General features: G+C 35.9%; 3 protein-coding genes across 5 annotated transcripts; all 3 read left to right on the forward strand.

Moving 5' to 3' along the window:
• The first annotated feature begins 13,285 nt into the window (after positions 1-13,285).
• LOC142628792 (uncharacterized) lies at positions 13,286-14,044 on the forward strand. Its single transcript, XM_075802831.1, has one exon. It carries the CDS (start codon positions 13,286-13,288, stop codon positions 14,042-14,044), a length of 759 nt encoding a protein of 252 aa, XP_075658946.1.
• A 13,631-nt stretch (positions 14,045-27,675) lies between these two features.
• Positions 27,676-55,472, forward strand: LOC142626912 (peroxisome biogenesis protein 22-like). Of its 3 annotated transcripts, none has more exons than XM_075800633.1 (8): positions 27,676-27,922; positions 28,102-28,233; positions 28,310-28,357; positions 30,397-30,453; positions 30,553-30,654; positions 32,474-32,539; positions 34,091-34,192; positions 34,307-34,620. In XM_075800633.1, exons 1-8 carry the CDS (start codon positions 27,788-27,790, stop codon positions 34,418-34,420), a joined length of 756 nt encoding a protein of 251 aa, XP_075656748.1. In that variant the 5' UTR covers positions 27,676-27,787; the 3' UTR covers positions 34,421-34,620. The 3 variants fall into 3 exon arrangements, with proteins under 3 accessions (XP_075656748.1, XP_075656749.1, XP_075656750.1); XM_075800634.1 differs by lacking the exon at positions 34,307-34,620 and adding an exon at positions 35,136-35,767 and having other exon boundaries at positions 27,724-27,922; XM_075800635.1 differs by lacking the exon at positions 34,307-34,620 and adding an exon at positions 55,377-55,472 and having other exon boundaries at positions 27,725-27,922.
• A 6,984-nt stretch (positions 55,473-62,456) lies between these two features.
• LOC142629614 (gibberellin 2-beta-dioxygenase 6-like) lies at positions 62,457-65,060 on the forward strand. Its single transcript, XM_075803626.1, has 3 exons — positions 62,457-63,133; positions 63,590-63,911; positions 64,362-65,060. Exons 1-3 carry the CDS (start codon positions 62,670-62,672, stop codon positions 64,590-64,592), a joined length of 1,017 nt encoding a protein of 338 aa, XP_075659741.1. The 5' UTR covers positions 62,457-62,669; the 3' UTR covers positions 64,593-65,060.
• The last annotated feature ends 7,029 nt before the right edge of the window (positions 65,061-72,089 follow it).

The following is a 72,089-nucleotide window of genomic DNA, read 5'->3' on the forward strand; positions in this document are numbered from 1 at the left end:
TACGTGGTTGACAGAGAAATTAAAAAATATTAAATAAAGCTTACGTGTCATCACCAGGTTTGACACAGGGGTTTCCTACCCCTTTTCCTTGTCACGTGACCTTCACGTGACAGAGTACTCAACTACCTATGGCACATGGATGCAGAAAACCCCTAAATCAAAATATGAAACCTTAGAGTAATATTAACAGTGTAGCACCATCAACCTTTCTCTCTCGAAACTTTAGATGAACTAAAACCATCATCAACCAATTCCCAAAACCCAGAAATCGTTATACCCATTAGAAGCCAAATTCCCAAACCTATCTCTGCCATTTAAAGCAAAATACCCAAACTGATCTCTGTTCATAAAGCTAAACCCAGCTCCGTTCCTAAAGCCAAACACATCTCCATTACTAAAGTGAAACCCATATCCATTTTTCTTATAATTGCAGAGAAAAGAAAATCCAGGAGACCTCTATCTTTGTGAAAAGGTATTAACTCTCTGTCTCTCTCTCTGTCTATGTCCTTATTTATAGCTTTACAATATGCATGTTGGTCAGATCGGGTAGTAGGGGCCATAATGTTTGATACATGTTTTGACTAAATTTTGATTGTTTTGTATTATACCCTTACTTTGTTTTGTGACTTTTGACTGTTTGTTGGTCCCTGTCTATATGTGTTTGTTTGTGGTTTCCAATGTGGTCCATGTGTTCCCCTATTGAAGAGAATTAAATAAGCCTAACATTATTGTATGAGAGTTTTTTTGTTAAATAAACTATTGATAACTATGCAAAAGTCTGTTTTAGTATGACAGAACTATTGAAATAAGTGTTGTGTTGTTATTTAAATAAGTGCCAAAGTTGGTGAATGAGTGTTGTTTTGATAAATAAAAAAAAAAAAAAAAGTGTTGTTTTGGCTTATAACTAGCATTAATTAAATGGGTTTGGTGGCATGTTGCATGTAGAACTAATTATTTTAATAAGTGCTATGTTGTTAAATGAGTGTTATTTTGTTAAATAATTGTTGTTTTATTTTGTAACTAGTATTATTTAAATGGGTTTAGTGGTGTGATGCATGTAGAATGGATGAGCTATTTAGTATGTCTGTGCATCATGGTGGCTATTTTACTAAGAATCCTCAAAAATATGTGGGAGGTAAAGTAGATGTAGTTGATAATTGTGACCCTGATAGGTGGTCCAAGGTTGAGATAGAGGGTATATGTAGGGACTTTAGGTACACCTCTGCTAGCAGGCTATGGTATTAAATGTATAGTATGAACCAAGAAAGGGCAAATTTCCATTTGGTTGTTGATGATCATAATGCCATGTTCATGACAGATTTAGTGAGGGGTCATGAAGAGATTCATATGTATATAAAGCATCCAGTAGATGACCTTATACTAGTTGATGAAAGTAAGGATATTGGTGAGGATGTGCAGCCATTGGCAATGGAGCAAGACCTTATAGGTTATTATGATGGTGATGGTAGTGAACACGATGACCATGATAACCATGATGAGAGTGAATTTTACAACTTTTATGATAGTGATGATATGTATGCTAATTATGATATTGATAATAATGAGGATGAGCTCATTGAGGTAGATGTGGAACAAATGTATTCTAGGAGAGTAGGTGAAGGACCTATTATTGAGGAGGTCAATGAGGATGGTACCATTGAGGTAGATGCTTCCCAAGTGTATTCTAGGAGAGTAGATAAAGAACCTATTATTGAGGACTTTCATGTAAGTGATAGCAGTAACAGTGGGGGAAGTGGCCTAGAAGATGAGGCAGAAGTGAACCTTGATCAAAGTGACTTTGTTGAAGACAATAGTCAGTTGAGATGGTAAGGATGATGATGATGTTGCTGAACCAGGTTAAATGGGTGTAGGTGTAATGAACTCTGATTATAAGAGTAAGGAATTGCATAGTCTTGATGATAGTGATGATAATTTTGAGGATGATACAAGTACACATGGAAGGGGACAAAACATGAGAAAATGAGGAACTTCCCTATGTGCTGAACATTTATCTTTTGAAAAAGATATATTGTTTACTACACCTAAGCAATTCAAGGAAGTCATAACTAAGTATACAGTTCATGGTGGATGGGGGATCAAATTAGCTAAAAATGATCTGTTGAGGGTAAGAGCTGTTTGTCAACCAAACTGAAAGTTTGTAGCCTATCTAACAAAGGTAACAAGGGAAAGGAGATACCAACTAAGAACATCGACTGTGGATCACACATGCTCTAGAAGTTTTAAGAGTCCTAGGTGTACTTCTTCATACATTGGGAAGAAGTCGATGAAGAAGGTGAAAAGACAGCCTAACATGAAACTAAGAGACATTCAAGATGTTGTTCATGAGAAGTATACCATAAACATAAGTGCAGGAAAAGCCAGTAGGGCTAAGGATAAGGCTTGAGAATATGTTTAAGGGGCTTATACACAATAGTACAACCAGCTGTGGGAGTACTGTAAGGAGTTAAGGAGGTCTAGTCTTGGCAGTACCATACTTATGAAGGTACATACCTTCAATGAAGGTGATTTAGCAGCTGAGATGGACTTAATCTGTGGGGTGCTTTATTTTGAGAGGTTATACATATGTTTGGAGGGATGCAAGAAGGGGTTGCTGGCTGGATGTAGGCCATTCATTGGTTTGGATGCCTGCCATTTGAAGAATAAGTCAGGTGATCAATTGATTACTGCAGTAGGTAGAGATCCTAATGAGGAGTATTTCCCACTAGCATATGTAGTAATAAAGGTTGAAACCAAAGACTCTTGAACTTGGTTCATAAATCTGTTACTTGCAGACATATGTCAGAACAGAAGATGGGTGTTTATATTAGACCAATAGAAGGTATGTAGTTTTATTATTATTTTGTTTGTTTTGATCTACATTTATACATTGTATGTTCAGTTACTAACTTTACATATTTGTCTGTGATACTGTTTGTGACAAGGGTTGGTGCAAACTTTCATTGATAACTGGCCATAGTATGAATATAGGATTTGCTGCAAACATCTCTGTAACATCTTCAGGAAGATCGATCCTGGTGTTTTGATTAGAGAAATATTTTGGAGAGCAGTCAAAGCAACTTATAAACAAGAGTTTGATAGGGTGATGGATAAATTGAAAGAAATTGATGCTGATGCACACAGTTGGTTGCAAGCTCATTCAACAACAATATGGGCCAGACACATGTTTAATAAAGATGGTTTGACTGATACTGTATTAAACAATATGTGTGAGAGTTTCAATAGCAGGATACTTAAATTCATGTCTAAGCCTACAATTAGCATGGTATGATTCTTTGTGATCACCTACAATTAAGTAGATTCATTGTTTGATACATGTCTAATGCAATTCATACCTAATGTTTGATTGTATTTGTATGTGATTGCAGCTTGAGTGCATCAAGCTATATCTTATGACTAAGTTTCAAGAGAACAGATAGAAGATTATGAGAGTAGAATCATATATATGTGACAAAATTCTGAAGAGGTTGCATAAGGAAAAGATGGCATGCAGTAGGTGGCTTGCTTGTTGGGCAGGGTAGACACAGTTTGAAGTTAAAAATGGTATGCAAAGTTTCACTGTTAACTTAGCCATAGCACACTACAGTTGTAGGAAGTGGAATATAACTAGCATACCATTTGCAATCCTGCATATTTTTTAACAGACAAGATGTTGAGTAGTATGTTAACAACTGTTTCCATGTCTCTACATACAAGGTCTGCTATGAGGCAATCATAGCACCTATCAATGGGTAGAATATGTGGAGACCCAGTGGTGTCCAATTTTTATAGCCTTCCATCAAAAGATGACCACCTAGCAAACCTAAGAAGAATAGAGCAAGTGAACTTAATGAACCAACAAGTCGTAGAGCTGGTATCTCCAAGCAGTGTAGAACCTGTGGTAAACTAGGTCATCATAAAAGAAGCTGCAAGGGTGAGGTTAGAGGGAAATCTTCATTTCCAGGCACCACAAATAGAACTAGCACAATTAATAAGGTAAAATATTAGCATATGAATGAATGAGTTGCTTTTGCATATTCTATATTAAGATATGTGGGTTTGTTATTTGTAGACCAACAAAGGCAAAAACTCTTCCAATCATAGTGCACCATATCCAACCAGAATGCACCAATCTAGTCCAAGTGCACCATTTTAGGCCAGGAGCAGGTCAGACACTCCTTTAGTCCATTTGCACCAACTCAGGCCAGGAGTAACTCAGCTGCTCCATTTGCACCATATCAGGCCACCATGCACACAACCACTCCATTTGCGCAACATCAGGCTAGCATTCACCAATCTAGTCCAGGTGCACCATCTTGGGCCAGGATAAGCTCATCCAATCCATTCTAGGCCAGAAAAAATGCATTCATTCAGCAGGATACATATCAGTCCAGCTCCAATCCAAGTGCACCACTCAACTCAAGCAGCAACACACAGAATCCAAGTGCACCATCCAACTCCAACAACTTAAACCCAAGGCAAAAAAATAAAATGGTAGTCACATCAAAGACTCTGAATGCTTCTAAGAATGCATCCAGATTCATGAATGCAAGAAGATTTGCTGAAAGTCAATCATCTGTGCATGGTCCAAGGAAACAAAGAGAGTAGGAGTTTTTTTTTTTTTTTTTTTTTAAATCTAAGCAATTTTTTGTGTAATTCTGGTGATGGTTGCAACTATTGTAGTTGAACAATGCCCTGCTCTTTGGATTAACTTTGGTACTTGACTATGGATCAGTTGACCTTCGTGTTGCTTTGGTTAAACATGAATATTTTTTCTTGCTTTGGTACTCATAGCAATGAGAAGTAGTTAATGATAATTATGATTTTGTATCTGTATTGATCTTTGTTTTGTTTGGTTAGTCTTGAATCTTTTGTCTTGCTTTGGTAGTCACAACAATATATATGTAATTAATGAAGATGTTGAGATTGTAGATTTCTTGAGATTTGTTGTATATAGTGACACTGTATGTATTGTGTTAATGAAGATTCTGAGTTTGTGGATTTCTTAAGCTTTGTTGTATATGTTGACACTAATGGAGGTTGTATGTATTAACAGTAGGTTTTGTTACTCGTCATGAGAAGTAGTTAATTACATGTTTTGTTACTCTGCAAATATTGTTAAACCGGACAAAGGTATTCACTTACATAGCACAACATTGCTACCAATCCACACTGCTACCAGTCTAATCCACACTGCTACCAGTCTACACATTTACCTTTATGTATGTTTTTAGACCCCTTAAAATAACTAGTTTAACCTAGTTATTTAGCCAAGTTATTAACTTAGGTAAATTATGCAGATCTAGGTTAACACATATAAATCATATCATACAAAGCAGTGGAAATATAAAGAACACAATGATATGATGACCTAGGAAAACCAAACTGGTAAAAAACCTGGGGATGATTTAACTTAGCTATCCTCAAGTTAAAACTGAATCCACTATGAAAGAATTGAAATTTACACAATAGTGACTTAGACCACTAACATTCTATTGCTACCTCGAGTAGAAAACTTACTACCACGACCACGTGACAGCTCTGAGTCCACGGACTACTTCTTTCTTGGATTCCCATCAAGCACAAGCACTCTCGCTTGTATATCTTTAAGCTCTTGAATCTGCAACTGAATTGATCATCAAGTTCTTGACATAGTCTTGATCCTTGATAACCCTAAGTATGTGTGAAGGCAAACACCTCTAGATCTCACAGAAGATTCACACACACACAGCATCAACAACTTTTAAAAACGTGGCTAGGGTTTTCCCTTTTATACCTAGGGCAAAACATAAAACCCTACACGTAAAACGGGCTTAGGCTAAGTAGGAAAATTCTGCAAAAAAACAATTTGTACGACTTTCGATCGGTCGAGTCTAATTCTCGATTGATCGAGCCAGGCAGAATTGCACAGTAAATTCTGCAGCAACTCGATTCCAACTTTAGATAAAAGACACATACTTTGAGCAGTCTAAACAAGACTAAAACGTTTTGATCATGGTTTGCTAACATTACAAATTAGTGTTCTAATACATTTAAACCTAAAGGTCTTAGAACCTGACACTTTATATAGCATAACACTATCACACTACCAGTCCACACATTTAAGGAGAAAGATATTCATTTCATAACATAAAGAGTATAAAATAACCTGCAAGTGTTACATTGCTTATAACAACATCTCATACAAAAAGTGTACACACTGCCAACCCTACATACATTAACACTACTAGCCTTACATGCATTAACAACTACAAGATATTGAAACTCCCCCACCAATGTAACCCATAAAACTTATTTCCACCCCCTACCTAACCAAACATAGAATTACACATATCACCAATAACAATGTCAAAGCCACAGTGTAAAACTTCTCCCTTTTTGCAGATTGCAACCTCAACCTCAAGTGTGATAATCCTTTGCCTTTGCTCTACGATAAGCACCTTACCACGATTACATATCTCATCATCACACCATTGGAAGAACCTACACTTTTGCCCAACCTAAAATGCAAATCATGCTCTGAAAAATGAAAATCTATCAACTATTGCAACAAAAAATTGAAGCAAAAATATACTAAAATGCATATAGTAAAACTCATTAAAACCAAATATTGAAATTCAAATACCCAATAATTTGGACAACCATAAAAGCTTCTACTAGAATTGTATGTTGTCCACGATATAACTAATACCGGTTTTTTAGAACAGTAGCACCTCAATGGTGCTCTCCTCCTCGAGCTTGAACTGGTTGAAGTGCTTGCTGTCATTTGGTCTGGGGCTTCAAAGATTGCTTTGATCGTAGTTTGGGGAATTGGGTTATGGAGGATTAGTTGTGCAGGTGGAGCTCCAACTGCAAGTTTTTGGTGGAAGATGAGTTAGGGTTTCTGGTAGTGATTTAGGAGTTTTATTTGGTAGAGGTGGTTGAAGAATCAGACACGTGACAAGGAAAAGGGCAAGAAACCCATGTGTTGAACCTGATGATGACACGAAAGCTTTATTTAATATTTTTTAATTTCTTCGTCAACCACGTATACTTTTTTTGTCTATTGGCTAACAACAAGAACCAAATTATTGCGTGTTAATTGTTTTAGGGACTAAAAATGGTAAAATGAAATTATAGGGACCAAAATAGAAAAATGTCTAAAATGTAAGGATTAAAAGTGCATTTACGCCTACAAAATATTTAGCGTGTGTAGACACTACATTTTGTACCCCTTACGACTCGGGCCCTCATTCCCCAATGATGCTCGAATTCTAAGGCACAAGGCTAGTTTAGAGCCCAATCAGATATTAAATTGACTTAAAGAGTGTTGAAATGGAAAATATAACATTTTTAATGAGCAAAAATCTATTTTTGGAAATAATTTGACCAAAGTGGCCCTCGGCTTGCGCACGTGGGTCGCGGCCTACTTACGCGAGCCAATGCATGCGTATGCAGGCCCGTTTCCGCGTATGCAACTAGGGTTTCAGAAGCATAAGAAAGACAAGTTTTTTGCAATAATGGTTGTGGTTTGGAACGAATCCCACATCGTCTGGGAGCTGTTCCAAACCCCTTTTTTCCATTGTATAAAGCCTTACATGGTACATTTTCAAAATGCACAAAAACCCCAAGGAAAAAGCTAAAATTCACTAGAAAATAGTGAATCAAAAGAGAGTTTTTTCACAAAAAACCCTCAAGTCATTTTTATTTGATTAGGACATTTTCAATCCTCAATCCTTTGAGTTTAAGATTACTAATCATTATTTTTCTGAATTGTGATAGATTTGACAGAGGGGAATGATCAAAAATCAAACCGAAGAGCTTTTGCTTTAAGGTATTCTTTTAAGCTTTTTTTTCTTTTTTCTTTTTTCTGATTTAGTCCTTATTTTAATCTATTTCTTTGTTTAGTTTATATTTATATATGTTCGTTTAGGTCAGTTTTAGGTTTTCTCTATATCTTTGAGCATGTTAGGTTGCTAGATTTTATGTTTTATGTTTCATTTTGCTTCTGCTCTATTTTTGTGTAAATTAGGTTTTCTAGGTAAGGATTTGTGTACACATGATCTAGCCTATGCACACAGGCCGAACTCATGCGTACGCAAACCTGTTCTAGCGTGCGTGATGTCGTTACCTAGAAACCCTAATTTTTTGTTTGTTTTGATTCTGCCTTCACATGTTTGTTTGCATAGCCTCATTTTCACATGTTTTCAAGCCTCATAACTGTCTGTTTACCTTTTAACATGTTTATTTGTTATTACATGTCTAGATTAGGGTTTAGATTAGGGTTTTTCTTAGTTTTAATGCTATACCATTCATCCACATGTTCATGCATTGATGCCATAGGTGTTGTGCTGCTAAGAGGTAAGTAAAGGGTAAGTCACGCATTAGCAATGTCCATGCATTTAGGTTAGGGTTTTTAGATGTATGATTAGGGTTTCTAGTATGTTGATGTTTTTCTTTTGTTTGATGATATGCTTGCTACCATGTTTGGGGCTGCTGCCTTGTTCAAATGTATATTAAAGCTTGCTAGATGAATGTTAGGGTTTTCTTTTGTGTGTTTGGCTTCTTTTTTTTTTTTTTTTTTTTTTTTTTTTGTAGATAGATAAGTATGCTTGTTTAGGGATGAATGATGTCATGATTGTATGCTTAGATGTATGCTAGTGTGTGTGTGTGTGAGTATAGATACGAGTATTGAGTATGTTTTTAATGGTTTCAAGATATAGGACACAATGATGGGAGGCCAACCTTAGGGTTGGGCAATCTTGGGCGCCTAACACCTTCTCAACAACATACCTAAACTCTGAACCCAAACTCTGATAGTAAGATCAAAGGTCATTCCTCAAAAGGACGCTATATTCATGGTTCTTAGACCATATAACTAGGTGGCGACTCCCCCTCTTGTGTCCACAACGTGTAATAGTCCCTTGCCTCTTATGGTGACCAACTTTCCTTGCCAAGCCAAAATTCTAATTTTTTAAAATTATTTTTTATTTCAATTTTCAACTCTCTCTCTTTCTAGATCTGGTGACTTGATCTAGTTCTTCGGTGAGTCAGATTTGAGGAGTTGGCAGCGGCGACACGAGGATGACAGCGACAACTTCAGATCAACTGGTACAACAATGTTGCAGCGACAACGACATCAAGTGGGCTGTCAGTTTGGTGGCGTCCTAGGTTAACGAATAGAGATTTTGGGTTGAGTATTTATCTATTGGGGGTTCTCAAAAACTGGTGGTTTTCTTTTTTTGGCGGTGATGAAGGTTAAGATCTACTTGTTGCTAATGTTGATTCTGGCAGTGATGTGGTGGTTGGGTTTTTGGTGGTGGAAAACACGGCTATTTTTTTTTTTTTTTTTGGGTGAGCAAATTTGGTGATGGTGTTGGTGGTGGTTCTGTTTGGGAGGTGTTGTCTTTGGTGCTTGTGGTTGTTGTGTTTGTGTTTGTGTTTGGTGTTGTGTTGTCTTTGGTGATGGTGGTGGCAGTGGTGGTGGTTGTGTTTGGGTTTGGGTTTGGGTTTAACCTTGGGTTGGTGGTGATATTTTCATTGGTGGTGGTTGGCTATGATGTGGTGGTGGCTGGTGGTATTGTCAGTGGTGGTGGCTGTATATGTTGAGAGAATAGAAAGGAGAGAATAAAAATAATTATTTAAATGAAGTAAAAAAAAATAGAGAATTGAGTCTGATGTTTGTGCACAAAAAATACATATAGCTAAAATAAAAATAAAATAAAAAAGAGTTTTTTGAGTTAGTTTGTTTAAAAATCTGAAAAAATCGATGTGAGTGCTCTTAGTAGTAGTAATCTGACTATTGGGTGATGTGAAGCCAATCTATGAAGTTGTCAAACATTTATCTCTCATGCAATGTAATCACTTATAAATATCAATGTGAAATATAAAATAAATACAAATAAATAAATAAATAAACACAGCAAAGAGAGTATTTGATTTGGAAAATTATTTGCAAGTGTTCATGTTTTTGGAGTTAACTGATTCTTCCTAACTAGGCTTATGCAACAACCCCCTTAATCCCCCCAAACCAGCCAACTCGCTCTGCTCCACATCCTGCGTGGATATGATATTTATTTTCAAGTGGGTTGGACATATTCAACTATTAAAGTGGCAAGTTGGGTTGGGTAGTTGGTTGAGTTTTTTTAAACTGCCAAGACTCGACCTAACCCTTTTATATACAAATATTTGTGTCTTGTTAGTCTACATCTCATGTCAAATTTGAAGTTTTTTTTTTTTTTCAACTCCATGATTCACACAGGTGAGTATGGAAAATGTGATACTTTTCCAATATATTTGTAAATATACATAGTGACATGGATATGCTTAAAAAAAATTTATTTTAATAATGCTACATCCATAAAATTTTCATAACAATTTTATAACAAATCTTCTGTGGCAAGCTGTTACTAGTTCTAATCTAGGCTCACCACAAAAATTTTCAATAGATCCCCCCCATTTTGTATATTATGGATTGGTGGTGGCTTGGAAATTTTCTAAGGTTAGATTTTTTTCCATCAACCCGCCCAATTCGACCTGTGAACAGACATGGCAAAACTGACTTGAATGTGAATTTTTTTACCCGAAGCAAAAACGAGTTAACTCGTGACTCGACCCATTTTTTGCGGGTCAACCCAACCCGTGACCCGACCAATTTTTTTTAAATCTTTTTCTAGTAAAAAAGAAGAAGATTCGTTTAATTGATTGTTGTGAGCTTTACAGTACACAAGTCAAACTCAATTGCAATATATAATGGACATTATTATTATTATTATTAATTTTTTATTAAAAAAATCAAAATTTTAACATTATTTGGATAACGCCATTCAAAAATATATATTTAATATCATTTAGATACAATGACTTTAAGGAAACAATTGAGGCCTTTATATAACTGTATGCAAATAAATTGAAAGATAAATGATTGAAGCATTCTATAATGAGTAAAGATTTTTAAATATCAAATAACAAAGTATTTATCAAGATAATCTGGTTATAGTAGAGTTAAAAAATATATAGACATGCATGAGAAACATTAAAGAATGAATCCAAAATATATCAATGAAGTTAACATAAATTATAGATGCTTAGTCCTATTTTTTAACAATTCATGTCCAAAATAAATGGTTTTTCAAAATAAATTATTATCTTTCTTGATTTGTGTGTTGCTTAACAATAACATGATATTCATAAAAGATATCATGTATAAAGAAGAAAATAATCAAACTTTAACCAAATTGAAATACAGTGTTAACTACAATTGATATTAGATTATTAGAACTTGTGTATTTGTTTATTCTTTGTCAATTTAGTTATCCAGTAAGGCATTTGCAATTTGTTTTATATTTTGCAATGTAGATATTGAGTAGAAATGAAATTTGTGTGTTTGTTTTAATTATCTTTTGTGCTATTTTGTTTTGGTTAGTAATATTGGAATTTGTATAATTTTAAAATTATTGAACAAGAATTAATTTATTTAGCTGAGCTCATTCTTAATATGAGTGGTGAATTCAAAGTAATGCATTTTTTTTTAAATCAAGTAATTTGTTGCATTACTTTTTAAATGACAAATACATTTTTTTTCTTTAAAAATATTCATGTTAAAAAATATGGGTCGACCTAACCCTTAACCTAATCGACCTGACCAGTTCCTAACCTGTTTAAAATGATCTGTTTTTGACCTACAACCTGACTCAACCCCCCCTCCCCCCGTTTGCCATGTTTATGCACACCCCACTCCTAACAATCTAGCATGTTGCTTGGTTGCGTTGTGAGGCATCCACTACCTCTAGTTGAATAGTATCTCGGAACTATCCTTCTTATCCTTTGGCTGAATATTTGATATAGCCAACCGAGCGAGTCAAAACCTGCATCAAATTGGTATCAAAACTAGTTGGTTGAGTTAAGTGACATCCGCAATTAGTAGCTTTATGTGGCATTCGCTGCCTCGGGTTGAGTGGCTTCTTAGAACTATCCTTCTTATCCCTTGTTTGAATCTTTGATTTAGCTAATCTAACAGGTTATAGCTTGCAGCATTGATCAACTAGATTTATTGATATATATAGGAGGGAACTTCATACACAAATCACTACAAAACACGTGGGTCTTAGGCTGCATTCTTTTAAGCCGCGATTGCAAAAACGTGGCTACAGACAGGCTAAAGCCGCGTTTTTAAAAAACACAGCTTAAATCTAGAAAATGAAGCCGCGTTTTTAATACACTTAGATTAAAGTGGAGTATGATTTCTATCTTAAATAAAAATATATATACAAAAACATGATCAATAATTTTGCATTTTAAAAAGCAAAATTCTTTTAGTATAGAAATTATTTTATTTATATATAATATTAATAAGAGGATTCCATGTTTTTTTTTAAAGAAAGTTTCAACCTATGACATCCACTCCTGATGATAGCTCTTTATCATTAAATCAAGATACCAATCAGTTTTTGGTGTAGGCGGGGAATAAACTCATGATCTCTTATACAACCATCAGAGACTTTATCAATTAAGCTAACTAGAACTCACAAGGATTCCATGATTGGATTTCAACATTTTGCATACTAAAATACTCTCATACAAAATTTTAAACTCTCTAAAATACCCCTATCTTTTAGTTAAAAAATTTTAAATTAAAAAACATAAATAACTATTCCTAAGTTTTAAGCTTTTTTATTTATCTTCTCTATCCAGCCTAAAACTTAGAGCACTATTTTATCTCATTTTTAAATATTATTCCACCGAATCGTAGAGGTCAAGCTCACGATGTGGATGATCAGGGGTCTGATGAGAGGAGTGTTAATTCACAACGGGAGAAGGCGATGGTAGGGGTCATGGATGACGGCGGTAGGGGTGACACAGAGGGTAGGGTTGGCGTTGACAAACATGTAGATGGAAATAGCATGAATATCGGGATTGGTCCAAAAACTTCGGTGCATGTATCCGTGAATCATGGAGAGGGGACTACGGAGAAGGATGACATGGATGAAAGCACGTTGGGTGAGGCCATAGTTAGTCCTAGTGTTGATGGGCCGAGGATGTTGGATGGGCTTAAGAATGAATGTGGAAATATTGGGCCTCAAGGACTTAGTAAGCAACGTACTTGGACCAGGCTCTCCCGTATGAATTATGGGCCTATGGAGTTAATAAAGGAGGGTGCAAAATCAATGCTGGGCAAAAGAATAAACCAAAGACAGCAGCAAGTAAGTCTTGGCAGTAGTGATGAGCATGCCGAGAAGAGATTTAAAACTGGGGAGGTTTCTACATCAATTGAAGTGGCGGGGGTGGTGGACCACCCTTGTCGACCACAATGAAGCTGCTAAGTTGGAACTGCCAAGGGCTTGGGAACCCTTGGACAGTTCGAAGCCTTCACGATTTAGTGAAGGATCAAGCTCCCACTGTATGTTTCCTTATGGAAACAAGACTTGATAGAGAAGGTTTTATGCATCATTGTCGAGACTTAGTTTATCCGAACAAGTTGATTATTAAGAAGCCTGATTCTGGAGGAGGGTTAGCATTGATTTGGAAAGAGGAGGTTCGGTTGGAGGTGATTAACTATACAGACAATCATGTTTTGGCGAAAGTGGTTGAGGATGATGGTTTTCAATGGTTTTTAACAGGTTTTTATGGTTGGCCGGAAACAACTCAAAAGCACAAATCTTGGGCTCTTTTACGGCATATTTCCTCGTTGGTGAATGGTCCATGGTGTTGTGTTGGTGATTTTAATGCATTTTTACACTCGTCGGAGAAGTTGAGCATTCATCCGCCACCAGTTAAACAAATGGAGGATTTTGGGGCTGCTTTGGAGGCTTGTCATTTGATGGATTTGGGCTTTCATGGCTATAAATTTACTTGGAATAATAAGCGGTCAGGTGCAGCAAATACTAGAGAAAGGCTTGATCGAGTGGTCGCGAATAAGGAGTGGACTGATATGTTTTCGGAAAGTACTGTGTCACATAAATTCTCACATACTTCAGACCACTTACCAATAATTTTACAAACCGGAGGGATAACAGGTTTCAAGGTAAAATTGCACGGGGTTTTAAGTTTGAAGAAGTGTAGTTGTTAGATGAGAATTGTGAGAAGGTGGTTGAAGATGCATAGGGCCGAATGGGATGTGGAGGCTTGTCAATGGCTAGTGTTAATGCAAAAATAAAGCATTCTGGGGATGATTTACATGCGTGGGGTTCATCTAGGACAAATCCTCAGGTGGCCGAAATAAAAAGACTAAAGAAGATGCTTGAGAGGTTAAATGAAAGTGATCAAAATGTGGAAACCAGGTCTGACTTTGTGGCAGACAATAAACAACTTGATGATCTTCTTCTTAAGCAAGAAATATTTTGGGCACAACGCGCTCGGTTGTCTTGGCTAAAGTCTGGGGATAAAAATACTAAATTTTTTCACTCAAAGGCTTTGCAACAGCGTCGTAGGAACTTTATACAGGGCATTAAAAATTCTGAAGGGGTGTGGGTTGATGAGATTGAGGATGTAGCGGAGGTGGCAGTCCACTATTTTGAAAATATATTTTCTTCAGGTGTCTGTGACCGGATGGATGAATGTCTTAATGCAGTCAATCACAAGATGTCTTCTGATATGCTTAATATTTTATCCAATGAGTTTAGTGCTGATGAGGTAAAGATGGCGTTGTTTCAAATGGGACCAACTAAAGCGCCCGGACCGGATGGTATGAATGCCCTTTTCTATCAAAAATTTTGGCATATTGTTGGTAATGATGTGACTAATGCTGTTTTAGATTTTTTGAATACTGGTATTATGTTGCCTGAAATAAATTATACTCACATTGTGCTCATTCCTAAGGTGAAGACTCCAGAAAAAATGTCAGATTTTAGACCTATTAGCCTGTGCAACGTTATTTATAAAATTATTTCTAAGGTATTGGCTAACAGATTGAAGTTGATCCTGCCCCAATTAATTTCACCTACTCAAAGTGCTTTTGTACCGGGACGATTGATAACTGATAATGTGCTTGTGGCCTATGAAACTTTGCATACTATGCATGGCAGGAAAAAGGGTAAAAAAGGTGCTCTTGCATTAAAGCTGGATATTAGCAAGGCGTATGATAGGGTTGAGTGGTCTTTTTTGAAAGGTATGATGCTAAAATTGGGCCTCCCTTAAGGATGGGTTGATCGGATTATGAGTTGTGTCACTACTCCCTCTTTCTCAGTCCGTATTAATGGCAAGGCATATGGTAATTTCAGGCCTACTAGAGGGATTCGCCAGGGTGATCCCTTATCCCCATATTTATTTTTGATTTGTGCTGAGGCCTTTACATCTCTGTTGGCTAGGGAGGAGGAGAAGGGTCGGTTCCATGGTGTGTCTATTAGTCGGAATGCCCCCACTATTTCCCACTTGCTTTTTGCTGATGACTCTCTCTTGTTTTGTCAAACTAAACAGGAGGAAGTGCATGTGATCTCTGAAGTCTTGGAGTTGTATGCCATGGCTTCTGGCCAATGCATCAATTTAGAAAAATCCTCAGTATTTTTTAGTAGCAATACAACAGAAGTGCAAAGGGGTTGGATAACCAATGTGTTGGGGGTGAAGGAGGTGGACAAATTTGAATCCTACCTGGGACTACCCACATTACTTGGCAGATCAAAATATCAAGCTTTCTCTTTTCTCAAAGAGAGGGTTTGGAAGAAGATTCAGGGGTGGAAAGGGAAGTTGTTATCTAAAGCTGGGAAGGAAGTCCTCATCAAAGATGTGGCTCAATCAATCCCTACATATACGATGGAAGTTTTTCAACTTCCAGAAAAACTTTGTCATGAATTAAATATGATGTGTGCAAGGTTTTGGTGGGGTCAATGTGGAGACGATAAGAAGATTCATTGGAAGAGTTGGGATTCACTTGTTCAGCCAAAAAAGGAGGGAGGTATGGGTTTTAGAGACATTCGAAGTTTCAATTTAGCGATGTTGGCGAAGCAAGGGTGGAGAATGTTGACTGATCATAATTCTCTCCTCTATCGATGCTTTAAGGCTAAATATTTCCCTCATTGCACCTTTTTGGAGGCGACTGATCATCCACACAGCTCTTACGTTTGGAAGAGTTTAATTGCAGCTCAGCCAGTTTTGAGAAAAGGATGTTGTTGGCGTGTGGGTACAGGCTCTTCCATTCGGGTTTTATCAGATAAGTGGATTCCAAACCATCCAACTAATAAAATTCTGGTTCCACCCAATGAAATAGATGAAAGTTGGCATGTGTCGGAGTTGATAGATTGGGCAAACTTTCAATGGAACCATGGCTTCATAGATGCGGTTTTTAACAGGTATGATGCTCAGGCTATTTATCGGATTCCTCTAAGTCGACGATGTGTTCCAGATGTGATGGTTTGGCTTCACAATAAAAATGGAAGATACTCAGTAAAGTCTGGTTACCACACGGCAAGGATTCCGATGAAAGAGGCAGGACAGAGGGGAGAAGGGTCTACTGCGATGTCTAGCAGCAAAGTATGGGCAAGAATTTGGCAACTTCACATCCCGAATAAGATTAAAGTCTTTGCGTGGCGAATGTTTCACAATATTCTTCCTACTTATGACAGATTAAGGCAGCGACGGATTTTAGAGAATGATATGTGCCCCATCTGCAACCAATTTCCTGAAACTACATTACATGCGTTGTGGGAATGTGGAGCTGCTCAAGATGTGTGGGCTGGCTGTGCACACCGAATTCTGCAGAAAGGGTTGACTAATCAGGACAATATAAGCCTTTTATTTGAGAATCTTATGCAAAAGGCTACTGTGGAAGTGCTTGAGATTTTTTTGGTGCAAGGATGGCTAATTTGGCATCAACGTAATCGGGTTGTGCATGGAGGTAGTCTGCAGGAACCAGGTAGGTTGAATGTGCGGGCTAGCAGCTTTTTAGAGGAGTATAAGGAGGCTCAATCACATTTAGCGGTCCCTGTTACTATTGGTCACTCACAATCATGGCTGCCACCTGAAGGTATGTTTTATAAACTTAATTTTGATGCAGCGGTCTTCATGGATGCTTCAGCTTCAGGTGTTGGTGTGATTATTCGGAATGCAAGGGGTGAAGTTATGGCAGCGTTGTCATCAAGAGGTAGGGCAGTGATGGATAGTGAAGAGGCAGAGGTCTTGGCGTGTAGACAAGCGATGGAATTTGCGATAGATGCTGGGTTTTCAGATTTAATTGTGGAAGGAGATAATTCAACTGTGATGAGGTCTATTGTCTCAGCTTAGACAGATTGGTCTCGCTTGGGAAATCTTTATGATGATATTCGTTGCTTGGCTGGAAGGATGCGACATGTGGAATTCCGGAATATTGGACGTAGCGCCAATGGGGTAGCACATTCTTTAGCTCGATTTGCTTGGCATATTAGTGAGGATATTGTTTGGTTGGAGGATTCCCCTCCACCGGCATTAGAAGCTTTGTATTTGGACTCGATTGCTATTGGTAATTAAATGATATTGATTTTACCTTCAAAAAAAAAAAAATATTATTCCACGTTACCTTATCTCTTTCATTAAAAAAAATACAAGCAGTTATTTATATATCACTTTTAAACATTATGACACTTAATGTAAGTACAAAGCGTGTGTGTGTGTGGAGTCTAGTATTCAAATATTAAAAATGTCCTAATAGTTCCTTTAGACCTCAATTGTGTCAAGCCGGTTTTGATAACGTATGTACTAACGTACAGCCAAATAAAAACAGTTATAATTATATGGAAAACTTAATTGACTAACAACATCTAAGTATGGCCAATTCATTGATACCTTGATTCTTCCTTCCTCAAGCTTTGCTACCCCCACTGCTAAAATCATATTGGTGGGTTAAAGCTTTTGAATTTCCACACTAATTTCTACCCATCACATCACATAATTCAATCTTCTTTGTTGTATTCAAACTAAACGACTAACTTGAATAAAATCTGATTCTCAAGAACAAACTTAGGCTAAAGGATAAGCTTTATGATAAGCTCTCATCCTGCAAAGACCACACCTACACATGCCGCAGCACGCATCACATTCAATTCAAATGAATTTATTTGGAGAATTGGAGTTATCGGAGGTGAAGTACTTGCACACATTTTATATACCAATACACTTTATTTGAAATGGTGTTTTAGCCGACGAGGCATTATGTGTCATTGTGTAACTATCACTGGCCATTCAATAATTACAACAATTGAGAATTTGGAATAAAGATCTGAACTTTTTATATATATATATATATATACTAGCCTCTGAGCACGCGCTCACGCACGTACTCAGAGGCTCTTCTATTTTTTAGGTAAGGGTTAATTTAGAGCATTTATTATGATTTGGGAGTACTATATTTTCCAATCACCAAAAAAACCTAGGGGTGTGATGAAAAATTATTTCACCTACTAACGCATAAACAATTGATTACTACAGGTGAAATAATTTTTCATCACACCCTTAGGTTTTTTTTGTGATTGGAAAATGTAGTACTCCCAAATTATAATAAATGCTCTAAATTAACCCTTACCCAAAAAATAGAAAAGCCTCTGAGTATGAGCGTGAGCGCGTGCTCAGAGGCTAGTATTCCGTAATTACTATCCATTTTTGCCAATTTTGTTTATGTAGTAATCAACGTGTTATTAATTGGAAGATGATGCTATAATTTAGTATTAACCTATAGGGGAGGAAAAAAAGATCCATTGAATAAATCTTATAAATAGTGCATATAATGAAAATGCATAATGAAATCGTAACAATAAAACTACTTACAAAATGCATGTGGTGACCTTTACAAAAGCTATTATGAAAAGTTGATGGATCAATGTAGAAAAGTGAAATATTTACATCAGATAAAACAGTAAAATAATTCACTACATCTGAAACATGGAATATGCAAACTTATTAATATTATGTCGGCTACGGTGGAGAAGTTGGTGGAGCAATGTTATTTGTTCCACATTCTAATCGCTTTTCAGCAGCATTTGCCATGAACCTATGATACAAAATGTGTGTGTTTGTGTTATTAATAGAGACTTTAAAACGTACACAATAATGATAAGTACAATAAACATGAAGCATAAACTTGTGAAATGAATTTGAAATTCAATAGGAGAGTAACCCTATTTTTTAGGCTAAACGTGGGGTTGCTGGGTTGTTTAACTCGTTTTTCTATTAAAAAAAAATGTATAGTTACTTTGAAGAAGTGGATTAGTAGAAGAGTGTTCCTATTTTGTAAGCAATATTTTAGTGTAAGTTAGATATATATATTTTTACTAGACTATCCTTTAGTTTTGTCTCTACTTAAACCTAGGGGTATTTCTAGCCGAAGCTCTAATCTTGCGTGGGCTAGATCAATGTGCGTTATGCACCCAACAGTTTTTCCAAAAAGTGTGTCAATTTCCATTTAACACGCATGTATTCCATGTGGTGTGGTCTGAGAATCTCTGCTCTATTTGTATTCCTTTGAAATATACAAATGCATAAATCATCCATAAAAAAATCCCAGCAATAGGACTGCAAATACCCAAACCAATCATCCACAAAATCAAATCAACCCTCTCTTGCTTATCGAAAAAAAAAAGAGAGAAAGAAATTAAATCAATGCAAGAAATTAAATCAAATTGCTATATAGTTGGAGTTAGCAAGCCAACTGTCCAGAAAAGAAAGAAGCAAAAGAAAAAACTAAGAAAAATTAATAATAAAAAAAAAACTGTCAAACCCAGAAAAAAAATGGTCCTTTGGCAAACTTGTGCAAACAGAAAAATTACTATTGAAGCTGTCATCCAAACTTAGAAGGAAAAAAAAAACCACAATTGTTTGCTAAATAAACAGGAACGTACCCACTCTCATTACACTTCTAAAAAAATAACGAATCCTTTAAAAAAAAAAAAAAAAAACCAGGGAAAGAGAGATCGTGAGAGAGATGAAGAAAGGTTCTCATCCTAGTTGCACCAACCACAATCTATAGTTTCCCCAAAACTCCAAATCCAAATCCAAGCTTTATAACTCCATTGACATTATTGAATCCTTTATTCACAAACAACAAACTTCAACTCCCATTCTCATTCTTGGTACATGTTTCTTGGTTCTTCTTGTGCATTTTACATATAAAGGGTATGCCAATTCCTTTCAGATTTTATCAGGTTCTTTTCATTTCAAGACTCTCTTTTCTTGCCCAATTGCCATTGAAAACTCTGGCACTTTCTCGGATAGCACCTTTGTGTCAAATGAACTCATATCAACAAATAATTCACCTTTGCCAAATAAAAAAACTCTTTTTTTATGGTTGTTACATCCAGGCTGCATTAATTGAGTACTTGACTACTTGGGTTCCTATTGAACACAAAAGAGAAGCCTATAATTAGAATGCAAAATTTTTATGCAAAATTTTAGTGAAATTTTCTACTAAGAATTTAAGAACATACCTTCAATGAATTGTTTGGGTCTTAAATTCCTTTGCACTTGCTTCAATTCGACCCTTTCTTCCCTATACAGAAAATAGAGAATCAACTTTGTTAGAAAATAGTTGCAAAATGCGAAGTTAAATGAGAAAGAAAGAAAAAAAGTACCAACTGCTCATGTGAGGGTTCTGTCAATGAATTTTCTGGTTCTTAAAGTTTCTTAAATTTCTTTGCATTTACTTCAACTTCACCATCTCATCACTATACAGAAAATAGAGAATCAATTGTGTTAGAATATAATTGCAAAATACAAAGTAAAATGAGAAGGAAAAAAAAAAAAAACCAACCAACCAACCGTTCATATGAGGACTCTGTAAGCAATTGCTATATACGTAAAGTTTGAAAGAGAAAAATAATATTGGGAAAGTTATCTTTAAAGATAAAATTGCGGAGGAAACTGCTTCTAAATAATAGACAAACTTTTAGGAATAAAAATACCTAAAACATTTTTTTTTAATGTAAAACCGTGTTGGTCAGTAGGGTATAAGTAGAGGATTCTAAAATCCTAAAATTTAGGATTTATTTTGCTTGAAATTGTAAAAAAAATAAAAAAAATTGTGGTCCTATTTTGTAGGCAATGTTTTAGTAAAAGTTAAAATTGTATTTTTACCAGACTATCCTTTAGTTTTGTTCCTACTTAAACCTAGGGAATAAGGGTATTTTGGAACAAAAAAAAAAAAAAAAACCGATCCAAACAGGAACAGCCCCTTAAATAGTAGTATAGATAGGACAGTGAATTATGCTAGGGATACAACTTTTGGTATAACTTTGTGCTACAACCCGCCACATGACAAATTATAATTGGTAAGGGTGTGTCCCCACATGGCTCATTGACAAACCCTTCCTAATCACAACTCGCCATGTAGCGAGTTGCGGTAATATAAAACAATACTTTACTTCTCAAAAAAAAAAAAGTACTTGACTTGAGGAAAGCGGAGGTCCAGAACAGCAAACATAGTCCATCACAAAAAAACACTTCTCCCAAATATTGAGCATATTTGATACATGTGTTTAAAAATATATTTTCAATTTTTAATCAATATTATACAATTTTCATACAATTTTTCAATTACACTTATTTCAAAAAATTCAAAAACCTTTGTTTAAACACGATACAAACGAGCCCTCTGCTTGTCCATCCTGTTCATTTTTTCATAACTGACAAAACATGAAATCAGGCAATTAGCACAGCGACAGAAAACGAACTTTAAATTGTTGTATGATAAGTGTCATTGGAAGTCATCGACACAAGAGGTCTATTGCATGTATACCGGGAATTAAACAACGAGAAGGTGAGACATTAAGGTCTTATATAGCCCGCTTTAACAAGGAATCCCTCTCGATAGACGAGGCGGACGACAAGACACTTGTGGCATTCATGAACGGGTTACAAGAGGGTAAGTTCTTGTTCTCTCTATGCAAGAACGACCCAAAGACTATGTCCAACGTATACTACACGAACTTCACTCCCCGAATGCGCCCATCGACCAATTAAAGACGAGGAAACTTTGGCCTTTCCGGAGATCCCGAGACCAAGGGATAAGTCTATTTCATCAAGACCACGGCCATGACACCGCCGATTGCTACGACCGAAATGAAGCTCTCATTAGGCGAGGGAGGTTACAGAGGTTTGTCAACAAAGAGAGGCGTACCCGCCACAAAATCAAGCCCCTCGGCGAGATAATGATCGCCCCAGAGCAGGGACATAAGGATGATTGTAGGAGGCACCACAAGGGCCGCATCTTCCAAGAAAGCCCGAAAGACATACATCGAGCGGTCCAGGCCACGGATTGGAAATCCCCCCATTGAATTCTCGCATCACCCCCACGACGACGCTTTGGTCGTCACCATACAGGCGGGAGATTACAACATACACCGGGTTCTCGTAGACAACGGTAGTTCAACATCCTTTACTATCCCGCTTTCCAACGGATGCGAATTGAAAGGGAGCGACTAACTCCGGTTAATGCCCCACTCATTGGCTTTGGAGGGGCGAGGGTGCATCCGCCGGGCACCGTCACTTTAGCGACTACCCACTCGATTGCTCGTCGGCTTACAATGCCATCATAGGACGTCCGACCCTCAACTCATGGAAAGCTGTAACCTCGACATACCATTTAATGATAAAATTCCCTATTGATCACGGAATTGGAGAATTAAGAGGAAATCAGGTATCCGCACGAGAATGTTACGTGGCCATGATGGAGATGGACAATCACATTCAAGCCATGAACATAGAAGAACGTCGGGTGGCGACAGTAACCCGTCGAAAGGCTCGAAGACGTGCACCTCGACGAAGCCCACCCGAGCGAACGACAAAAGTCGGAACCTTGGCCGACCCGGCGGTACGTCGAAACTTGCTACTTTCTTGAAAGAAAACAAAGATGTATTCGCATGGAGCCACGAAGACATGCCGGGAATCGACCCGGGTGCACAGAACGTGTCGCCATCCTTTCCGCCCGTCCGACGAAGAAAAGAACCTTCGCCCAAGAAAGAGACCAAGCAATAGCGAAGTCCGCAGAAGCGGGATTTATCGTGGAAGTGTATTACCCCGACCGGTTGGCGAACGTCGTAATGGTCAAAAAGAACAACGGGAAATGGAGGATGTGCGTCGACTTCACGGACTTAAACAAGGCGTGCCCCAAAGATAGCTACCCCCTCCCGCGGGTCGACGTCCTGGTGGATTCCACGGCCAAACATCAACTGTTAAGCTTCATGGATGCATTCTCCGGTATAACCGCATTCGAATGGCCGAGGCCGATCAAGAGAAGACTTCGTTCGTAACAAGCCAAAGCCTTTTTTGCTACAAGGTCATGCCCTTCGGCTCGAAAACGCCGGCGCAACCTATCGAGGCTCATGAACAAGATGTTTGCACAGCAGATTGGAAGGAACGTCCAGGTGTATGTCGACGACATGCTGGTCAAAAGCCAAGAGGAAGAAGCTCATCTGGAGGATCTTAAGGAAACATTTGATACTCTTCGCTCCTACAACATGAAGCTCAACCCAAGCAAGTGTGCCTTTGGAGTGACGGCAGGAAAGTTCTTGGGATACATGGTATCCCAAAGAGGGATCGAGGCCAACCCGGACAAGATTCAGGCCATTATGGGGATGGCCCCTCCTAAAAATATCAAGGAAGTACAAAGCCTCAATGGTAGGGTCGCCGCGCTTAGCAGGTTTGTGTCGAAGGCCGTATGTCTACCTTTTTTCCGAACATTGAAAAAATCCTTTGAATGGACTGCCGAGTGTCAACAAGCGTTCGAAGATTTAAAGGCCTACCTCTCTTCCCCACCATTGCTAAGCCCCTCGCAACCAGGAGAAGAACTGTTCCTCTATCTGGCCGTTTCCCCAGCAGCCGTCAGCGCGGCCCTAATTAGAGAAGACGATAAGGTCCAACGACCCGTGTACTATGCGAGCAAGGCATTGCACGGTGCAGAAGAGAGATATCCCCCCATGGAGAAACTTGCCTTCGCTTTGGTTACAGCGGCCCGTAAGCTCAAGCCATATTTTCAAGCCCATACAATAGTCGTCCTAACTGACAAACCTTTGCGGCGGGCAATGGGCAGCCGATGGCGCTGTGGTCCGTAGAGCTAAGTGAATTTGATATACAATATCGCCCCCGCGTCGCCATCAAGGGACAAGCGGTGGCTGACTTCATTGCTGAGTTCACCAACGCGGAAGGCGAAGAGGAAAAGATTCCCCAATGGGGGATTTTCACTGACGGGTCATCCAACAAGAAGGCTGGCGGGGTAGGGGTCGTGCTTAACTCTCCGGAAGGCGACGAGCTAAAATGCATGATTCGCCTCGACTTTCCTACAACTAACAATGAAGCTGAGTATGAAGCCCTGATAGCAGGTTTAGACCTTGCTCAAGTTGTAGGGGCCACGAATGTGGTTGTTCATTGCGACTCCCAAGTCGTCACAAGCCAGGTAAACGGCGAGTACGAGTGCAAGGGTGAAAGAATGAAGAGGTACTGGGAGCAAGCAAAAAAGAGGATGGACGGACTGCAAGCCAAAATAGTCCAAATTCCAAGAGGAGAAAACGAACATGCCGACCAACTTTCCAAAGCCGCATCTGCGGAAACTATGACCCCCATCGACAAGGTACTTTCTTTCATTCAGTCCTCACCATTAATTGACGTTGTCTGCGTACAGGAAATTGGTTCCGAAAACAATTGGACCACGCCCTTGATCTCCTACCTAAAAGATGGCACGTTGCCTGATGAAAAGGAGGCCGCCAGGAAGTTGAAGGCCCGGTCTGCACGGTTTGTCTTGATAAAGGACGTTCTCTACAAAAGGGGCTTTTCTCGACCATATCTAAGGTGCGTAGGCCCCGAAGAAGCAGACTATGTTATGAGAGAAGTACACGAGGGGATATGCGGCAACCACTCTGGATCATGGTCGTTGGTACAAAAGCTGATTCGGGCCGGGTACTATTGGCCAACAATGCAAAATGACGCCCAGGTTTATGTGAGAGCTTGCGACAAGTGTCAAAGGTTCAGCAACATCACCCGGCAACCGGCGGAAGAATTGACCCCCATAACTGCCCCATGGCCATTCGCCCAATGGGGGTTGGATATCATGGGACCATTCCCGATGGCAGTTCCTCGTCGTCGGCATCGATTACTTCACCAAATGGGTTGAAGCTGAAGCCCTAGCCACAATTACTGAAAAGAACATAAGGGGTTTTGTATGGAGAAACATTGTTTGCAGGTATGGAATTCCAAGAGTCTTAATCTCAGACAACGGTAAACAATTTGACAACGACTCCTTCCGAGCCTTCTGTTCAGAGTTAGGAATCAAGAACCATTATTCTTCCCCAGCCCATCCTCAAGCAAATGGACAAGTAGAAGTCACCAACCGATCCTTGCTTCGAATCATCAAGACTCGGCTCGAGGGGGCAAAGGGCGTATGGCCTGAGATGCTACCCAGCGTGTTGTGGGCATATAGAACGACAGTGCGAACCCCTACAGGAGAAACCCCTTTCCAGCTGACATACGGAAGTGAAGCGGTCATTCCAGCCGAGATAGGACTCACAAGTTATAGGGTGGCCAATCACGACGAGGGAAGAAATGATCAAGAGCTTCGTTTACAATTGGATCTAATTGACGAAGTAAGGGCGGTGGCTGAGCAGAGACTCGCGCGATACCAGGACCTCGTAAGCAAGCACTACAACTCCCGAGTCAAGCACCGAGACTTCAAAGTCGGAGATCTTGTTTTAAGGAAAGTAATGGGCGCGGCCAGAGATCCCACACAAGGAAAGCTCGGCCCGAACTGGGAAGGACCCTACAAGATCGTATCATGGCGAAGAAAGGGCACCTATCACCTAGAGACTCTCGACGGGCGCGACACCCATGGAACGCCGAGCACCTCAGAAAGTACTACCAGTAGAAGATAACAAGCAGAACGTTACTCCTCATTACCAGTTTATGATCCTTAGTTATTTGTCTTAGCTTATTCTTGTCTACAGTATATTTTAAGTCCAAAGGGCTAAAAACTTATCTTTCCTATTTTTGAGCAAAATTTTACTTATGCATTTATCATAATAAGAGGAGGTTCATTCAGAAACGACTAGTGAATTTTTTATGTCTTGAAGAAAACAACAGGTCCTCTACATATAAGTCCACAAAGTGGACGGCCTACATCTAAGTCCACAAAGTGGACGGCCTACATCTAAGTCCATAAAGTGGACGGCATGCATCTAAGTCCACAAAGTGGACGACATGCTTATAAGTCCACAAAGTGGACGGCCTACATCTAAGTCCACAAAGTGGACGGCATGCATCTAAGTCCACAAAGTGGACGACATGCTTATAAGTCCACAAAGTGGACGGCCTACATATAAGTCCACAAAGTGGACGGCCTACATCTAAGTCCACAAAGTGGACGGCCTACATCTAAGTCCACAAAGTGGACGGCCTACATCTAAGTCCACAAAGTGGACGACATGCTTATAAGTCCACAAAGTGGACGACCTACATCCAAGTCCACAAAGTGGACAACCTGCTTATAAGTCCACAAAGTGGACGGTCTGCCTCTAAGTCCACAAAGTGGACGATCTACATCTAAGTCCACAAAGTGGACGGCGTCGTAAATAAGTCCACAAAGTGGACAATCTTACACCTAAAATCCACAAAGTGGACGATCCCAATCTAAGGACAACAAGGTGGACGACCTCATTGCTATAAGGCCTTACCACCAAGCGCATAAGATGTACAAGGGCAATAAAATGCTGATATGTTCCCTCTTGAGCTCGTCACCTTGCCACGATGCAACAAGGTGACGGCGTTATGTTCAAAGTGACGGCGTTATGTTCATAATAACGGTGTTATGTTCAAAGTTAGCTGACGGCATCGTTCGTAGAAAAATGGGCGTATTGCCAAATGAATACATCGAGCTAGATTCGCTGAAAAAGAAGCTGACGCCGTCATCAATTCAAAAAATTGGATTGAAGAAAAATACCGTCACCCTTAAGCTGACGAGTTCATCACGGACAATTTTGACTTAATAAAAAAAACACACATGCTTGAAGCATAAAATGACATTAAAATTAAAATAGGCAACGTCTTTACAAAAGCCCAGAAAAATGGGCGCCAAGTACTACAATTTCGTCTACAGTTCTTCAAAAAAAAAAAAAAAAGCTTTAATCTCATGAGAGGGCGTCAGTGTTGTCGATCATCTTCTCGCCATTGTGAGGATTTGGAGTCAAAGTGACGGAGTGATCCGGGCAAGGACGACGCCGTTGTCTCTCGATTATTGTCGTCGCATCTTCATGGACGACGTCGCCTGGTTGACGGGATGGACTCATCCATTGAAATCCTTGACGGATCCAAGTCCGGATAGACGGATTTTACTTGCTTCTCGAACCCGTCACCGTAGTAGGCGGCGCAAGCGTCTATAAAGGCCGACGAATCTTTGAACTCCGTCACGGCGTCGTTCCTAGCCGTCTCCACTTGGACTAGGATGGATCTCAACTCCTTCTCCGCCGTCACCTTGGCCTCCGTCTCCCTCCTTATAGTCCTTCATTTTGTTCGCCTCCTTGGCACCTATTCGACAAGGCCTTCACGCGAACCATAGCCTACATTAAAAAAGATAGAACAACGTCAGATGATTAAGACCGATCGAACACCAAAAGTAAAGTAAAAAGAGACACATACCCTAGTGAGGTCAAAATTGCTCCGCACAAGGATCCGTCTCCTCATCCTTTAAAATGGATTCCGTCACCTCTACATGGCCGTCACTCGACGAATGAAGTCCTTGTACATTTGACATGGATTATTTCAGGAAGGAAAATAAGCGGACCCCAATGATCACTTAGAAAGGATTGATATTATTAAATTGTTGTACATACGTTGTAACTTGTGTATCCGAGAGAGAAAGAGAGAGAAATCATAGATGGGCGAATCATCATCATCATCATCATCGCTATCGCTGACACAGCAAATAGGAGTAGCGCCCCTTATCAAGAGACTCTCCAAGCACTTGACTCGCAAATTTGCTAAAATCTTTTTCATCCTTTCCAATCACAAGGTTCTTCTTTACTGCTTCCTTTACAAAGTTTTACAATCCCAGAAATTACATCACAATTTATGTTATGTGTTGGTTGGGACGTTAGAATTTTTGGTTTTGGCATTTTGTCGAACACCTGCCGTGCAATATTTCTATCTTGTTGAAATTGGTATTGCTTGACAGTATTTCCTAATTTTCAGATTGCTGGATCTCTTGGGGCCTTGGCAGGTTTTGTTATTGCTTCAGTTTTTGCTTGGAAGTTCGTGAGAGCCACTGCCGGGCAAAGAAGGCGACGGAAACAAACGAGTGATGCTGCTGTTGAAGCAACAAAGGTACATACAGATACAGTGAATTGTTCTTTTTAAACTTCTGTATTCTGAATCATATGCTTTTGCTGTTCCTTTTTAGGCAGTGCTTGGAAAAATGGCGAAAAACAAATTTAATGGCGCTCGGAAGGTACTCCTGTTGATGATTTACACTATGTTTGGGAGTTTATAAAGGAAAGGATTGGGTAGAATAGAATGGAATTAATTATTGATCTCATTCTTACTTGGATGTTTAAAAAAAAAAAGAATTAATTAGTACTTACATATTTGCGGTTGTTTTTAAAATTATCATAGTTTCATGGAATTGTGTAATTGAAAGATTTATTTACTTAATTTTTTCTGATAAGAGGTAACTTTCGTTGTCAATGCTCAACGTATAAAAGAATATAAAAAGCATAATTGCTTGTTGGAAATCTTTGAAGTGTTCATTTAAAAAGCTGTCTTAATATTTTTGGTATAAGATGGGGATTTAAAGAAAATGTATTTTTTGGTATGAGATTCGTGCTGCTAATCCCAAATCTCTAGGGATGATAAGTTGCAAGTTTTGATGACAATCTGAGAAGACAAGTGAGAAATTTTATATGCTATGAAGCTTTAGGGAAAGCTAGAAAAAGAAAAAGAAAACTGTTATTTCTTGGACTTGTATGTGGCAAAATGTCATGTAGAGTTCTTGATGTTCACCAATAAGTTCTGGAAGAGAAATTTGGTTTTGTTAGGCTCTTTTGTGATTTATTGATCCAGGACTTTTTGTAATCATGAGAGATAGAAATGCTACAGTGGCAAACTCTATGGGTGGGAAACATGGTAGTTTTGGAGACCTAGCTTAGCTAAGGAGGTGCAAGATTGGGAATTGATTCTTTGCTATATTTCCTTGATTTGTTCTGTTCTACTCATAAATGTTGGGCCTTGGTGCGATGGCAAGTGCCTTGCACTTGTTGCTCACAGGTATGAGTCTAGGAATCAGCCTCTCTAAAAACAATTGGGGGGGTAAGGCAAGACCATGACCTCTCCGAGATCTTGCAAAAGTTGGGAGTTTTGTGCATTAGGTACGACTTTTTTTCCCACTCATTGTTGTAAATGTTGAGCTTGGATAAGGTTGCTTCTATTCCCTAGAGAAGTATTTGGAAGGTTAAAGCTCCTAGTGTGGCCTTCTTGGACAATGGGTTTGGGGGAGATTCAGACTGTAGGTAACCTTAGAAAGAGGAAAATAGTATTTGGATGGATGTTGCTTGTGTAAAAATGGTGGGGAAACCATTGATCTTCTGCTCCTATTGATGCAGGAGCATCTAAGCCCAAAGCTGAGAGTAGTCTATTTTCTCTATCCCATATTTATAATAAGGTTAGTCTTTTCAGTTCTCTATTTAATATTTAATTTGTTATTATGTCTCAAGTATTTTAAAAAGGTAGGTGACTAGCATCTGACTAATCACATTAGGTTATTATAAACAAACTCTTTTGAGTCATTGTAAGTAGCCTTTTCTTATCTAATCTTTGAGCCTAGGGATCATTCTCAATCCTATATTGTTTTTTGTTTTTGTTTCTGTTTTTTTACTTTAAAAAAAAAAGAGAGAAGAAATTCTTTTATTAGAAAAAGAAATTACCATTTGACAATATTGAAAGTTCTCAGGAGCTGCTGCAATTCTTGTTGACGTGAACATTGTTTGATTGGTCTTGAGCATGGGGTTACTCATTGTAGTTCTATTCTAAAAATCCCCAACTCACTTCATTTTTCTTTATAATTCTTTGTAACGGTTTAAGATTACTTATCTTCATCATCGTGAACATGAAGTAATCATTTTCTCAGCATAATTTTATTACTTATCAAAAATGAAAAAAGAAAACATATTACATAGCGTCCTTTGTACACAAGTGGTGTACTCAGACACACCTAAAAGAGCATGACCTAAAAGAATAAGCATTTAAAAAAAAAAAACCAAATTACCCCAAGAATGGCTATTCCAAATCTCCATCTAATTGTACAAGGTGCACAGCAAGAAAAACTTTAGATCCAGCAAAGAACACTCGACCCCCTTAAATAATTGACTCTTACATTCTCTCCATATGGTCCACACAATGCACAAAGGGCTACATTCCACACAGCAGCACTTTGGTTTTTGGGAACAAGTTAGACTTTCAAATCCAAAATTTTTTGACTTTCTTTGCATGCAGATGACTTGTCAGTTGCTTGGTGTAATTCTTGAAGAGAGCAGTCCTGAGGAACTTCAGGTCTATTGATGAATACAATTCATGTTATATTTTTTATGTTTAGTCATTAGTCTATTCAAAGAGGAGTGAAATCTGACACTAAATGTTTTATTCTTGTAGCATCATGCCACTTTAAGGCCATCAGTTGTGGAAGTGCTTTTGGAAATCAGTAGATTCTGTGACATCTATCTTATTGAAAAAATTGTTGATGATGAAAGTGGGGTAAGCAGTAATTCATATTTTATTTGAACTAAACCTGAATGTCCACGATCTAGTATTTTATGCTGAAGAATAATTATAGTCATTTAAAAATCTTAATTTATTATTTTCGACTGTTCATTACATTAGCTATGAGTTCTTGCAGATCTGTTATGTTATATGTCATAAAGTTCTTATATCATAAGGTCTATCAATGCATTTTACCTTCATAAAGTAGTTTGTACAAGAGCCCTTTTTTTTTCAGGTGTTGGGACAGGTAAATAATTATTTTGGGCTAAAATGAAGTGGGCAGTGGAAGGGAATTATGGAACTTGTGAGATTTTGTGGTTACAATTGGGAATTTTCATCATCGTGAACACGATGTACTTTTTATGCAAAAAAAACTTGATCACTTATAAAAAACAAATTGGGAATGTTGAGTTGAGTACCTCATGAATTTCAAATTAGGTATTAGCGTAAGAGATGTATTTGCTGTTAGATTGAATACTTAGTTAATATCATTTTTAAGAGATTTATTTGCTGTTAGACAAAGTACTAAGTTAATTTCATTTGAGGCCAATGAGCTCTTGCTCAAATAGCATCTCCTCTTCTTGTAAAAGCAAGGAGGAGGGTGAGATTGTGGGTTCAAGATCTAAGAAATTCATTTGTTTTTGGGTTGAGTACCATGTCATTTTCATGTTAGGCCCGATCATTAAGTGCATGCATTGGAACTTTTAGGTTTTAGTTGAGTTTTTGCTTGGTTTGTGATTTGGACCTCAGTGATTGGAGGCCTGGAGGGAGAGATTGTGAGTTCAAGATCTACTGGGTGAGTATGTAACTTAGCATTAAAAAATATTTCAATTTAGGCCCTATCATCTAAGAAATTCAATTGTTTTTGGGTTGAGAACTATGTCATTTTCATGTTAGGCCTGATCATTAATTGCATGCTTGTGCACTTTTAGGTTTTAGTTGAGTTGTTGCTTGTTTTGTGATCTGGATCTCTGTGACTGGTTTCATGAAACACGAGCATGGGGTTGACAAATGGCAACCAAGGTGTTTGAAAAAATTGAAGGTTTTGATGCCTTGAAATGTATAATAAGTTTTTAATTTCTTTTGGTATTAGTGTTATTTGTCAATTGTCTTTGATTTTCTAGTAAGTTTTGGATAATGTGAGAATGTGTGTAGTATGTTGTGTCCAGGGAATAAAATTTTTCACTATCTAGTAAGCACCTTGGAAGTTGCTTAGCATTTATTGAAAGTCCTGACTGGTCATGCCTTGTAATTTCCAATAAAATATCAAAGAGAAAGAGAAGAGAGGGCGTCTTTGATTCTGAAATATTTGCAAGTTTGTGTTACAATTGGAGTTTAGTTGAGTTATTACTTCTAATTAAGTTGGTCGTGTTGAGTAGCATTTGCTTTTAGTACTGTTGATTAAGTCTGCTACCCCAAATTGAGTGGCATCCTTGGAGTTCTCCATTTTCTTGGTTGAATCCCTTGGTTTCAACCACCCTTCACAAGTCTTGGCCTGCATCATTTCATCAAAGTCAAACCTGAGCTGTTTCAGAGCCTTGGGGAATAGAATAAGAGCAGCTGAATTGTGGGCTTGATATGGTTATTAGCAAGATGTGTGTTAGGGGTTAAAAGGGTTTCTTGTGGGTTCTCTGGTACCAAAAAAGTTTTGCAGCAACTCGATATTATTTATAGATTCCAATTTGGCTATCTAGATGTGTGTGTGCGTGCATGGGTGCTTTGGAGTCACCTTCTAATTCTTTTTACTTTAGTTGAATTCTTTTTTTATTTTCAAGCAGTTATATTGCTCACCATTAAAGCTCTGATGTTACAGGAAAGGGTTCTATTAGCTCTGGAAAACAGTGGTCTTTTTAAAAGTGGAGGCCTGATGAAAGACAAGGTATCTTTACAATTTTTGACTTTGTATTTTAATTTATCTATAAAATCAGCCAAGACTCCCTCCTAATCCTCAGATGAGGATATTAGCAGAAATTTTTTAAAGCAACGCTAAAGATGCTGGACACCTTCTGCACTTCCAATTTTGGCAATACCAAATTTGGAGAAACCAAGATGATGGTGCATGCTAGTAGTAGCCAGAAGGACTATACATTCATTGTTTCTTATTAATATGGAATCAGAAGGACTATAATCTGAATTGAATTTCTTCAAACTTATATCATAGTTACCAGAACCTCACTTGACCAAAACTAGAAGCATTGGAATTGTGACTAGTCAATTTTTTAGTTTGGTAATATAATTTTGGATCTGCAAGTGAACAGGTTTTTTGCTTTTTTGATAATTCAATTGTTGGGTGAGGGGGAATTGAACTTGGATGTCTCTGTTAGGAACACTAGGAAGTGCTAGCTGAGCCACAAGACTCTTGATGCAAGTGAATAGGTTGAAACCAGTTAAAGTGCTAGATTTTAAGGGAAAATGACAATAAATTGGATATTTAAACTAGATCAATACAACCTGCATCATAACATCTTCAAATTTTCAATTATCAATTTTTTGTTTTTTGTTTTTTTTTTTAAGAGTGCTCAAACCTGAGGCCTTGAGTTTGAATGTCTAGTACCCTCAAGCCTTCTCATGGTTGAGCTCCTGTACAGTTTGTATATGGTTTCTATTTATACTAAAGAACATGTCCAAATTCACTACATAACTTTTTGATTATAAATATACTTCTAGTTTAATTAATTTTTTTGGCTCTAATGACATCAATACTAGTCAGCGATCATTTGGAGTCACTGGATGGTAGTTAAATAAGATTAATATTTCTCTACGTAAGGATTAAGGATACTTTTTCTTGCCACATAAATTTGTGTAACTTCTGACTTGCCTTTACTCAAAATATGCCTTACAATATAACCACTTTTCGCTGATAAATTGCATTTACCATTACCATGTTAAATCTTAGATAAGAAAAGGAGTAGCTTGGAGTGAAACAAACAGGGAGGCCGGCATAAAAAACTCATATAATGTCAAAGGCTACTGAAGGAAGTCCATTTACCCTTTTCAATGTGTTAGAATCATTCATCTTAATTTAGACACAGAAAGTTTTATCTTTAGCAAAGCTACATATGAGAATAGAAATTATGTTTAATAAAACAAACATAGCTTAAATTGTTTTTCCTTGCCAGTGAATAAAAGAAGAGATTATGTGCATCTTTTAAATAATGTGGTAGTTAATTTGTTGAATTTATGTTGCAGTAGAAGACCTAGAGACCTTTCCCTTCCATATAGTACTTCAATGTAAATGTATCACATCTTTTCAGAGGGGTGCCTTACTGGCTTAGGGCTCACATACCATACAGTTTCTTGTCATTAGCAGTTAGCACTGTTATAGAATTGGACAAACTTAAATCCTATAAAATTCAAGAGTTACATTTGCTAACGACCTATCCTTCAGTTTGCATGGATGGCATAATCTATGTATATTATTGTTCTGTAGGTACTATTCTGTAGCACAGACAATGGAAGACTGTCTTTCGTGCGGCAGTTGGAGCCAGATTGGCATGTTGACACAAATCCTGATACTCTATCTCAGCTAGCTGTAAGTTCCCTAATTCATTTATTTTTCCCAAGAGTGATAAAATGGTTTTCTGCAGCTCCATTTATCTGTTGCCTCTCCTTTCTAAAAATTAATTTTTGTACCTATTTTCTGTAGAAATTCATTAGATTCCAATTGTACATCTCGCCCTCCAGATCAAGTTCTACATCTGAGTCAAACATCTTTAACTCAAAAAGTTTGGAGTCTTTTTTCAATGAAGAAAGTCTGTAGACCTTGAAAATCTTACATGTAGAGAATGAGAAATAGGGAACGAGGAAGGTTTATTACACGCTAATCTCAGAAATTTCTACCCTTGTGTACATACTGTTATTGATATTGTATTATGCAGCAACTATGCTGTCATCGCAGTATACTATAATTAGTGTCCTCATTCATTTTCTTAAATAAATAAAAGGTGTACTTTACTTAAACTTGCATTGCATTCATGCATATTTAGTGATGTAAGTGTAACAATTGAATTAAGAACTAGGGTCTTTTGGGGAGTGCCTTCAAGCGGTATAAAAGAACTAGGTACTTTGGTACTAACTAATAACAGCTTGCATTTGATTGTCCTTAAAAATTGTTAATTATTGGGGCCTTTTTCTGTTGAATGCCATGCCTTAGCCTTTGACTAGAGGCTTCACAGGACTTGGGTTTTTTGTGGGGAGTCAAACCTAGAACTCACACCAACAAATGTGTTATTGGTGCCTTCCATACTCACGTCCATAAATCGAATTCTAAAATTCAAAAAAGGACAACACAGTATAAAAACCACAAAAATAAGAGCTCAACAGTAAAGCAAAGAACAACATGAACAAAGAAACTTCTCTAAACTCTAAGGTCTCTCTAGGTCTTGGAGTTTTCTAGAAGCATACACCTTATCTAGTACAAGCCTTTTTATTCCTGATGTGGTTCTTGTTTTAAAGTTTGAACACACAAATGGCAGGGTGACTCTGAAGTATACGTGCATGAACATAAGATTTAGAGTGCTTAGGTCCTCAGATCTGTGTGATTCCAGTTAGCTTGTTGGGTACAAGAATTGTTCTCAATAATAGCTGAAAGCCTTGTAACTCAACTGGTTAGCAACTCTTGGCATTTTCAAGGCATCCAGGGTTCAAATCCTCTATCATTGTAACTATTGAATTATCAAAAAGAAATGTTCTCAATAGTAATAGTAACCTGCCAAGATTTGCATTGAGCAAAGGATCCAAGTTCATACTTTCCCTGAACTGACCTGTTAAGTAGGTGTTCGAAGGTTAAACATCTTCCAAATATTCCTACATATAAGTGCACATTGCTTTGTCATACTTTCTTTATCATGGGGGGCTGCTGAGGTGTAATTTCGACTGCTTTCATCTGATGGGGGGTCGCAAGAGTTCAGTTCTCAGTCCTTGGGTTGATGCGAATCATACAGATCACGTGAAAGGACACAGGAGAAAGAGGTGGTCAAGGTTTTCATGCTCTTCTCCACACATCGTTCAACTAGTGTCTCTGGTGATTTGACTTTTGAGCTAGCTTTGTTTTGACGGGTAAAACGTGCAATGTTAATGCTTCCCCCAACCAAAAAATAAAATAAAAGAGGACTCTTTATGGGATGTTGAATTTCTGAAGACCTTGCACATCCTTCTGTTCAAGGACAAAGGCGTTCTGTTCACTTGCATGCTTGGAAGTTGGATCTCACTCTTGGACTAGTAATCTGTATCCTTTTCTTATCTAATATATGCCTTTTGTCGAGTGTAGTCAGGTGATCTTATCTAGATATCCAAGTTTCGAATGAGGCGTGTGAATGATTTCCTGTGCCTCTCCGTTCTATTTTATACAATTTTGTACTATTGTATATAGGTATAATTAAAAACAATAACATTTATACGGTTCAAATTATACATTTTTTAAAAAAATGTTGAAATTATACATTGTATTAATTTACAGATTTTTTAAATTATAGATTTTTAAAATATATAATAGTTTCTCATTTTATATATACTAGCATGTAACCCATGTAAATGCATGGATGTATTTAAAATTAAATACAATTTTTATTATAAAAATATAAATAATTAGTCAAATTATTTTAAAAAAATAGTAGATAGCATATGCATACATATAGATACATTTAAAATTAAACACCATTTTTATCATAAAAATCTAAATAATTAGTCAAATTATATATATTTTTAAAGTAAACATAATTAGTCACATATTAAATTTCTTACTTAAATTTAATACTACTTATGATCATTATTTTTTTTCTATTTTTTAATAAAATAGAACGTGTGACAATCTTTGTTGTCTACTGATTTTTATTTAATATATGTGATTGATTATTTTTTAAATATTTTATAGTTCATTAATATTAGATTCTTAGTATCTTGTACTCATTAACTCACTTGGTACAAAGATTAAAAAATTTAAGTGGACACATAATACAAATTTAAGTGAATAATTATGGCGTGGTTCTTACATAAATTTAGACACATGGAACAAAACTGGATTCTAATTTCAAATTTTAATTATATTTTCTTTGAGCTTTGCCTACATATATATATATACACACACACGTGTGTGTGTATAATTTAGAATTCAATTGGATTTAGACTCATCTGTTTTTGCATCTTATAATTCACTTATCACAAAAATTAAAAAAATTAGATGAATATGTGGCGCAAAATTAGACTCCGATTAAAATCCAATTTAAAATCTAATTGGATTTGGATTATTTGATATTTACACTCACTAATTCACATAGCACAAAAATTAAAAATTAAATGGGATACATGTTATACAATTAGACTCCAATTGAAATTAAATTTAAATTATAATTTGATTTTCTCTGAGTTTTGGCTTTTAATAAATACTAGCTACGAGCTCGCGCGTTGCGCGAGATAATTATTTTTTTGGTGGTTTTATTAATTTTTAAAAAAATTTAAAATATTTTAATAAAGAGTTATGTATTTCATAATCATATTTTTATTTATTATAGAAACAGTTATAAATGTAATATAGGAACAATCATAAATCATAAATATACATTTTGTCATACCAAAATGAAAATAATACAATTTTTTCATAAATTCAAAAAGCAAGTTAATGAAAATATTCATTTTTAATATAAATTATTTATAGAATTTTGTGAAGTATTAAAAAGAATATATAATTTGGAAATTATTCTTTTAGTTTTGAACAAACTTTCTCAAACCTTATTTTCTCTGCTTACAATCCAAAATACCAAAAAACATAACTAAAAAAATTAATAAAACTTAACAATGATTAATTGGACCAGTTAGGAAAACAATCTGCTGTTGATAATCTATTAAAGTTAGTTTCTTTGCAGAAATTGTAACTTCGTCCACCCAAAACATATTATCAAATAAAAAATTATTAGCAAAATCTAAGAATTAAATTTCTATATATGCATTGTTATATAATTGTGGGGAGTGAAACGACCCCGGTGAGTATATGGGCCTTTGGGCCATGCTAAGGAGGGCCAACCTACTCCTGGGTTAAGATTTTGTTAGTACTACGGGTCGGCCCATACGCCGAGGATCCGAGGATTCTTCCGAGGGATGATTTTCTCCTCGGACGGATATGGGAGAACCAGGGACTTCATTATAAAGGTTAAGGGACGACTCGGTGAAGACCAATGGTTAAAAGGGGTGAATCCTTGAATATCCTAGAGGCACCGATATTTGAGAAATACCAAAGATAAAGGTTGTCACTTCCGCATTAAAGACTCTGCACCTACCTCCCTGGCCGCATTAATGGGGAAGTGACCCCTGAACAGTGGAAAGGAAACTTCTGGTCACTATCCAGAGGCACTAAGGAGAAAAACATCTAGGGGAAGGGGGTGAGAACAACACGTAGACAAAGTATCAGGAAGAAGAGTATTTAAAGGGGAACTTAGAACAATAGTGGGGGATCTCCTTTTTGAACAAAAAAAAAAGAAAGAAAGAAAAGAGAAATAATAGAAAAGGAGTTCTTGGCTTACGTCCGAGGAGATTTATTCGCAATAATTGTTTGTTGTTAATAAATGTTTTTAGCTTTGGAATTGTTATCAAATCCCCAATACTTCTAACCTGGGTTTCAAGCCCACACTCTAGAAATTTATATTGTTGAAGGCTCATTGGGTCTGAGTCCGTGATTGTCATTGGGTCCAGGTGCAATTGTGCACTTACAATAATAATAATAATAATAATAATAATAATAATAATAATAATAATAATAATAATTGTAAAAGCTAAAATTTGTCACCCATTCGATTATTTTCGTTTGGCTCTTTTGCTTTTCTCTAAATAAATGACATCATAGAGTACTTCTAATACAACTATTAAGAATGCTTTGTCCACCACAAAGGATTAAAAATAAACAAAAATTAGTAAAGTCTCGTAATTTAATATCTAAATTAAGCACTATAAAAAAATCATGCTATGTAATAAAATAAATATCAAATTATCCAAATCATGCTATGTAATAGAATAATATTAAATTTTTATATGTTATATTTAATTCTTTATAATACAATAGGATGACATTTAACCATCAAAGAGAAAAAAAAGAAAAAAAAAAAGAAGAAGAACAATTTAAAAAGCTAAACTAAATTGGATTAACCCAAAATAGAGTTTTAAAGAATATAAAAAAATTATTAACCTAAAGCAGAAATGCAAGAAAAATAAAAAATAAAAAATCCACCAAAAAATTGAGAGAGAGAGAGAGAGAGAGAGAGAGAGAGAGAGAGAGACTTTTTATTGTAAGGGAAAACTATGCATAAAATAGAAGAGATAGTAACAAATTTATAGTAAGAGGGTGTGAGTAAGAAAAGATAAAAATAGAGGAAGACGAAGGGAAAGAGTAAGAATGATATTAATGCAGACGGTAGTGGAGGGATGAAAAGGTAAAGAAGAGAGAAAGGTTGGAGAAATGTTAATATTAAAAAAAATAAATGTTAAAAATAATTATAGCAAAATTGAAAAGAAAAAAGATAATGACGTAGACGCTGAGGTAGCTCAACTGGAGCGTAACAACAATAAATGTTACGTTTCGGCTTTTAGATATATATAGATATAGATATAGACTAGTGTGTAGCCCTGTGCATAGTACAATTAAAAATAATCACAATTATACAATTCAAATTATATTTTTTTTAAAAGAGGTTCAAATTATATATGGTATTAGCTTACACTTCTTTTAAACCATACATTTTTAAAATATGTAATGGTTTCTCATATTTTATATATATATATATATATATATATATATATATAAAATTTAGAATTTAATTAGTTTTAAACTCTTTGATTTTTTCACTCAATAATTCACTTGTCATAAAAATTAAAAACTTAGATGAACACGTGGCGAAAAATTGGACTCCAATTGAAATCCAATTTAGAATATAATTGAATTTGGACTCTTTGATTTTTACACTCAATAATTCATTTGACACAAAATTAAAAAATAAATAGAACAAGTGGTGCAAAATTGAGAATCTAATTAAAATCTAATTAGATTTGTTCTGAGCTTTGGCTATTAATATATATAAGCTAGTGTGTAAGTGCATATACAATGGAATGATTAAAAACAATCACAATTACACGGTTTAAATTATATATATATATATATATATTTTTTTTTTTTCTGAAGAGGTTTAAATTAAACAGGAAGCTTACATCTTTTTTAAATCATATATATATATATATATATATATATATATATATATATATGATTTAAAATTTAATTAGATTTAAAATCTTTAATTTTTGCACTTGATAATTCACTTGCAACAAAAAATCACTCTATTCCTAACACGCTAGATTTTTTCACAAAGAATGGCTCCAAACAATAGGATCTCATATCTACTAGCAAGGCTCTAAAGGGGGTTCAGAAGGAATCCAATATATTGATCATTACTTTGGAAGTTGAACTTATCTCCCCTGATCCTCCAAGTGCACTACTGTTTCGAATTCCCTAAAGTAGATGGGGCAAGACCTGTCTGGCAAATCTAAACATCTACTAATTTTACCTCTAGTGAGTAGGCAATTCGCCGCATTTCTCCAAAGATGTGTTTCGTATCTTTCATGAATTTTTTTTTTTTCATATCTAACCCCTTAATTGGTATTGGTTGGGAAGTCGAGAAGCACTACGACTAAGCCAATAAGCTGACTTTATTGTGATAGAACTCAAGGAAGAAAGGGCCCAAGTCCAAACATCATCTTCAACAAATTGGGTGAGGGGGATTCTAACTTTAGCTGAGACTAAGAGTTGGATTTTTTTTTTTTTTTTTTGCATTTAACATTATTTTTGAAATATTTTAGTTAGTTGCCATGTTTGTAAAACTATATAGTAAACTAGTATCTCGAGAATTCAAGTTTTTAAAACTTGAATTATATGTTATGGCAATCTGATGTGGAAAAAAATCGATGTGGAAATCGAGTATTTAAAACTCAATTTCCCGTGTTCACTTGCTCCTTTGTTCTTCTTGGTTCTTCTTCCATGGGTTCCTTTCTTCATCATGTTCTTTCTTCAATTTCTCTAGATCTTTATCATGTTCTTTCTATTCTCGTGTGGACTGTTCTTCTTCTTCCTCTGTGGGTTCTTCTCTTTGTCTTCTTTTCTTCTTCAATTTCTTCAGATCTTCATCGTGTTCTTCATATTCATCTTCTTCTTCTATGGAACTCAAGTCTTTAAGACTCGAGTTCCGTGTGGAAAAAATATCTTCATGTCAGCAATCAGAACTCGAGACTTTGAGGCTCGATTTCTTCACTGAACTCGAGCCTCGAAGGCTCAAGATGTTATTCTCTGAAATTCTTCCTTGTTCCTGCTAACTAACGACATAATGTGGCAAACTCATGCCACTCTACAAATTACCTCCTAAGAGTTGAGCTTTTGCGTATCCCAAACAAAATCATTGTTGCATATGAGTTGGAAGACTAAGAGAACATGCCCTGTATCAACACCCTCTTTAGGCTTTGGTATGAAAGAAGGAAAGTCAGGCACCGAAGGGTCCTCCCAAATTCTAATGAAGTTTCCACTTCCTACTTGCAAGCAAGCACCTTTAGAGATGAGGTGCTTTGTTCCTTCTAAACTTCTCCACATCGGGAAACTTTTTCTAGAGAAAGAGTGATAGAGCCAACTACCTCTAACCTTGTATTTTGCTCTCAGAAGTTTAATACATGAGAAATTCTTGTTGGATAGAATCCACCAAGACAATTTGGATAAGAGTGCTTGGTTGAATTCTCATAAGGATCAAAATCCAAGCCCACCATCCTTTTAGGGCTAGCAAATAGACAACCAAAGCAAAAGGAGTGAAGAAATGGCTTCCCTCAGTCTTAGGCTTCTACCAAAAATGTCTAACAACTACATCCATTTTAACACAAGCTTTTAGGAATTGAATTGTGGACATGGCATAAGTGAGGACTGCTTGCGCTATCAATTTGATAATGGAGGCTTTGCCAGCCTAAGAGACGTTCTTACTTTTCCAACTTGATAGTTTGTTCTCCATCCTTTCTTTTGTTGGGGCTAGATCTTTACTTCTATTATTGGAAAGGAAGAGGGGCACTCCTAAACATTTAGGGCCTCTTTGGTTTGAAGATATCTCAAAACTCAGTTCTCAGTTCTCATTTCTCATTTGTTATTACTCAAATACTCAAACTCATATCTCATAATCTACTTTTCCCTTAACTTAGTTCAACTTTTGTTTGGTTCAAGTTTTCGGGTGATATCTCACTTTTTAAAGTCAATTTTTTTATGCCTGGGTGGAGCCCACACATTGTCCTTGTCAGAACAGTATTCTTCTTTCTCGCGTATGTTTTATCTCTCCTTTTCCTTTCATTTCTCTTTTACTTCTTCACTTTCCTCTAAAACTCTCACTCCTCTTTGTCTTCATAATTTTCTGCCTCTTTCCAACCACCACCCTCTCTCTCCAATCGAACTAGCCGTTGGCTTCCTACCACTACCATTCAACCCAACCGCCACACTAACTCACCACCATTAACTCACGAAACTAACAACTACTGCCACAAAAACCCAACAACCACCAAGGAGTACGCCACCATATACAACCCATAACCACACCAATCTCAACCCACAAACCCCACTCCACCATAAACAACACATAAACCCACCGATCTCAACCCATAAACCCACCAAGAAATGGATCTTTAATTTGGGATGAGAAAGGAAAAGAAGAAAGAAGAAGAAAAAAATTTGGGATGAGAAAGGTGAAGAGGAAAGAAGAAAAAAAGAAGAAGAAAAAAAGAAGAAGAAATAAATTAGAGTAAGAAGAAGAAAGAAAATTCTGGGATGGGAAGGCTTGTGGGTGTTAACGAATAAGAAAGAAGATAGAAAAGGAATAAGTGGAGATGAAAGAGAATAGCACTTTTGGCTTGTGTGAGAGACTAGAGAGAGAGATATAATAAAGTAAAGCCTGACTTGATAAAGACTAGTCATAAATATGGGTCCCTACGCCTTTATTTTTTTACAAATTTTCCATTGAACTCAGTTTTCTGTCACTTGAAAACATCTCAAATGTGTTTTCAGTTTTCATCACCCTAACTCAGATTTTTGGGAAATGAGTGATGAGAATTGAGAATAAAAACTAAACCAAACAAGTTGCCTTGAGTCCCCAAATGGGATAGCTTTTTGAGTCCCCACCGACTCCTAACTTGATTTAGGAATTGTTGAAAGACCCCCTTTTAATGGGAAAACCCTATATTTTTCCACACTAATTCCTTAACCAAACCATTCACAATATTTATTAAGACATTTTTGGGGAATTGATAATTCATCCATTCCTACATTGCATAGCAAAAGCACATTATCTATGTTAAGGTCATGTGTTTTGGTATCGTCAACAATACCAAATTATGTGTCTTTTATTGAGTTTTGATGTGTCTTAAAATTGTAATTAAAGACCAAGTTAAAGACATAAAGTTTGCTCAAGAAAACTCAAGAAAAACATATTTTCAGCATATACCTCGATAGTAGCTCGATAGAAGCTAGAAACTTAATCTCCTTGATAGAAGCTCGATCTATCAAGATTTTGTTCTCGATAGAAGCTCGATAGCAGCTTGATCTATTGAGCTTCGCGGATCAGCAAAAATCAGCAACGTGAAAAAGTCCATAACTCATTCGTTTGAAGCCCGAATGAAGATCCATTTGAACCGATATATAAAGGACATAAGCCATTTATTAGAAGGTTTTTTAGAGAGAGAGAAATACTCTGTTTATGCAACTAGGGTTTTGTAACAAAGTTTTCTCTATTTCACCAAACTAAAGAGTTTCAAAGTAGACCTGAAGATTCCATTGGTGAAGAAACTGAAGTCATAGCAACTGCCATAGACTTACTATTGTTAGGAAAACCTTCAAGAGGTTCTTGAAGTTGGTTGGAGGTTCCAATTGTGATTGTGGGTGGAGCGTTCATATATTGAAGAGTTTAGAGGTTCTGAAATGATAGAAGGTTTCTGCTGTAAGTTCATCTATTGGGTTTGTAGAGTTTAGGGTCAAAGGCTTTGTACTAGATCTGAAACTTCTCTTTATTATAATAGATTGCTTTTTAGGAAGGTTTCCCCTCAGGTTTTTTTAATTATAGTGGATTGCTTTTTGGGAAGGTTTCCCCCTAGGTTTTTTTTACTGTGAAACTAGTTTGTTTCATTGGTTTTACTAAGTCATCATATCTTGTCTTATTTACTATACTGTTGTGCATAATTTTGACATGATTTTGATATTTGTTTGTTTAGCCAAGGATTATTCATAATATATCTAATTAATAACTTGGGTTTAAAACTTGTTAATTCTATCAACCGGTGTCTAAATTTCCCAACAATCTACAAAGCAAAACTTCGAAATGTGAAGGGCGGTAGTTACTACCTTAACACCTTTTAATCTTCCCTCACTAACTTCCTTGTTAATAAGCCGTATCAAGACTTCACTTCCTAAAATAAAAAATAGGGGGAGAGGGGGTCCCCTTGCATGAGCCATCTAGATGGGGTAAAACATTCTGACTAACCTCCATTGAGAAGGATGGTGAAATGCACTGTACTAAAGCATTGATTAATAAGATTGGTAAATCTTTTGTTTAAGCTGAAAGCCTTAACAACCACCAAAAAACTCAATTCCATCCTGTCATATGCTTTCATGATGTCCAACTTAATTCCTACCTAACCTTTTTTCCTCTTAGTTGTTTTGAAGTTGTGAACTACTTCTTGAGTCAAAACCACATTTTCTGTAATGCTTCTATTTGGCACAAAGGCCACATGTGATTCATCTATCATTATATTTAGAAGTAGTCTAAGCCTCTTAACAATGATCTTATAGATGATTTTATAGCAAAATTGCATAAAATTATTGGTAAGAATTGTTTGAAGTTGTGAGCCCCTTTTACTTTAGGAGTAAGAGATATGAACTTCTGATTAAATTCTTTTAAAAGTCGCCCATTTCGGAAAAAAAAAACTTTGCATTGCTAGAATCACTTGTTCCCTAACAGTATCCTAATAATGTTTGTAAAAGAACCCTAGAAGGCCATTAGGTCCGAAAACCTTAAGAAAATTCATTTCGAAGATAACTTTTCTGATTTCCTCACTGGAAGGAACCTCACAAGGCCTTTCATTCTTCCTTTGAAACACAAGGTTGGATAAGATCTTCAAAGGAAGTGGGATGCAAGGATTGGATGATTGGTAAATTGAATAGAATTTTTCTTTGAAGTACTAATGGATGGATTCTGTGGGAGGCCAATAGAATTGGCACTTTTGGGCCCGATCTGAGTATGAAGGCCCAATTACCAACTTACTTTACCTAAGCATGCCCAAGTGGATTGAGAGAGGAGCTTTTGACTGAAGATTCATTTAGTCCAAAGAAGGCACTCAGACAAGGACCGCACAAAGATAGTAAGACGAAGTGTCACGACCCAAGTCCATGGAACATGAATTTAGATGCATGACTGACTTGCTAACCTTACCTAGCTCAATAAACATAATTTATTTAAACATAGTTCAATAAAACTCCAAATAAACAATGCTACTGATAAATCTCTTACAATGACTAAAATCCAAAATTTATAATAATCTCCAAAATATTGTGAAGTCTAAGCGGAAAAAAAAAAAACTAATAATCTTTTCAAAACTCCACAAATTGGAAATAATCTCCACTATATAAAACATGAATTACAAAACAAAGGTAACTAAAATTTCTATGAGTCTTCAAGTAATACTGAAGTCGCCTACAACTTCCATGCTCTACCTTGCACCTTACAAAGCGATCCAAGGGTTCTATATTCCCAACTACATATTAATCTGAAAATAGTAATTGATGGGGGTGAGCCACACATCTAGTAAGTAATTATACAGAATACACAATGGAATAGAGTCAAGCAAAGCATGAGTTTGATTTCACAATTTCACTCAAAATATCCAATATAGTTTTCCAAACATGTAAAGAATCACTTAATACACATATAATCAAATCTTAAAGTCTTTCGAAAACACATACAATTAATTTATCAGAGCACAGTGTCACATATACACATCACATATTCTCACATACAATCCTGTGAGCGAATACCAACATCTAACCCCTGCTGGTGAGGGGTCAACACATATTCTCACATACAATCCTATGAGTGGATTTACACATATATCTGATCAATTCTAAAAACACTCATTTTGAGCCACATATCTCAAAAAAAAAAAAAAAGGTTTATACAACATAAAATAATTTTCTCAATATTAACAATTATTCCAACAATAAAAGCATATCGAATAACACAGTATCAAATTAAAACATAAATCAAAAGATGCTTGACTCTCTTAGGGAACGAATAGGAACTGAAGAGTTTATATAAATTTTTTTAAAATTCTTGAGTAAGTTTGAAAATCTAATTTGCTAAAAGAAACGTCTTAGCTACCGTTTGAAAAACAAGAATATGACTTCGAAATCACTTGGTTTGAAACAAATTTAAAGAACAAGAATCTTTTTAGAAAACTTAATTTGAAACTCAATTATTTTCGGAAAATAGTTTAGTTTAAAAATCATCTTTTAAATGGGATTTGGACATTCAAAACGTTATTTAAAATTCGAAATTTCTCTTAAAACATTATTTAAAAGCCAATTAAAATTTTTCTTTCAATAGTGTAAAAATGCTTTTTGATAAAATTTTAAAACGTAAGCTAAAAAAAAAAATTATAACTTTTGATAACATTTAACTTCTAAGAACCTAAAGAACAAAACTTGTGCATATTATGCATAATTACTTACAGCACTTGAATCACTCTGAAAGTCCAGCTGAAACACCCTCCAAAATAGTCTCAAAATACTCTTAAATAGGACCTATAATCAATCATGGAAGAATACTTAATATCTTCTACAAAATATAAAACTTATAGAACTATGCAAATGGACTCACTAAGATTATACTTTGCTAAACTAATAATACTTTTAACACTAAGCTAAAGTTTCTCTAACCAATGATGCTCTACCCAATAATATTCCCTTGCATTAATCGAAACTCATATTGCCATAAGGAAGGCAGCAGCCAAAAATATCATTGACTTAGGATTTAATATAAAACCCCAATGAAAATGCAAGAGCCATATACCTAAATAGAGATTTGTAATCCATGGCTTGTTCTAGAGACACACATAGTGGGCAACCTAGGATTTAATTATATAACACTGATGAACACGTGAAGGCCATCTCCATGAAATAATGTCTTGATCCATGACTTAGTTCATGGATTACACACGGTGGCCCAACTAGAATTATATATATTTTTTATATGTTCAAATCTGAAAAAAGGCTTAAGCCAACATCACCGATTTCTTGAAATTCAGTGGCTCAATCTATGATTATATATATATATGTATATATATATTTATTTATTTATTTATACATCCTAATGAAAACGAAATTGTCATGCTTTTGTTCATAGATACACAGCGGCAATATCTATCCGTAAAAATATAAACAGAATTTTAGGACCAAAATCCAACTTTTGAACAATCTAGCATCACTACTGATTTCCAAGATAACCTTATAAACTTTTAGTTCTTTGTTTCTAATGGTGAGAAATCATACCTTGAACAATCTGATTGCCTTTGCAATTGTATGTGCTCTAACTCCAAGGAAAACACCTCTTAGTCTCTTTGATAAAACCTGACTATCTCTTCCTCTACCTTATAGTTTGTATTAGAGATGTGGGCTTAGTGAGGTAGCGGGTTGTAGTTATCAATAAAATAATACCTATGGCCCAATAATTATATTTAAAATAAAAATTAATAATAACTTCAAATAAACATATGTGGGGTATTACACAAAGACTACATAAGGTCAGTGCATACAATCCGAGGAAGAAAATAGTGGCCAATGTGGATAAGGATGAAGGAAACTTCCTAGAAAAGCATCCATCACATTCGCATTGAATGCACTGCACCAACCATGCTTGCTGCATTAATGGTTGAATGATACTTGAATAATGCCAACACAGCCTGTAACCTACTCAGCATGACCTCAAAAGGAAGGATAGAACAAGTATCCTGGAGGAAGATTAACAACTTTCCATGTGGAGGACCAGGATTGAAATAGGAGCACTATAAAAGAGAAGGGACCCCCAAGAACAGAGATTGGATCCCTAACATCAGAGAGAGAAAGTACTTATCTTTGCAATCTATCAAGTGTAAAAGATTCCTCGATCATTCCGAGAAAGATAAATCAAAAGTATTATCCTTAAGAAACCAGCTTAAACCCAATTCAATTGTCTTTTTCTTTATCCTTGATCAAAATCTACCATTTAGGAGTCCAAGTGTTGGTCTGAAAAACCCATCTCTACAAATTAACTGTGGTGGGCCTTGATCCAAGCCCAATCACCCTTTGGGCCTCGAATTTTTACCCCATATAGATTCCATATTATTTATCCATATTCCATCTTCAAGCTTGATCTCGAAAATATTATTTCTTCTCCTTCTTTTGAGGGTGGATAGTTGAAAAAATTTCGTGTTTCTATCTCCTACTCTGATCCAAAGCTCTCTCGATTTTTTATTCCACTTAATTTCATTTCTAGTTTGCCACCTTTCAAGCTTGAAGTTTAAAGCAACTTCCATCTCCAAGTTCTCCTTGGAAGGGTCAACATTTTTGATTTCTGCTAGTCTATTTTCAAGAGTCTTGATTCTTTCTTGAATGTGACCAAAGCTGGTTTTGTTCCACCACCTTATCTCTCTCTTGGTAGCATCCTGCTTCTTGGCTAATTTGTAACTATGGAATCCCTTCACTTCTATTTGCCATGCATTATGAACAACCTCACTGCTGAACTTATCTCTTGTCCATATAGCCTTAAATCTAAATAGGTGAATAAGCTATGATTCTTTCATATGAGTATCAAGCAAGATGGGATTGTGATCCGATCTAGCAAGACAAAGGCGCTTGACACCTACTTTGGGATGCTTAATTTGCCAAATTTGGTCACATAAACATCTATCCAATCTCTCCCTAATGTTTGTCCAACCTTCTCTTTTGTTCGACCAAGTAAATGATGGACCTTTGCAGCCCAAATCTATGACCCCTATGTTCTACAAAATAATCTCTGAGATAGTTAATTGAACCCACAGTAATGGGAGCTCCACCCTTCTTTTCCCCTTTACCTTTTATACAATTCAGATCGCTTGTGATCACCCATGGCCCTTTGTAAGAAGCCACCATATTCTCCATTAACTCCCAAAATTGTTTCCTTTTGACTCTACTTGGAGGCCTATAAATGGCTAACAACATTTATGGGTCTTCTGGCAGATCAAGATAGACAAGATGCAATTACATTCTTATTTGAGAACACCACTTCTAGTTCTACCTCATCCCTTTACATTAATGCCAAACCTCCTGCTTTCCCAACTGGGTCTACACGAAATAAGTTTTCATACTCTAGCTTGTTTTTAATTTTTCCTAATTTTGGAGATTTGATCTTGGTTTCTGATAAGAACAAAATATCCGGACAAATGCCACGAACGAGACCCTTTAGGGTCTTCATTGTTCGGGCTCTATTGGCACCCTAACAGTTCCAAGCAATGAGCCTCATGGTGAATTAAGGGCTCGTAGAGATCACATTGTTGAAGCCTGAACCTAGCCATGGCAGTTCCATGATATGGAAATATCCAACTCCACAGCAAAACACCCACAACAAAAGACCAAAAGTTCTTACACTCAATATACCAAAGTCACAAATTTTGAAGTCCTAATTATTATTAAATACAGAAAAAAAAAACACAAGTTTGAACCTTAACAAATCACAGGCTACGAACTTAAAACATTGAAAAAAGAACAAAACAGGGCACTTATTGAGATTCAAGTTTGATGCTAGTCAACGAGGCTAAAACTAGGGTTATTGACCCAAATAGGAAGCGACACAACGCCTTGCTATGGAACCATAAAGAACAGTGTTAATCTCTCACTAGTGCTAAAACTCATGATATAAGCCAAAAAAAAAGGATCTGTGATATCCACACCAAAAGGACTAGGATGGGTATGAGGATTGAGGACAGGATTAGGGAGATAGGTATGAGGATTGGGAAATAAGATGGGTATGAGATACGATGGAAGATGGTGATTGAGGACAGAATTGGGGAGATGGTGAGATGAGAAATCCCAACCCTTATGGAAGTAGAGGGATAGGATGGGTATGAGGATTGAGGATCGAATTGGGTAGATGGTGAGATTGGAAATCCCAAACATAGTTGGGAAAGGACCCACAATAAAAGTGGAAGAGAAACTACACACGAAGGTGTTGGAGAAGAACCATGTTAAGATACTGTGTGTGTGTGCTGTGCTTAAGGTGTGTGCTGTGCATAGTAGTGTGATAAGGTGTGCCTGTTGTTGTAATTAAGTATACATGTAGTTGTGCTTTGCTTAGCCACGTGCATTGCAGGTGCAAGGTATAAGTGAGTAAGTGAGTTGGTAGTAAGAATTAGTTAATAAGGTTGTTAGAGGTAGTTAAGTCAGTTGGTAGTTACAGATTAGAGGATTGGAATTGATTATAATTGTATATAACCACAATTGTGGAGTGATAATGATCAAGCATATAATAAATTCAGTTACTCTCCTTTCTTGTACCTACACATGTATCAAAAGTAGCATAGAATATTGCGTGTTGTATGTAAAAACATCGTAAGATTGCATAACTATTTGATGGGGACTATCATAACTATCATAACTATTTGATGGGGACTATCACTTTCGAGGTACATCCTATAACTCCCACATCTCCTAGAATACATGCTTGCAATCATATATAAAGCATTTTGATCTTTTTTCTTTTATCTTTCTTTGCATATTTTTCTTTTATTAAGCATATCATGCACGGGCATATAAGAGAGAGAAAAGAAATAACCAAATATGTTAAGCTTTTTGACATTGCACTTTTGCTACGTCGAAGCATACCGATGTCATTTCATGCTTGGCGGATAACAATGTTGAGATGGTTATTTATGCCTTTCTCTTAAGATTTTTTAGTCATTCCCATCAAAAAGAGTGATACAAGTGTTAAGTACAAGAGATAACTTAATCTTACTCATCACAAACACGAACCACAAAGCTCACTTGCTTAGTTGTGCATAGAGATGCTCATCTAAACTACAAGAGATACAAAGTTTAGAAAACTTTGTTTCATTGACCATTCAAGGTACACAAGTACCAATGTACACAAACACACTGTTTTTTTTTTTTTTTTTCTGATTTTTCAATTTTTTATTTTATTTTTATGAATGAAAAAAAAAATAAAACAAAACTGAAAAACAACCAAACAAAAACATGTCAAATAAAGCAATGTATAAAAACTAGATTGTCTCAAAATAAGAAAACAAAACAAAACACACAAGTAATGCGAACACAACAAAAAGAGGGAGAGAGAGATAAGTGGCTGAATCACTTAGAGCCTTTTTCCTTCCACACCTTGGAAGAGCATTCCTTTTGGCGAACCCTTGAACCGGCCGAGATGGGGAAGAATTGCAACCATTCAAGTTCATAAGGAACATGAAGGACTTGAGGAGATTTCCAAGAGAAGCAGGGGAGGATGGAAACTAACTCAGGTTTCCTACTAAGACCATGCTGTTGCTCTGCTTAGTGGCTTACCACTTGTAGCAATTTGGTCGAGTGTGTCCAGCTGCTCCACAATGATAACAGAGATGCTGCTTCTTCACTTTAAACTTTTGAGCATTACTCTTCTTAGCCCTAGGATTTTTGGTTTCTTTCTTAGCAAGATTAGGGGGTGCTCCTAAGATAGATTTATCCTTGTCTATGTTCTCACTAGCTATCACATTTCTAGCATCATTATTCTCAGATTCAATATTATTAGCAGGAGAAACAAAAACAGTAGTACTAGAAGAAGCAATATTAGGAGAAGAAAAATCATACCCTAAACCGGTTCGATCGAAGGCAGATTTCTACATACTGAGCATCTCATCAAGCTTTGCACTTGAGGTCCTCTCCAACTGAGTTCTAACTTGGAACAGTTCCGCCTCAAGCTTCTTGATCTTCTTAGCCAAGAAATTGTTCTCAAATCTCAATGCTCCAATAGTCTGATTTGCGTCATCAAACTTTGTGGAGAGTTGTTCTCGTTCAAGCTCCACATCATTGAGCTTCTTGATGGCCAACCTATACAGCTTCTCATGTTTTTCCAAGACCTTATATAACTTTGCATAGGTAGTGTGGATGTCATCTTGTTCATCCATCTTCTCAAATTTTGACTCCACCAAGTTTTCTTCTTCATCCACATCTTCTACAATCCCTTCAGTAGGATTGACAGTGGCGGTGAAGGCATTTAGGATTTCGTCATCCTCATTTTTAGAATCATCCTCAAGTTTGGTGTCGCTTAAAGTTGCAGCAAGTGCCTTGCTTTTCCCAATGGACTTGAGATAGGTAAAGCACTCTTGTTTCATGTGACCAAAGCCTTGACACCCGAAACACTTAGATCCTGAAGGAACAGTGTACTAACCGCCATCCCTAGCATCCTTCTTCCCTTTGTCTTGGCTTTTAGACTAAGAAGAACTTGATTGCCTATGGTCCTTGTCGAAGCCCTTTGCATTCACATTTTTCATGAATTTCTTGAACTGTTAGGTGATGTAGGACTTCATTTTAGAATCTTCATCATCAGAAGATTCATCAATGTCACTGCTCTTGGCCTTCAATGCCATGCTCTTACCTTTGCTTGACTTGCCAATCCTAGACAAACCCAACTCATAGGTATGCAAATTTCCAATGAGCTCTGTCAAAGGAATCTTGTCAATATCCTTTGATTCCTCAATAAAGGTGATCTTGGCATGAAATCTCTCAGGCAGAGATTTGAGCACTTTTCTCATAATTTTGGATTCGAGAATGGTTTTCCTAAGATTGAAAGCTGAGTTCACTATGTCCTTAAGCCTGGCATAGAACTCATCGAATGACTCATCCTCCTCCATCTTAATTTCTTCGAAGCTAGTAGTGAGCCTTGAAATTTTGAATCCTTGATAGCCTTGGTTCCCTCATAGGTTGTCTGGAGAATGGTCCACGCCTCCTTTGCAGTTTCAGTGGAGGATATCTTCTTGAACTCCTCATTTGTGACTGCACTGAATAAAACATTCAATGCCCTGCTATTGAAGTTTGCCGCCTTGATCTTTGCATCAATCCAGTCGGCCGGCGCTTCCTTTGGCTTGGTCCAGGCTATCTCCACAGCTTGCCACACTTTCTCATCTAATGACTGCAAAAAAGCTCTCATGTGTACTTTCTAGTATGTATAGTTAGTACCATCAAATAAATGAGATATAATGAGTAACTGTCCTCTATCCATGACAAACAGAGGTCAATGGATCACACAGAAAAGATTAAAACCTAATTAGAGTGTGTCTGCTCTGATACCACTTGATAGGCCAAGAATGTATTGACTACTTGTGATAAATTAATTGATTAATTAGCCAAGTTAATTAATTAATCCAATTAACATGCAAAGTGCGTGGTAGCACAAACAAATCACCAAATAACTAAATATGCAGCGAAAATTAATTGACACGATGATTTGTTTACCAATGGGGAAAACCTCCTTGGCAAAAACCCCACCAGGTGATTTTAAGGTCACCACTTCCGAGAATCAACTATTATCAAAACAAGCGGTTACAAGTAAAGGAATCCTAGTACTTTATACCAACATATAGTTGAACCCTTATCCCAATACCCAATTGGACTTATTCTGTAGTGACAATCTCTCCTTGTATTGCACGGCTCCTAGTACATGACTACCCAAAAGATGTGCAGATCTCAGTACGCAACTTGATCACCAACTTGAGAAGAATGTTGGCTGCAAAGTTTTTCTGTTCATCACACGATATATATCATGAAGTTGTCTGGTCACAAAACCCTACGGTGTACAAACAAAGCAGCTTCTTCAAGATGAACTAGGGCAACTAGGTTTCCGGTCACACTTTTCTTCACACTTGTGAAATTGTGCTCTTGTGCAATTGTGCAACCTGTAACGGCCCTTAAAATAATCCTTACATATGTTTAGGGTTGTGAGAGAAGAAATCTCAAACATACATTCATGGATTGGATGAAAACCAGCTCTGAAAAACTGAGTTTCATAAACCTCGATAGATAGCCATCTATCGAGTTAGTTGCCGAGCCACGAGCTTCAGCAGCTTTTAAACCTTGATAGATACTAGCTGTCGAGTTTTAATGAATAACACTTCACTTGATTCTTGGACAGATTTGCATGGCTTTAACAGTTGAACTTGAAACCTTATTTCTTGAAGCATTAAACACATCTTAGATCTACCCAATTACAAGTAAAGTGCGTTTTGTCAAAGAATTAGTCAATACATAAAATGTTGACATATGTTTCTAACATGAATCACATATGTCCTAACAATAAGAAAATATATTTAGTTTGTTGGTTTAATGTGGTATTGTATTTGCTATTGGAAAATATGAATTGTGGTTCATTACAGGTGCTATAAAATATGTATTGTAGGTACATTTCAGGTGCTATAAAATTTTAATTTTTTTTAAAAAAAAAGGCCCTATTGTAACGCTTTAAAAACCGCTTGAATAAGGTATGGGTGTAGGCAAGGCTGTTATGCCCTATACTAGCGGTTCTCAAAGCGCTGGCATAGCCAGAGCCTATTTTGGCGGTTTAAAAGCGCTGGTATAGGCCTTTGTAATTATATTCATTAAAGACCTATACCAGCACTTTTGAGAACGCTGGAATAAGTACTGCCTATGCCAGTGCTTTCAAAAGTGCTGGTATAGGTTGTATTCATATTTCCGTAAATACCCTATAGGGGCAGTTATAAAACCGCTAGTATAGATATACCTAACCCGGCGTTTTTTTTTTTTTTTTTTTTTTTAATTTTTTAAATCGGTATAGGCCTTGAAATCCACCGGTACAAGTTTTCAAAGCTTTTGGTCAGGATTGTCCTGACATAAGTAAAAGCGCTAGAACAGGGTTTGAAAAGCGCTGGTACAGGTCCGACGACCCTATATCGACTATCATTGCGCGGCAGTTGCAAGCGCTAGGAAAAAAAGCATCGGGATAGGCATTTTTTGCCTATTCCAGCACTTTTTGGGGCTATCCCAGTGCTTTTGCAAATGCTAGGATTGCCCCATTTTTTTGTAGTGAGTAAATTTTTTTTGGGTAGGGCTGGGCCCCATGATGCTCCAAGGGGTAGGATGGGGCAAGGTAGTTTTCTCAATCATGCAATGTAGGGAAGACAAAAACCTTGCGGAGCGAGGGTGAAGACTCTATCATTCAGCCCCACCACGCTTCATTGCCTCCACATTTATAAGGAATGTTGTTTAGTTTAAAGAATTTTGTTTAGTTTTTTTTGTTCTTAAGTAGTACGTTGTTATGGTGGGCAAAAAAGTAATTTAAGCTGTGGATTTAAATGAAAACCAATATTAGCTTACTACTTATTTCCATTGTTATGGATTCCGTTCCGTTCCGGACGTAACAGCCAGAATATCTCATGCCGGTGTGTAAACCGGAATGGTAATACCCTCCATTCCACCTCGGATTAAATTTCGCCCCATTTCGGCCCGTTTCGGACGTTTCGGTCAATTCCGGCCAATTTCGGCCGAAATTCATTTTCTGGTCAATATGATTTTGGCTTCTTATTTTCCCTTCCTGAACTTGATCGACGTCCTATAACTCCTAGTCTCTCTATCATCTCTCACTATCTAACCCTCTCAACTGTGACAGAGAAGATGAAAATAAAATTGAAGAGCAAGATGAATTGATGAAGCAAAAATGGCGTGACTTGTGAAAAAAAAGGAGATGAAGAAGATGAGAATGAGTGGAGAAAGGAGCTCAGACGTGAAATGATGAAGAAACTGAAAGACTAGCCATTTGCATTAGTAGGTTATACTGTTATAGTGTACTAGTCACGTGGGTGGGTTGGGAAATGGGAAAAAGTAGATAGTAGGAAGCTTCTTGGAAGCTTACTTGTGTACAATCACCCAAATGTGAGTTTTATATTTAAAAAAACCATAAAATAATTTTTTTTAAAATAATAATCCCACTTTATTTTAATAGAAAGCTATATTAAATTCATTATTTTACATAAGAGCAATAATAATATATAAATATATATTTTAGCAGTAATTCCGAAATGGTTTCCGAAACGGTACCCAAAATTGGCCGGTTTCGAAATATTCCATTCCAATAGACAAACTGAAACGGGTTCCGAAACGGTATTCATAACATTGCTTATTTTCATAAAAATAAAAAATAAAAAAACTAACTATTTATGATTTGTTATGAAAGTGTTATAAAAATGATGTGGACATAACACTTCTCTTAAAGAAGAGAAAAGCTAATAAGGAAATAGCATATTGTTTCAAATGCCTTATAAGTAATAGGATCAAACATCCAATTTTTTTTTTTTTATTATAAATTATATTAAAAAAATAAGATTATTTATTCTTAAGTGGTACGTTGTTATGGTGGGTAAAAAAGTAATTTAAGTTGTGGATTCAAATGAAAACCAATAACAACTTACTACTTATTTCCATTAAAAAAAAAAAACTTACTACTTATGATTTGTTATGAAAGTGTTGTAAAAATGCTATGGACATAGCACTTCTCTTAAAGAAGAGAAAGGCTAATAAGGAAATAGCACATTGTTTCAAATGCCTTATAAGTAATAGGATCAAACATCCAATTTTTTTTATTTTATAAATTCTATTAAAAAAATAAGATTATTTATTTTAATTAGCCTTAAAACAAAGGATAGAAATATTATTTAAGAAAAATATATGAATAAAATCTGCCATGACCTTTCCCGAGCGCATGTACCTGTTCACATGTATATGCCCGCTTGAAAAACTGTTTTTTTTTTTTTTCCTCTTTACAAAAGAAAATGTTTTTATTTATTTATTTACATTGAATTGAATTGACGTCTCGAGATAATCATGTCATACTTGGATTAGTAAGCACATGACAAGCCAATGTTCCGAGCAAGGTGCCCATATGGCGATATCCTGAATTAACTTGAATTTTGTTAACATCCATTTATCATCACTATAAATATTTCTTTAATCTATTGACGTATTCCTAAATTCACACTTTCTCAAAAGCATTCCCCTCTGAGAATGCAAAAATCCTAAAAATGTAAAATAGAGTACACTATTTATAAAAATGCATAAAATACCCTTTAGATGATCCGGTGAGTCAAAATATAAAAAGTTTTACAATATACTACAGTAACATCTATATAATATCTAAATATTGATGTTAATGTAGCAACATTTATATTTTTTTTACTCTCTCAGTCTCTCTCCCTTTGGTCACTGAATCTAGCCTTGTGTGGTTTATTGGCCATTGGTTCGTTGGTAGTGCGGTTGTCAGTGGTTGTCAGTTTGTTACCACTAGGTTGTTGCGGTTGTTAATCTGGTGTTGTGGCACGTTGTTAGTGGTTGTTGGTGTTAGTGGCCGTTGGGGTATATAGGTTGTTGTTCGGTAGGGTTTTGGTGGTAGTGATAACGAATTTGTTGTTTTCTTATATGGGTTTTGTTTGATAGCTAAGAAATGTGATGGTGATGAAAAACCAGAGTGGGCCGTGGGTTGTTGTTATCAGTGAGGAATTGAGGACTCTTCTCCGGAACAACGGCTTGGGTTTATTTAGATTTTTTTGTTGTTGCTAGGTCTGTAAAATATATTATTTTAATGTGGTATATTTGTACAATAAAATAAAAAATATGATATAGAAATTTTTATAAGAGTAGTGATGTAAAATAGATGAAGTAGTTTTTGTGAGCTAAAATGCTTTTTTAAAAATAGATATCCAGATATGCCCTCAGGCTCATAAGTCATAACAAACAAAATATTTTAATTTGACATTCGAAAGAAATAAAAATTTCTATAAGGAAATTGATTTCGTAATCATGTTTTTAATTCGAATCTATAACTCTATAAAATGTATATGATTCGTTGTATCCTACCATTATGCCGAAGAAAGTTTTTAGTGACACAGCATATTGTCTATGCACTAACTACAAAATCAAAAGGGACAAAAATAATTAGTCCAAAGTCCAAACTACAATATCACCACATTTTCTTATATCCCAGATTGACTTTGCTCTCTTTGAATAGGTTTCCTTTTCCCACTGAGAAAACAACGTTTTTGCTCTCATCCTCCGCCCATAATAGGGTATGAGTTTGATGGGCATTTTTGTTGTTATTAACTTATAATAATGCATATGCTTCTTCTTCTTTTATTCTATAAAATTTTTGGAGGAAACATTCTCTATTCAATTAAGGATATGCGACCAAAACAAGAATAAGGACTAAAAATATTACAAATTTTACTACACAAGATTTGCAAATTGACGTGACAATGAATGTAATTAGTAAATGTCAATACATAATAATTGAATGTCTAAATTAACTTTTATGATTAGTGACATCAAAATGTAAGGTTATATAGTAAAATTTATAGTATCTCTAACATCAATCAATATAGTTATTTGGAATGTCTATATTAACTTTAAACATCAATTTGATTATTATTTTTTATATACCTTATAAAAATAATACTTAGTTATGTAAGAAAAACAAAATAAAGTCTTCCCTATCCTTTCTGAATGCATAAAACCTACTTAGATACGTATGCTTGCTTGGGAAAATGATATTATTATTATTTTTTTGTAAAATACTATTTTAGTCCCTAAACTTTATCAAAAATTTATTTTTTTATTCCTAAACTTTAAAAAGTTTGTGTTTCATCTCTAAACTATTGAAAATGTTTTAATTTTTGTTTGTAAACTTTAAAAAAAAAAAAAACAAAATCACCCCTAAACTATTGAAAAAAAAAATTCTTTTTTTATTCCTTTTTTTTTTTTTATCTCTAAACTATTAAAAAAAATTACTAAGTTTAAAGATGAAAAAAGATTTTTTTTTTTTAATTTTTTAAGTTTAAGGATGAAAAGTAAACTTTTGATAAAATTTAAAAATCAAAATAGTATTTTATTCTGTATTTGTTACCATCTTCCTTTTTATGAGCATATAATTTCAAGATACTCATGCTATACTTTGATTACTGAGCACATGACGAGCCACGCTTCTGAGCACATTCATTTTACATGGTTTTTTTTTTTTTTTTTGCTGAATTTTTACATGGTTCAGTTGGGATTAACTCTTTTAGCTTTTCCAATATCTGTATCTTTTCAAAGGAAATGTTAAATTCAATTGTCAATTGTTTCTATTAAAAATAGGACCGATTATATATTCGAGTCATATTACTATGGTTTTATAAAACCGTACAATTTTCCGAATCTTTCAACCAGAAAAGTAAAATTGATAATGACATGGAAGAAAAAAAGAAGAAGAGGCATAATACCAAAGAACGTTTTTATCACATAACATACTGTTTATGCACTAACTACCAAATGAGAAGGGACAAAAACTAGTCACTCTGTCCGTCCCAACTAAATATATTAACCACATTTTCTTGCATCCCAAGTTGTCTTTATGCTTTGGATGGACTTACTTTCTCTCCACTCAGAAAGTAACATTTTTGTTCTCACCTTCGGCCTAATAGTGTATGAGTTTGATGGGATTTTTTGTTTTTTGTATTTAATTATTATGATGCATATGCTTCTTTTGACATCATCAAAAAGAAAAAGAAAAAGAAAAAGTGATCCTTCGTCAATAACATGTTCCTTGATCAAAATAAATAGTGCATATATGCAACCAAGACAAGGATACGCAATAGCTACAATGGCTTTTTATGTAATAGGAATAGGATCAAAACCATCCATTTGTTTTTATTATTTATAAACCTTATAACCTTGAGCACATGATACTTTTCGCCGCTTGAGTTATTCTCCTTTAGTGCATGAGTTTGATACTAATTAATAAAACTAATTATTATAGAGCTCTGCTAATACACTATTGTTTTTGGGTGGTCTTGTACAATTTGGTCTCCCAGTCTTATAATTGCTGACAAAGACATGTTAGGGCGGCATCAGATTGTTAATGCCTAATTAATTTCAGGCCTAGACTCTTCTGGGCGGCACCGTGTCGTTGAATTCAGTATCATTTTCGGCTCTCTTCACGTGTGCTTCAAACTTTCAACTTTACACTTGGTAAACCTGTCTTGTATGTTCAATTTTAATGGTACCATCATTATCAATTTTTTCTATAATTTAAAAAAAAAATTTAAAACTAAGTACGAAGTTTGGGCTAATATCATTTAATGCTGAAACCATAAAATAAAAAAAATATTATAATAGTATATCCACTTTGATCCTAAAGCAAAAATGAAATTTAACATCGTTAGAAGGTGTTTTACTTCTCAAAGTACATTACTTTTCCATGTTTAATTGCTATCTATTTATCATTTACTACCCAAACACTCCCTCGTGCATATAATGATCATAAAGTAGTCACTATAAGACTTGTACAATCAAAATCAGCTATTGAATTTTTTCTTTTTTTGCTGAATAATCAGCTATTGAATATAAGTAAAGGCATCCAAGTTCATTGATGAGATTCAACTATAACCCACTATTTAGACCGATTTTAAACACCTTTGGTGTTAAATTTTCCATCCATCCTGGTAGCTGGAGAGGGTGAAAGTCAAGATGCAAAGAGCAACACGACTCGTAATTTGACCACAAATTAGTTTTTGGAGGAAATAGCCTAAACGGTGTTTTATATAACGAATTAGATATTTTTAAGAAGTCTTGGTAGCACTTGACATTAGGCCATATTCCAGGGGTGATTTTTTAAAAATATTTTACTCTCTTTTTCATGTTGTAGCATATGCTTGAAGAGAATGGGTTGTGGTTTATGTGCCACTACACTCCTTAGTGAGAGAGTGTGTGTGTGGGTATATATATATATATATATTGATTAGAAATGTTTCTACACTACTATTTGAATCCCTAACCTCCCAAACTCTAAAGGTCTATTTGGATTGAGGGAGAAAGGAGGGAGAGTAGAATAGAGTTGACTAAAAATAAACTAATTTTGGACTAATTCCACTTTACTTTATTTTACTCTCCCTTCCTCCCCTCAATCCAAATGAATAATAAGGCTTGAGGAGATTCCGCTTGAACTAAAGAGTTCGGTGGTTGGAGACGTAATGATTAACAATAATAAAGTTTAGGCAATATTTATTTTCCAAAATTTGAAATCTTTATAGTAAAAATATCATTATAAAACTTAAAAAGAAATGAAAACAATGGTGCTTTCAAATTAATTATGGTCTGTTTTTGCCCAATCGGGGCATATCATCATTCATGGATCCAGTCCTACCTCACAGGTCAAAAGGGGGAGTCTAAATTCTAAAGATTGTAAATGATGATTCACTACCTTTTGTTAGATAAATTTTCTTTTCAATGTTTCCAAATGGATTAGATCCTATAATTCCTCTTTGGATATCCCACAAGAAATACAGTTGATAAACTCCTTATCCAAGTCTGAGAGGTCTCAAATTAGGCGTGAAGTAAATATGGTCAACAAAATTTTTCACAACTTTTTTCATGATTACTGAAGTAGTTTGAAGTGATTGAGTACATAATATAAGTAATGTAAGTAATGGATCTAAATAAAAGTGATTTTATTATAATCATAACAAGTCATATTAGTAGTAAAATAATTTATGTAAAATATTGAATTATAGAATTACTGTAACTTATTCAGTTTGTTTAGATAGGAGAACCTTATCAAATGCAAATTGAATCACTGTCTCTCCCTCTCCTGTAGTTCATGTATTTATCTTCAATATTTGCATTTTGTAATTCTTCATCATAAAAGCCAAAATCCGTATCTGTATATTCCGCCGAAGTTTGTTGGGAGTCAAAAATCAATCACTTCACATGACTACTTTAATGATTGCAGGAAACCTGAAGATTCTAATGCAAGAGTAAACGGTATGAACATGGAAAAGAAAATGTATGCAATCATTTTTCACACCAAGCGTTGACAATTGAATCCGGTGGCTAATTACATATACAATTTGTGAATATATTGCATAGACATTACTTTTTTCTTTTCTTTTCCTTGTTATTCTTTTTGGGTGAGGCTTCTGTTTAGTACACAGCAATACAATACTAGACGCAGAATTAATGTATAGCTATTTTAAGACACGTTTCAGTCTCGTTTTACCTGAGAGAGAGAGAGAGAGATTCTCCTTTATTATTATTATTATTATTATTATTATTATTATTATTATTATGTTTTTGTTTTGAGAAACAGAAATTTTCCTTTCAGAAGAATCAATATGGACCAATTCCATGAATTGGCAATCAAGCTTCGGTTCTTCAATTTTGTTTGAAGTACTATGAAAGATCTCAAGACCATTTGCTGATTATGTTTAGTTATTTGGTTCATCTCACTTTTTTCTTAATAGAATTGCACTTGGACACAATAAACAAAATAAATTGACTAAAACAAAATCAACATCATCCAACCAAAGACAAATTTGTATGACAGGGCAGGGTTCCCAAACAAGTTCTCCTACTTCCAAACCAATCTTAGATTAAAATAAAAAGAAGTGGCGGTCGAAGAAGAAGAAGAAGAATTCCACAAATGGGGGACAAATTTGGCATTTGACAAGGAAAGGGTTGAATGGACCTTTTCAATAAAGTCAAAAGATAAATTAGGTTTGGATCCATTCTTTTTTATCATTTCCCACTTCTTTTTGTTATGTTAAAATTTTTCTTTTGCTGATTTATTGTTATGCTTGCTCATCTTTTGGCATGTCTTTCAAATCTGTGTAGACTTTGCCCTCCTCCCCTTGGACAATTTCAATGAGAAACAATCTCTCCTTGTGACAATTGTCGCCATTTGGAAGCTCCCTCCCTTCTCCTCTTTGCTTTGCCATTCTGCTCTTTGTCCTTACCTCATTGCCTCTCCTTGGACTCTCTCCCCCCTAAGCCATATAAATACACTTAAGAACATTTCTCAATTTCACAGTACTGCTGCTTTGTTTCTCTTAAAACAATTCCAGTTACTTAACTACTTTTAAGCCTATAACTAGTAGTAATAATGACCGAACCAAATCCACCTCTCCTACAGCACTATGGAGCACTTTTCCGCCACCCAGTTGAAGTATCTCCTGCACTTGAATTTGATGAAAGACAGAATGCACCAGTCATGGAAGAATGCCGACTCCCATTGATAGACCTCAGTGCTCTAATAAAACATCACAATGAAAGGGAGAGACTAGCTTGTTCTACTGCAATATGTAGAGCCTCATCAGAGTGGGGATTCTTCCAAGTTGTGAACCACGGGATAAGCCCCGAGTTACTTGGGACCATGAAGAAAGAGCAAATGAAGTTGTTCCAAAGCCCCTTTGAGAGTAAAGCTTCTTGTGGGCTTCTAAACAATTCATACAGGTGGGGAACACCAACAGCTACTTATCCAAAGCAGTTCTCTTGGTCTGAAGCTTTCCACATTCCTCTCACAAAGATTTCAGAAGAAGCTTGCTATGGAGAATTTAGCTCTCTAAGGTACAAACTTCTTTGTTGAACATAACACTTAACTTTTTCAACATTTCTACCTTTTTTACATTATTACTAAAGCTTAACTCTTATCTCCATCTATTCATGTCCAGATAGGACACAATTTTTCAATTTGAAGTAAAGTTCCTCTTACCCACTACGTGGCAACTCTAACGAGCATTCACTTGTAAATAAGTCGTGTGACTTTTTTAAATGATATAATGAATCATGTGATTCAAGAGTACAAAGATAATTTTACTTGCAACATACTGGTACACAATCTCAAGCTGGCAAGCAATTTATATAGCCTGTGGCCATGGCCTCCTTAACCCTGAATAGGTCCCTTCTATTTGCTTCCAAATACAATTTAATGGCCATCTTAACTTGCCAAAAGCAATAAGGAAATGCCATAGACTAGATGGATAAAGCACAAGCTTATACTTTTGTTTTCACTTCTGTCAACAGGGAAGTGATGAAGGAATTTGCAGCAGCTATGTCAGAACTAGCTAGGCTACTAGCAGGGATTCTAGCAGAGAATTTGGGCCACCAAAAGGGAGTTTTTGAAGATATTTGTGATGAAAGCACATGCTTTATTCGCTTGAACCGCTACCCAGCATGTCCAATATCACCAGAAATGTTTGGCTTAGTGCCCCACACTGACAGTGATTTCCTCACAATCCTCTATCAAGATCAAGTTGGTGGGCTTCAACTCATGAAAGATTCCAAATGGGTGGCAGTAAAACCCAATCAAGATGCTCTAATCGTCAACATTGGAGATCTTTTCCAGGTAAATTTTGGTTTCATTTTTATATCATATTTTACAAATTGTATAATTGAAGAAAAGTGTCTACTACTAAGAATGCTATAAATGTAGTCTGTTCTTAAATCTCCATCTACTCTAGTGTTTATTATGCTATATAATGTTACATTCACAATATTATTTCAAAACTAAATTGATAAGTTGTTATTGATTCATATATGAGCTCATCACCAACATCACTTCATTGTCAATATTTAACAATTTATCATCACTTTGTTATATCCTAGCTCATAAAATTGCTTAAATGGGTTTATGCTTGTAAATTGATCTTGTCATGCGTCCATCTCTGCTCTCTCAAACTAAGCTTTAAAGGTTTGAAGCAGGGATGGACCAAACCAAGCCACTTTCTATTAATTTATAACATTTGATAAATCAAAAAATTTATTCCCATGTGGTAACTAAAAATTGAAATTACAGGCATGGAGCAACGATGTTTATAAAAGCGTGGAGCACAAGGTGATGGCTAATAGGACGACCGAAAGATATTCTATAGCTTACTTCCTTTGCCCTTCCTATGATTCTTTAATTGGGAGTTGCAGAGAACCTTCAATATATAGGAATTTCACTTTCGGAGAATACAGGAGCCAAGTTCAAGCAGATGTCAGAAAAAACGGCTATAAAGTAGGCCTTCCGAGATTTCTTGTTTAGGACACACACACACATATATATATATATATATATATATATATATATATATATATATGAGTACACTGCAGCACAAGGAGTCAAGTCAAACACTATATCCAACGCATTTGGAATTTGGATACACATAATCAAATTAAAAAAAGAAAAAAGAAAAAAAAGCACTAGGAACAATCTAGATTACACGTTTATATTGATGCCAAAAACCCTATATTCCACTCCCACCGCCTATATACGTTATAAGTTCATACATACAATACCATTTTAAATTTTTCTAAAAAAAAAATGAAGAAGAAGAGAGAGACAATAGAGCAGTGCTTTTATTTTTCCTGTTTGCTCCAAGAGAATACAACAGTACTGCACGTGGTGTTTGTTATTTATCTCTTGTATTCATGAGAAGGTCTTTTTTTTTCTTTTTTTGTTAATTTCCAGTGTCTACCATTTCAAGGATAGACAAATAAAATAGAATATTTTTCCTCTCTCTTTTATTATTATATTTATAGGTTGGACGCTGAAATGCCAGTGTCAATTACATTGTTGTAAAATAAAAAAGAAAAAACAAAACAATATAAAGAAAAATAAAGATGAAAAAATATATTAACTTCTTTGTTCGAATCGCCATCCATACAATATTATTTCTCCTTGAATGCATATAATCTCCATACTTCGTTTGTATTCAAGTTTAAAAGTTAAGCCAACCTAAGATTGGCCACATAGGCAGTACTGAATGCCGCACTAAATGGCATTATCCACTTGTCATATATCATTCTCCAACGACTACTTACTAAAAATATGCCTTATCAAATCATTGTTAAAGAAAAATCTAATAGGAAAAAAAATTTGTGACAAAGGAAAGAATATAGTATTCTTTTGTTTTTTTAATACTTTAAGATTGCTTTATAACGGATTCTAGTTAGCTTAACTGGTAAATCACTGATGGTTAAATAAGAGATCTGAGGCTCAATTCCCGCCTATGCCAAAACCCAATTGGTATCTTAATTTGATGATAAAAACTATCATTAAAGAATAGACATCATAAGTTGAAATTTTCTATAAAAAAAAAAATTCTTTATTAAAAGCTTGCAAAAAAAAGTATGTGAGGAAAAAAATAGCAAAGAGTATGAGTAGTACATAGACACGGCAAAACTGGTCAGAATTTTCTGACTTGACCCGACCCAAAAAATACTTGACCCGAACTTGATTTTTTGACCCAAAGTAAAAACGGGTTGACCCATGACTCAACCCGATTTTTTGCGGGTCAACCTGACCCAACCCATTAAAAACAATTCGCTAAAAAAATATTTAGACTACGTTATGATACTAGGTGCATAAAACACAAAGCACCATAACCAATAGCCAATAAATTATAGATATAGACAATAGACAAAACAAGACAATAGTTTTACATTCAATTTTACCTGACCCAAAAAATACTTGACCCGAACTCTATTTTTTGACCCGAAGTAAAAACGGGTTGACCCGTGACTCAACCCGATTTTTTGCGGGTCAACCTGACCTGACCCGTTAAAAAAAATTCGCTAAAAGAATATTTAGACTACGTTCTGATACTAGGTGCATAAAACACAAAGCACCATAACCAATAGCCAATAAATTATAAATATAGACAACAAACAAGACAAGACAATAGTTTTACATTCAATTTTACTATTTGAGTTTCACAACCAATAAAGCTTCACAGACATGAGAGAATGAGACAAGACAACACAAGACAATCATTAAAAAAAAATCTCATTCAATATGACTAGCTGACTAGCTGTACTTCAAAGCCAAAAGCACAATCACAAACGTGAAACATGGTTCTTCTACTCTTGCCTCTTGCGCCTCTGCCCTTCGTTTCACACTTTCACACATTTGACATTTCACACTTTTTCAGTTTCAGTTCCTCTATTAACATTGAAGACTTTTTTCAACATGAATTTATGATTATAAATAATTTGTGTCATGCTTAAAACTGTCATAATTGAAAGGATATTAACAAGTAGCATTAAGTGCAATTCATTTCTTTAATTGATTTTATTCATTCTCTCTAAACAGGTTGTTAATGTCATTTTTTTTTAATTGAAAAAAAAAAACCTTGTTCGAAAAATACGGGTCAACCCAACCCAACCCGCGACTCAATTGACTCGTGTAACAATGACCTGTTTTGACCCGCGACCTGATTGACCCGCAAACCCGATTGACCTGACCCGAACCCAACCCGACCCACCGTTTTGTCACGTCTAGCAGTACATATCCTCCACTACCCCTCATAAGTATGTAGAGTAATGTCTATGATGAACATATTTTTCAATTGTTGCATTCCAATGTTGTACATCTTCTTTAATACTATAGTAGGTAATGATTTATTGAATAAATCTATCATCATTATATCATAATTGCTTGACATTAATATCACCACACTTTTGGAGCTCATGTTTATAAAAGAATTTAAGCGAAATGTGTTTTGTTTTGTCACCTTTTATATAGCCTATGATAGGCCAAGAATGTATTGACCCATTGTGATGAATTAACCAATTAATTAGCCAAGTTGATTAATTAATCAGATTAACATACAATATGCATGGCAGCACAAACAAATCGCCAACTAATTAAATATGCAGGGGAAATTAAAGTTGACATGGTGATTTTTTTCGAATAGGGAAAACTTCTAAGGCAAAGACCCCACCGGGTGATTTTAAGGTCACCACTCCCAAGAATTCACTATTATCACAACAAGCGGTTACAAGTAAAGGAATCTCAGTACCTTATACCAACCTACAGTTGAACCCTTACCCCAATATCCAATTGGACTTATTCTGTAGTGATAATCTCTCCTTTTAATGCACAGCTCCTAGTACGTGACTACCTAATAAATGTGTGGATCCCAGTACGTGACTTAATCACCAACTTGAGAAAGATGTTGGCTGCAAAGTTCTTCAGTTCATTAGTACGATGAAGATCACGAAACTCCTTGGTCATAAAATCCAACAGTGTACAAACGCAGTAGCTTCTTCAAGAGAAAGATGAACTAGGGCAAATTCTGTCTTTGGTCACAATTTGCATGAACAAAACTTTGCTTCACACTTCTGCAACTGTGCAACCTTTTATGACCCTTAAAATAATCCTTATATATGTTTAGGGTTGTGAGAAAAGAAAACCTAAACATGTATTCACGGAATAGGTGAAAATCAGAACTGAAAACCTATTTTTCATATATCTCGATAGATAGTTTATCTATCGAGCAGCTGTCGAGTTTTCAGGCTGAAATAGCTTTGTAAACCTCAATAGATAATAGCTATCGAACTAGCTGTCAAGTTTTAAAATCTAGCACTTCATCACTTAATTCTTAGACAAACTTGCATGGTTTTAACACTTGAACTTGAAACATTGTTCCTTGAAGTATTAAACACATCCTAAATCTACCCAATTACAAGTAAAGTGCGTTTTGTCAAAGGATTAGTCAATTCTAAATTGACATATGTTCCTAACATGAATCACATATGCCCTAAAAATCTCTCCCTTTGGAAATTCGTGACAAAACCACAACAAACAAATGAACATATGAGAGAAGTCATAAATCACTCAACTCATACTCATTTGTTGAATACAATAAAATCTATCCTAACACAAACTCTTGAAAAACTTTGCAAGAAGAGAGTTCATGGCAAGGAAGACTTTGACAACCTGTATTTCTGAAACACTTTAAACAAAACTCATCACGGCATCTTAGTATGAAACAGAAATAAAAAGATTGCACACAAGTAATAAAAAGCATGTGCATAAAGAAAGAAAAAAAACAACACATGAAGAGATAGGTAAAAATATAATAACAACCTCAATATATATATATATATATATATATCAACAATAAGTACAAGGTTTGCTATGAACTAAGTATCTAAAAGATATATGAACTAAATATCTAAAAGATAAAGAAAAGAAAAAATACATAAGTTCTCACTACATCCCTCAAAGTATAGACACTCCATCCTCGTCCTTAGATGCCTCTAGAGAAGAAGAGGGAGACTCGACGAGGACACCAAGGCGAGCCTGTCGTCATGCAATACGACCGACACGGGTGTTCACCTGACACAACTCATCACTGAGAGTGTCAAGGCGAGCATCCATACATTGAAGCTACGCCATGATCGCATCAAGAGTCACATCGCCCGCAAAAGAGGAAGGAGCGAATGTGGATGGAGCTGAAGAAGCCAGAGGAGTCGTCGTCCCGGTCTGTGTCTGCCTCAGTCGACGCTACGCCTCGCTCCGTTTAACGGTAGCAGCGTCTATGGCACACATAACAAAGAAGTGGTCCGACTCAAGATAGAAGACAGAAAAATGGCGAATGATCCGTGTGATAGTCGAAAGAAAAATGAACTTATCACGGGTCACCGTATCCCTATGACATCTATGAAGGATAGAATAAAGTGAGAAGGGAAGTCAACAGAAATTTGCTCTAAGAGGGATAACAAAAATTGAGCACGAGGATCTGTGATAGAGTTATAGTGAGACAATGGATGGAGAACGAATGTCATCACCATGTCAAGGAATCTCGGACCTTTAGCAAAGGTCGAGCAATGGGTGTTTTGACGATCACCCCAAGAAGAAGGTGTCTCACAGAATAGAGGCATGGGTTCGTCTTTAGACACAGTCCTAAGACAATCACAACCGGGGTAGTTAGGATGCACTACTCTTGGAACATGTAGCACCTCGGATATAAGATCCGAAGTGACTACAATGCGCGTACCTCGAACACGAGTGATAAAACGAGGTACAGAATAGTCAAATCCGTGCATATTGGAGTAAAACTCCTGTATGATCATAGAAGGACAAGTGACCAAGATGCCACACAGTGACTCCCAACCCCTACTGTAGATGACAGTGGGAAGGTCAGTATTGAAAAAATCCAATAGGATGACTTGGCGTTCCGAATGAATGCCTCTTCGGGAAAAGTTCTCCAAAAAGTCTTTACGGGCTTTATTATCACGGAACCTAACATGTGAAGGAGTAGGATCAGAGGAAGATGCCCCGAAATGAAGAAGGTTCCGAGACGGAGCAAATTTTCGCTTAAGTGCCATAAAGCAACTAATGAAAGAAAGAAGAGAGAGAAAAAAACACGCAGAAAAGCACCAACACAAATCAATATCAAAATCAAGATAGATGAAGGTACGTATGCATGAACAGGTGACATGCCAAAGTAAAAACATCATGGGCTCAACCCAATCTAATCCTACCAGCAAACATGTATTCAATACATATAGCACACATCTATAATGCATGAAACATTGTTATCATGCAAATGTGATGCAATGCATGAACAATTAGATTCATTTAAACAAAACCCATCCCAAAAAATTTTCTAAAACCTCATCAATTTGGAAAAATCCCAAAAATTGTAAAAACCCCCAAAAGTTAGGTCAAAAGATATAAAATGCATGATTAATGAGAGAAAAGGAATCATATCAGAGGAAGAAAGTGATCTTGAGACCAAAGATTGAGTGGGGAAGAGGTTTAGAGTGATTGAGAGGTGTTTGGGACGGTGAGGAGACAAAATGAGTCAAGAGAGATTGAGAGAAATGAGAAAGAGTTCGCGCTAACCCTTTATATAAAAATCCATAATTCTTGACAGATTGAGAGGTGTCGAGCTCTAAATTTCGACAAAGCTATTGAGAGGTGTCCACAACAAAAGGGGCTCGATGGATCGAGAAGCTATCGAGGAGACAGAAACTTTCTCGATGGATCGAGAGGCTATCAGGATTGCGATAAAATGAAGCTAAAGAGCTCGATAAATAGCCTAGCTGTCGAAAGGTAACTATCAAGAGGAGTCCAACAGCTGTCGAGATTGCTTAAAAACAGTTTTTCAAGAAGGGAAAAATATAAATATGAATGCAATCAAGTATGCTACACAACCAAGGATCCAAACAATATTTTAAACTGTCAAAATCATCTCTCAACAAAAAAATGTTAAGCACATAGATCCAAACACACACACACATACACACACACACACACAAAACAAGTCTAACCAATTTTATATTTCAAAAATAAGTCAAGACAGTTTAGTGAGCATACATTTACACATGTAAACCTTGTGATGGCCAAATAACATTGTACCTGCACATGTATCAAAAGTAGCAAAGAATATTGTGTGTTGTGTGTGAAAAACATCGCAAGATTGCATAAGCATCTACATGTTGTGATGATTTGAGATATAAGCAAATCCATTTAACTCACACAATCATAACTGCTTGATGAGGACTATCACCTTCGAGGTACATCCTATAACTCCCACATCTCCTAAAAGACACTCTTGCAATCACATTTAAATCATTTTGATTTTTTTTTGCTTTAATATTTCTTTGTATATTTTCGTTTGTTACGCATATCATGCATAAGCATATAAGAGTGCAATGTTAAGCCTTTAACATTGCACTTTTGCTATGCCAAAGCATACATATGTCATTTAATGATTGGCGGGCAACAGTGGTGAGATGGTTATTTATGCTTTTCTCTTAAGATTTTCTAGTCCTACCCATCAAAAAGAGTGATACGAGTATTAAGTACAAAAGATTACTTAATCTTACTCATCACAAACACGAGCCACAAAGCTCACTTGCTTAGTTGTGCATAGAGATGCTCATCTAAGTTACAAGAGATACAAAATTTAGAAAACTTTTTTTCATTGGCTATTTAAGGTACACAAGTACCAATGTACACATACACACACTGTTTTTGTATTTTTATGATTTTTCAATTTTTTATTTTTATGAAAAACAAAATAAAGTAAAACTGAAAACACATAAAACAAAAACATGTTAAACAAAGCAATGCATAAAACTAGATTGACTCAAAAAGAAAGCAAAACACACAAGTAATTCAAGCAAAAATAAAGAGGGAGAGAGAGAGAGAAAAGTGACAAAATCACTTTGAGCCTTTTTTCCTTCCACACCTTGGAAGAACCTTTCCTTTTAACAAACCCTTTACCCAGTGGTGAGGGGGATGAATTGCAACCGTTCAAGTTCGAAAGAAACATGAGGGCTTTGAGTAGATCTCCAAGATGAGCAAAAGAGGATGGAAACTGATTCTTGTTTCCTGAAGAGATCATACTATTGCTCTGTTGAATGGCTAGCCATTTATAGTAATTAGGTTAAGTATGTCCAACTGCTCCATAGTGATGACAGAGATGTTGCTTCTTCTATTTGGGCTTTTGGGTATTGACCTTCTTAGCCCTAGGGTTTTTGGTTTTTTTTCTTAGCAAGTTTAGGGGTGCTCCTAAGATAGATTTACCTTTGTCTATGTTCTCACTAGCTAACATAGTTTTGACATCATTGTTTTCAGATTTAACATTATTAGCAGGAGAAAAAAAAAAAGTAGTACTAGAAGAAGCAATATTAGGAGAAGATAAATCATGCCCTAAACCAATTCGATCTGAAGCAAATTTATGCATACTAAGCATCTCATCAAGCTTTGCACTTGAAGTCCTCTGTAGCTGAGCTCTGACTT

The sequence above is a fragment of the Castanea sativa genome, chromosome 3, assembly GCF_040712315.1.
Source record: "Castanea sativa cultivar Marrone di Chiusa Pesio chromosome 3, ASM4071231v1".
Taxonomy (NCBI): Eukaryota; Viridiplantae; Streptophyta; class Magnoliopsida; order Fagales; family Fagaceae; genus Castanea; species Castanea sativa.

Excerpts from the sequence above, each read along its gene's own strand:
- LOC142626912 (XM_075800633.1), top strand. The coding sequence starts at position 27,788 with ATGGGCGAATCATCATCATCATCATCATCGCTATCGCTGACACAGCAA. Across the intron at positions 27,923-28,101 it reads TCATCCTTTCCAATCACAAG|ATTGCTGGATCTCTTGGGGC; the intron begins GTTCTTCTTTAC and ends CCTAATTTTCAG. Across the intron at positions 30,454-30,552 it reads GCAGTCCTGAGGAACTTCAG|CATCATGCCACTTTAAGGCC; the intron begins GTCTATTGATGA and ends TTATTCTTGTAG.
- LOC142629614 (XM_075803626.1), top strand. The coding sequence starts at position 62,670 with ATGACCGAACCAAATCCACCTCTCCTACAGCACTATGGAGCACTTTTC. Across the intron at positions 63,134-63,589 it reads GGAGAATTTAGCTCTCTAAG|GGAAGTGATGAAGGAATTTG; the intron begins GTACAAACTTCT and ends TTCTGTCAACAG. Across the intron at positions 63,912-64,361 it reads ACATTGGAGATCTTTTCCAG|GCATGGAGCAACGATGTTTA; the intron begins GTAAATTTTGGT and ends TTGAAATTACAG.
- LOC142628792 (XM_075802831.1), top strand. The coding sequence starts at position 13,286 with ATGAAGCTGCTAAGTTGGAACTGCCAAGGGCTTGGGAACCCTTGGACA.